The 72,089-nt window shown below is 35.6% G+C and overlaps 2 protein-coding genes and 3 long non-coding RNA genes across 7 annotated transcripts; 3 read left to right on the top strand and 2 right to left on the bottom strand.

The window, feature by feature from the left end:
• The first annotated feature begins 5,305 nt into the window (after positions 1 to 5,305).
• On the top strand, positions 5,306 to 8,349 carry LOC110940801. The gene is made up of 2 exons (XM_022182370.2): positions 5,306 to 5,449; positions 8,115 to 8,349. Exons 1-2 carry the CDS (start codon positions 5,384 to 5,386, stop codon positions 8,247 to 8,249), a joined length of 201 nt encoding a protein of 66 aa, XP_022038062.1. The 5' UTR covers positions 5,306 to 5,383; the 3' UTR covers positions 8,250 to 8,349.
• A 5,469-nt stretch (positions 8,350 to 13,818) lies between these two features.
• LOC110938939 lies at positions 13,819 to 15,042 on the top strand. 3 transcript variants are annotated; one of them, XR_004893114.1, is made up of 5 exons: positions 13,819 to 13,829; positions 13,924 to 13,971; positions 14,063 to 14,137; positions 14,335 to 14,355; positions 14,973 to 15,042. It is a non-coding gene; the product is annotated as an uncharacterized LOC110938939 (long non-coding RNA). The 3 variants fall into 3 exon arrangements; XR_002591834.2 differs by lacking the exon at positions 13,819 to 13,829 and having other exon boundaries at positions 13,874 to 13,971; XR_004893113.1 differs by lacking the exon at positions 13,819 to 13,829 and having other exon boundaries at positions 13,882 to 14,137.
• Positions 15,043 to 15,997: 955 nt separating this feature from the next.
• LOC118492303 lies at positions 15,998 to 17,709 on the top strand. The gene is made up of 3 exons (XR_004893112.1): positions 15,998 to 16,073; positions 16,327 to 16,418; positions 17,632 to 17,709. It is a non-coding gene; the product is annotated as an uncharacterized LOC118492303 (long non-coding RNA).
• Positions 17,710 to 32,338: 14,629 nt separating this feature from the next.
• On the bottom strand, positions 32,339 to 33,746 carry LOC110938943. Its single transcript, XM_022180903.1, has 4 exons — positions 33,443 to 33,746; positions 33,236 to 33,277; positions 33,049 to 33,130; positions 32,339 to 32,474 (listed from the first exon to the last, which is right to left on the bottom strand). Exons 1-4 carry the CDS (start codon positions 33,633 to 33,635, stop codon positions 32,459 to 32,461), a joined length of 333 nt encoding a protein of 110 aa, XP_022036595.1. The 5' UTR covers positions 33,636 to 33,746; the 3' UTR covers positions 32,339 to 32,458.
• Positions 33,747 to 43,887: 10,141 nt separating this feature from the next.
• On the bottom strand, positions 43,888 to 45,237 carry LOC118492302. The gene is made up of 2 exons (XR_004893111.1): positions 44,561 to 45,237; positions 43,888 to 44,443 (listed from the first exon to the last, which is right to left on the bottom strand). It is a non-coding gene; the product is annotated as an uncharacterized LOC118492302 (long non-coding RNA).
• Between the last annotated feature and the right edge of the window lie 26,852 nt (positions 45,238 to 72,089).

The following is a 72,089-nucleotide window of genomic DNA, read 5'->3' as shown; positions in this document are numbered from 1 at the left end:
ATACCATAAAATTAAGAATTGATTTACCTTTAACTTGAGTAGATTATTTCTATATAAACGATTTTAAAAACGTTAATGTAACATGTTTGAGTATACACTAAGATAAACATTGGTTGTCTAATTACTCATATACATTGTGTGATTATTTATATATATTGCGTAATTGTTTTGCTTAATTGGTGTGCCTAATTTGTGCCTAATTACCTAACATTGTATGTAATTATGGTGCGAACACGTACGCTCTTTGCACCCAAGCTATGGGTGTCACATTGTGGTGGCTTCGTACTTTCACACACTAAGAAGCCCTTGTGCGATAACCTACCCATTATTATATAATTATCTTATTTATATACAATATACGAGACATCATAGTAATCGCTCCCTCTCCTCCTCTCCTTAATCATTTCATTTATTCTCTAGCCACCAACTTTTTCTCAAAGACCTTGGTCACCTATCCTACTTCCTTGGTGCTCCAAACCACCTACTTTGCATGGGGGACCTCGCTTTCGTCATCTACGGACTACCGTACATTGATTAGAGCTCTCTAATACTTGTCCTTAACTCATCCAGATGTTTCCTTCGCCGTAAATAGACTATTACAATTTATGCATTCTCATACTACAACTCACCGGAGTGCTCTTAAAGGGCTTCTAAGATACCTCCAAGGAACCATCGGTCATGGCATCATCATCTGTCGCAAATATCCTATTCACCTTCATGCATTAGGTCGGAGAAAATGACACTATTAGAGGCACCACTGGGTTATCTTGTCTATTTGGTTTCTAATCCTATATCATGGAGTTCTAAACAACAAAGTACTTTGGCTCGTTATTCTACAAAAGTAGAATTTATGGTCGTGGCATCAACCACAACAAAAGTGCAATGGATTCAATCATTATTATCAGAACTCGGTTTCCATTCGCACTCAACCCCAGTTACCTACTATGATAATTTAAGTGTAACTGTATGTTGAGCTAACCATGTTTTCCACTGTAGAATGAAGCACGTATGTGGTACCTGAGGAAAATCCACAAGTCATCCTAATCTAACACTTTGCCGCTTGGTGTTACTTTTGATTTACCGTGTCACTTTTGGATTACTTATCAAATTTCGGGACGAAATTTCTTTCAAGTTGGGGATGATGTGACAACTCGAGATTTCGAGGTCCTTTTCTGCGAACCACTTGTTTTATAATCTTGTCTGGATTACAATTGGTCTATGAGATGTTATGTGTAATTAATTTACTGTATCGTTTAATGCTTATGAGTATTGGAAACATTGTGTGGCTTTTGGGCTTCAGCGAAACATATGGTGTATGGACTCGACGAAACACGGCCCACTAACCCGACGAAACATAGAGTTTCGTCACTCACAAGTCACCCGACGAAACATGGAGTTTCGTCACCCACAGGTCATTCGCCGAAGGAATTAGCTGCTGTTTGGGCTTTTGGCCCAAGTTAATTGGGGACTCGGTTATTTGCGCATATATATACCTAAGGATAACAAAACCCTAATGCTTTCTACCTTTTCCTTCGGCGGCAGCTCTCCTCTCCACAACCCCTCTGATTTACAAGGACCATCTTTCTCATCCACCACTATCTCTCGGTTAGTATGTCCTGATCTTTACTCCATGTGATCCTCTTTTTGTGCAGATCGTATGATTACCTGTTATTGTGTTAGAATCATAGGATAATCGTTGGAATGGCATTGTAATCATAGAATAGTATATCTAGAACTGGTGTGTTTAAACTAATGATGATTTGAGGTGTATGATCTGTGTTTAAACTAATGATGTTGAATGGACGATGATCGGTTAGGGTATTGTATTTATGTGATTGAGTGTGTTTGACTGTTGTATTGTTTTGCATAATGAATGGTGATGTTTAACTGTTGATAATCATAATCAGTCGTGCTCGCATGATGAACTTAGAAATCGATTGGACTGTAAATTGCAATAGGGTAACTGTGAACACTAGGGTTTAGACGAATGATGAAACAGTTTGGGTCGACAACGACGAAAGAGGGACTTTCGCCACCCTCTTAACTCGACGAAAAATATAGACTTTCGTCATGTCTAGGTAGCGACGAAACATATGGTATTTCGTCGGGGTTGGCGCCAAGAAGCTGAACGACGAAACACATGGAGTTTCGTCGGGATGCAATCTGAGAATAAACATGCAGAACAATTAATATAGTTTATCATGGTAAACACTTAGGCATATACTGCATTGGGTCATATACTGAATGTGGGTCGAGATATAACAATAAATTGCACAAACTGATTATGGGCCTAGGTGTAACAGTGGACCGAGCAAACTGATTAATGGACCACAAACTGATATGAAATGTTAACTGTTACGGGTCTTGTGAAATATGAACATGTGATGTGAACTTGTAAGTAAACCAATTAACTACTACGAGATTTCATGATGATAACCGACGAACATGTTGTATAATAAACAGTTATGATTCATAGAACATGTGTGATTCTTGTATGTCACTACGTATACATGGTGAAAGCTATGAATACGTGAATTACTATTATAACACGTGAAACGATGGGTATAAATGTGTGTATGATCCTTGTTTATTGCATGTGTAGAAAATGTGGTTAATTACATACAAAACTGATATCACTGGTAACTACTGTTTGGAAACATGAACTTGTGATTATAGACGTGCATGAAACCTAAATGTTTACTATGTGATATGTTATTTGGATACGTGATTGTGAAACTGATTACTCTTGGTAACCACAGTAGGGTTTGGTTGACCAACTGGGAACGGGTAAGGTAACGAAACATACCGAGCAAATCTAAGGTGAGTTCACTGCTCTTTTTCCAAGCATGCGTCCCGGGGAGGGACATCTGGTAAACGTTCCAGGGAGGAATGCTGGGTTACTGGGATGTTTGTTAATACTCGCATATCTATCAATCAAGTCCCATCTACCGATTGTTGCCAGGGAGGCAACGAGATATTAGTTAATAGCGCTATTTAGGCTTGGCAACCTCACACCGCACCGGGGAGGTCGGGAGTGAACTAATGATCCCAGTCTTGACCATTGCTTTGATAGAGGCAATGGGGTTTGGGCAAACACACTTTAAGCCATCAGCGGTAAACGAGTTATTACAACATCAAATCATTGAATCGTTTCGTACTCATATCTGGTAACTAAACACGTTAACAAAACTTTGAACTCACCAGCATCGTCTGACACACTTGTCTACATGCTTGCAGGTCTGTAGGGTTATATCATTGGAACTTGCTGTCTGGGAGGCTGGAGTGGTCATGAGTCGCGATACATGGAATCTCAATACAAGTCTAATGGTTTTGTACATGGGGTTTATGAAACACTTAACATATGATTTATGCTTCCGCTGTATACAATGAATTACATTTAACGTTTTGTAACACTTTATGTTATTGAATGAAAGTTTTATTTAAATATAGTTATGAGTTCAATGTGATTGGTGGCTAGGTCCTAGTACGTCACACGTCCCGCGGTGTTTCCGCATGTGGTATTTTGGGGGTGTGACAACGTAGCTCTTGATTTCATGACGTTCGTGTGCAAGCTGGTTCTCTACGTGTCACCCATATTGTTGGGAATGATCAACTAGCTGATGTTTTAACAAAACTCCTGCTTCAACCACGGTATTCTTCTCTACTATTCAAGATTGGTCTCCTTTCAGGTTCGTCCATCTTGTGGGGGCCTATTATGGATATATCAAGTGTAGCTACCAACTCTCCACATTCAAATTGATTTTTAACACACAGGCGTTGCCCTGCGAGCCTACTACATACCCGTAAAGAACAGTAATTTAGTTTAAATTAATATGGTTAAATTAAGTGGTTAAGCTAATTTAGTTTCAAAAGGGTTATACAAACCTGTCACAAAAGATAATAAACCAAGAATTAGTAAAAGATAAACACATTAAATAAGATAAAAATACTATATTAATAAGATTAACTAATCCAAGAGTATGAGAAGACATAGATATTACAACCATATGAAGATCTTAACACTTTTACCAATGGTGATTACCACTCTTCATGATCTTTAAGCTCTAGCTCAAGTGTAAGTGTAAGTATTTATGCAACGAAGTGCCTTTCATCTCTCACTATTACATTTCTAGTGAACTAAGCTACTTGGTGCCTTATTTTGGAGGGGAAAGTAAAAAAAGGAGAGGCACTAGAATCCTCCATAAAAAGTTCTGGTCGGACCTATGAGGCCTCTCAAGAAATGGCAACTTGGAATGAAGACTTAGGGCTCTATTTATAGGCTGGTTGGGTGGAGCGGAACACATGTGTGCCTAGGGTGGCACGGTCGTGCATAGTACTTGGCCCCGACAGCTGGTTATGGGCACTTGCACGCATGGACATGTGTCCCAACATGGCTTGAGCATGTGTCATTCATGTTAAATCTAGAAACTTCTCCAATTTTGTCTTTTTGGATGCACTAGCGTGCCTAGGGGTGCACGAGCGTGCATGACAAACATCTTCTAGAAGGTGTACTATATAAGTAAATTTTATTTTTATAAAACCGGGGGTCGAAAACGTATATACCTAAAAAATTCTATACGAAACGTACATACGTAACACTACTGAGCGAAAAATTCGGGGGATGGGACGCCCCTCCCGGCCCCTTGAAAGCTACGCCCCTGATGATCCAGACCTTGTTGGACATTGCCTACCTTCATTGAGTTACAACTTACTAACACTTTTTTGGGATAATAATAAATCATGACATGCCTACTTGAATTTTAATTATGCATAGTCTCACACACCTCACAATGTTCACTCAACTCTCGGCTATGTTTGGGGTGAGTTTTTATAGGTGAAACATAGTAACACTCAAGTCAATCCTAGTGCATGCATGAGTCATAAGGTTGTATGTAAATCATATCTACGCCAATCACTTAACAAATTTGCATGAATCAAGAGGACTTTTTTAGATGATATGATAAGGTATATAATGGTTTAGTGATGTCAAAGGTTTAGGTGAATAGAAAATGAGTGGAATATGGTCAATGTTTTTCCATAAGACTCTAGGAAAATGATCCATCTAAAGTTGTTGAAATGATGATGATTGGATGATGAGAGGTGGAATTTAAATTTCTTAAATTATGATTGGATGTGAAGGTGGTTTTCACAAAGTTTAGTTAGTTTTATAAAATTCATGTTGGATAATGCATGTATTTTCTATATTTTATAATATTAGTTGGGCTTTATTGTATTCGATTGATTGGATTATGTTGAATTTTGGAACTTGGGCCAACCCATAGTGTTTCGGGCCTAGCCCGTATCTGGTTATCTTGATTGTGTATCGGATATAAAAATTAGTATTTTATGGGGTTAAGAACCCTAATTTGTGTCAGGAGAAACGATGGGAGAAGAAGATAAGAAGAAATCACTGACGCAAGCTCAGTTCCTCTCATGGAAAACTCAAAAGGTCCCACCCTCTCTTTCACCTCTAACTATTTTTTTTGTCTCTTCGTGGGTTTGAATTTTCTATGAATTTTCTTTTCAAATCCGTATATGTTCCGCCCTTCTCTTGTATGAATTTGGGGATCTGGGATTTATGTAAAATCAAAACTGCCTAATGGCTTAATATTAGGTTCTGAACATATATATATATATATATATACTTAGAATTAGGTGTCATTGCCACTTGATTTCTAGAACATTACACTGACTCAACAGGATTTTTATTTGCCCTTATATTCTTGATTCATTAACCATTACACCGAAATGTAAAAATAGAAAATCACAACTAAGTCGAAACGATAATAAAAACATGTAAACAGGAAATAAACAATAAAAAATAAACTAAAAAAGGGTTATCGTCCTTGGTTTAAAAAAGCGCGCATTAAGCGCAAAGCGACCCTAGGCACAAAGAGTTGCGCCTTAAACGCTTGCGCCTGCGTACGAAAAGCCTGCCGCTTTTGCGATTTGCGCTTCGCGCTTTGATTTATACCTTGTCGCTTTTAACTATTATGAATATAGTTTATCATGCGCAATTTAACTATTATTTTAGTGGATTTAAATTAATATAGTTTATAACAACAATAATAATAGTTAAATAAATTTATAAAGTATAAGGTTTGTTAAAATTAAAACTAATTTATAAGGGTTATTTTGTATATTTATTATACTTTAAGGGATGAAAATATAAATATATCACATGCATATATTACTTGTACATAGAACTTAATAACATATAAGGGCAATATACACAAAGTTTGTGATTGCTTATCAAAGTGTTTCTCTGCGTATTGCTTTTTGAAGTAATCGGTTAAGGATAACCAACTTCAAAGTATTTCACTCACAAATAATCAGGTAAGCAATTTGGATAAGCTGCCCCAAACATCCTCAAAACAGCTTATTGTTGTATCAAAAAAACAATAACTGGATAAGCAGTTTTAATGAACAATCCCTTGATGTAGGAAGAGTAAGAAATAGGAAACACACTACCTTGGTTTTAAAATGCGCGCATAATGCGTGATGCGCCCGATGCGCTAATGAGAGCGCATCGCAACAGCTGATGCGAGAATATTGCGCGCATTTCGCATAATGCGCTCATCGCATAATGCGCTCTGATGCACGCAACATTGTTTCTTATGCTTATTTCCAGATTTTATGAACTGTGTTCGGTTTTTTCCATAATTAACATCTTAGTATGCTTGATTTGAACCAAAAAACATAACTCTTACCTTCTAATTATGTCAGTTGTTTTACTTTAAGTATGTCTTTATAAGTTTTTATGTATAAATAATTTTTAACTATTTTTTTTATAAAGAACGCATCACGTATCTCGCATTGCGCATCACGCATCAGATTTTTGGACTAAACGCATCGGAGCGCATCACACAATTTAAAACCCAGCACACTACATTTTCTGTATCATCTTATGTGGTGGCTAGTATCTAGAATCATCATCATCATACTCAGTAATAGAATATTATTGTGCCATTATTGTAATTATTGTAATTAATAGTTTCCAATTATACGAGATCTCAAATTGATCTTCTTTGTATTATTTAAACCCTTGAATGTTAATGAGAAAATCAAGGTTTGACAATTATCTCTTAATATTATTGTGCCATTATTGTAATTAATAGTTTCCAATTATACGAGATCTCAAATTGATCTCCTTTATATTATTTAAACCCTTGAATGTTAATGAGAAAATCAAGGTTTGACAATTATCTCTTCCAATACTCGGTGAATCCCACCAATAGCAAAACTAAGGTAGGGTCTGAGGAGGGTAAGATGTAGACAGTCTTACCTCTACCCCGTAGGAATAGAGAGGCTGCTTCCAGTGAGACCCCCGGCTCGATAGTAGTTTTGCATCAAGCCTTGGACATAAGGCACATAACACTCAGCAATTAAGACAAAGGCCGGTTAGTGCATGTAGTCCCTTGTCTTTCGGCTATCAACGCCACCACATGATGCATGATTATTGATTAACCATCCCCCTCTTTTAACGTTATTTTCACGAAATTAGTAAAATAACGTTAAAATTAGTGCACTTTCGCTTTTGCCCCCGAGCGCCCACACATATATACATTATATGCGCATACCGCAAACGGGGCGCTTGGCGAGTATCTAGAATCCGGTGAACAAAAAAATGTACTCTTCTCTCTGATTTAAGTGTGCACTTTCTTTAATCTTCATCGTGATTTCTTATGATAATGGTGTACATTGTTTAATTGTTATCTCCTATGAGAACTGCTGACTGTTTTTTTTTTTTTTTTTTTTTTGGTCAAAGTTATAACCTTCACATGACGTATGTAAGGTAATACAGAAATGTGACAAACGAGTTGAAAGTCTTCCAAAATGTATTCATATTATTTCAATAATGTGGTCTTTGTTATCATCTTTAAATCATCAACTTTCATGAACTTAAAAAAATAAACAAAAAGATGTTGGCAAGTCAACCAACCACACAAAAATAAATTGTTCTGACCTATTAGGACACAAAATGGTGCGCTTGGTGCAATCTTGTTTGTTTACTACAGGCCATTCGACTAGCAAAAGTTTCAACAGGGACTGGAATGTATTCAAACAAAGTTAAAGGTGTCTAAATTGAAGCGTTATTCTTGATTGTTTTGCAGGCGGCTGAAGCTTCGGCCAAGAAAGCTGAAGCATCAAGGAAACGTGAGGAAGACATAGCTGCAGGGTTGATGCAAATGAACGGTCGAGAACTTTTCAAGCATGAACCTTGGGTGTTTGATAACAACTTGTATTAACTGATATTACTAAAATCTGTTTTTACTGCTGGATTCAATACAAATATGTAATATATATACACTAAAGTTGGTGAAGTTTCCTTGCTTTTTATCTCTTCAATTATCTCATTATTGTGTTTTCTAGTCGTCACTAATAGGAATCTATCAAAAGAACTTAATTTGGCATATAAATTTATCAAAGAAATTGAAAATTCTTATTCTTATATATTTGGTTGACAGAACACTCAAGTTTTGTTTGTTTATTTGCTAAAGAATTTGGAATGGCAGCGCTGGCGATGATGTTGGTACCACGCAGGGGGTGATAATGGTGTAGGCAGTGTAGTGATGATCATGATGATGACCACATTGTTGGTGCGGGTACGGTTATCATGAGTCGGTGACAAGGGTGGTTAATAGAAAACTAAACTAAAGGCACTCATAACGACTCATGGTGGACACGTAGGAGGATAAGAGAAAACCGGCTTTGGAGGTTCCGATTTAGTAGCCACACCGACCTTTGTACACCCACGTTTAGAACCCATTTTCAACTTCCTAATGGAAAAGGCAACAGATTTACTGCCTTTACCTTTACCGTTTATAGAAACTCCGGTTTTGTTTTTGACCTTCAACCTTTCGGAATCTGAGGACATCTCCGACTGTATCGGATTGCTAACCATAGTGTTCTCCATAGGAAGCAGAGGCGAATCCGGGATAATCCGGCCACTTAAAACAAGTTCGGAAATGTTAAGGCCCAATATGTCGTCTAAGTCAAATCCTAGATTTTTTAGATAATGGCCTAAAAGAGAGATTAAGAGGGTTGGTAGGACTACAACTGGATGGGCTTTTGGACTTGGACCTCATCATTTTAAGCTTAGATAGGCAACAAAAATTAGGCGTGGTGGATATACTTTTTGGAGGGCATGCCTTAAATTTAAAAGCTACCACAATAGTGTAGGTTCAACTTTTTTACAAGTTGAAGGTCAGGTGATATTTAAATGTAAAAAAAAATACTAATGGGGTAGTGGTCCATTCGCAAAGGCAAAGCCTTTAAAACACTTACATTAGGAAGGGGAATGCCTTGGGTTCAAGTCCGACAGACGACAAGTGATTAAAGAAATTAGCCGTTCAAAAAAAAAAATTAAATGTAAAAAATTGTTGTTAAAAAAATATTAGTGATTAAAGCTGTTGAAAATTAATCGATGGTTAAGACTTTAAGAGTGAAATTATTTTCACTTATAAAAATGAAGCGTTAATGAATTTAAGATGGAACCAAGGGTATTTGATCTTTTTTTTTTTTTTGGAACAACAACCATCTATATATAGATATAGAAGCCAGCAAGGGGCTGGAAAAAAAATACACCAGTTCAAAGAACAAAAACAATTACAACATAGCAGAAATGTCAAAAGTGACCCACTCGTTCCAGCCCGTTGAGATACCCTTTGCTCTGTTCTTCATCCACAAGAATGATTCTTCTTTTGTCAACTCCACAGTAGTCTGGACAGGGACCATGTTGTCGTTGAATTCCTTTTCGTTTCGTGCTAACCATAGTCTCCACATACACGTCATAGCCACCATTTGCACTGTTTGCTTCCACTTTTTTGATCCAACTTGCACCGAGATGTGCTCAAATAGTTGCGAAACCAAAACCCACTCGCAATCCACAGAGATTTTTAGCCACCTCAGAATGTTCCACCAAACCGCTTTAGCCCATAAGCAAGATACGAAGAGATGGTCGCTTGATTCCTCGTTTATCCCGCACCTGCTACAAAGATTGTTTGTGATATTAATCCCTCTTTTCACCAAGCTTAGTTTATCCGCAATTCTCCCAAGCTCGGCCCGCCAAACTAAGTAGTTAACCTTGAGAGGAGCCCAAGCATTCCATTTGAAGGATCCACAGTCGCTAGGAACCGTCCCCTTCAGCTCTAATTCTTGGCGAATACTTTTAGTGGAGAACCTCTCCCCTCGATCATTATCCCAACGCCACATATCCTTTCCGCCTTTGAAACGGACTTGCTGAAGAAAGCACATTAAATTGCCAATTTCCCTCCATTCCACCTCAGACCTTGGGTTTGTCATCCAACCCCATTTCCACTGGTAGGTGGACCCGACCATCTCGAAATAGGAGTCTAAATACCCTCCTTTATCAATGGCCAACTTGAAAATATTAGGGAACAAATATTTCAACGGCCCTCGACCCAACCAATTATCGTGCCAAAAAAAAGTGTTTCTTCCATCTCCCACTTCAACCAGAAGTTTATCTTTGACCCTTAGACCCATCTTCCCTAGCTTGCCGTCCAATTCCGCTATATTTTTCCACCAACCCGTTGTAGACCGCTTCACGGGAATGATATCCTTACCTCTATGCGGACCATGAATAGCTAATATAACACGTGCCCAAAGTTGATGCGGGTTGTCGCGAATCCTCCACCACCATTTGGACAACATCGCCATATTGAACTCTTCTAACCCGCCGATCCCGAGACCCCCCTGATCCTTTGTCCTTATCAACTTACCCCATCTAACCCATGCCATCTTGTTTCTATTCCCCACTTGACCCCACACAGAAGACCTGCGAAGCCCTTCCAGAATCCTTAAGACAGCTTTAGGGGCCCGAAAGACTCCTAGATAGTAAGACGGGAGGCTGCCAAGCACAGCTTTGGCGAGCGTTACCCGACCCGCAAAAGATAAGGTCCTGGCCTTCCACGCATTTAACTTGGTCTGGAACCTCTTGACAATCGGTTGCCATGAGTTGATACGGTTCATGTTCGCACCTATAGGGAGACCTAGATACACAAACGGAAAAGTGCCGACCCCGCACCCCAACAACCCCGCTGCCTCCGTTATTTCCTCATTTGTCACATTCACCCCCAACACTTTAGTCTTTTGCCGGTTAACATTCAGCCCCGTTAGCAAGCTGAAACACCGCATGAATCTGTTCAAATTAACTAAGTTCAGTTCGGACCATTCACACAAGAAAATTACGTCGTCCGCGTAACTAAAATGGGTCAAAACAGGACCATTATTCGGAAGCTTTATACCGGAAATCAGCCCCGTCTCGACGGCCTTTTTCATTAGCATATCTAGAACTTCCATACTTGGATGAAAAGCGAAGGGGAGAGAGGGTCGCCTTGGCGGAGACTTCTCTTGTAATTGAATTCTTCCGTAGGCGAACCGTTTACCAGCACCGACCCCCTGCCCGACTTTAGACAACCCGAAACCCATTTAATCCACTCGCTTGGGAACCCCATGCAATCGAAAACTCTCTGCAAAAATTTCCAGTTTATTGTGTCATAGGCTTTGGCGAAATCTACTTTAAAAATCAACAAACGTTTCTTTGATTTTTTGGCCCAACTCACCACCTCGTTCACCGCCAAAGGACCGTCTAGGATGTTCCTCTCGCCTATGAAAGCTGATTGGGATGGGGAGATTAAATCCCCTAACACTTTCTTTAACCGAGATACCAAAACCTTCGCGATTATTTTGTAAAGAGACCCTATCAAGGAGATAGGGCGAAAGTCGGCCAAGCTACTCGGGTCTCCTACTTTTGGCAGGAGCGCAATAAAAGAAGCATTACAACCCGTATTTAGATTTCCACCCGCATGAAAGTCACTCAATAAAGAGATTATAAACGGCTTCAATTTATCCCAGTAATGTTTAAAGAATTTTAGAGTAAAGCCATCGGGATCTAGTGGGACCTAGAAGTTGGATAAAGTTTCGTCTTTTCCAGATGATGAGGGTCCAAGTCTAGTGGTTATAAAAAAGCGTAATTTAGAAGTAGAGTTAAAAGAGTGTGTTAGTTGTTTAAAAAATTGAATTTAAGAGAGAATTTAAAAAGTAAAGCGTCATAACATTAATGTTAACACCTATTAAGTAATCTTCTTTGGAACCTAAATTTAAAATTTCATAAACCCGAAAAATAAAACAGGTTAGTGGACGTATCAAGTTTAATAAACCGTTTATGCCAGGCAATTTAGAACATGATAATTTTTGTATCATGTCAGAAATGCCACTCTTAATGACTATAGTAGGTTTGGTGTTGGTGTAGGTGTACGGGGAGCAAGAGATTCTAGTTCCTTTAACTTAAATCTTTTACAAAATGAAAGATATGTTAAATTTCTTTTATCTATAAAGAATTTGAGAAAATTCATTTCAATTATAAGTTAATTAATTCTCCATTATAACATGTTATCATTTGAATCATATTCTAATTCTAATAAACTATGTGAAAGAAAATCTTAAGAACTAACTTCAAATTCCAATCTAAATAAATTCCAACTAAAAAAAATGTCTAGACACTTACGCATAATGAAAGATATTGTATAGTCAGTGTTAATTTTTATCTACGTTTTAATATAGATTCTTTAAAGTTGGTTCGTTTCCCACACTTTTACGGGAGATGTCACAACTTTGAGTCTTTCCTCACACTTTTCTCTATTTTATAAAGTCACAGAAAGTTGTCAACGTAGCTTCAACATTTACAATATCACACGTAAGAACTACTAGTAGTTATCATTTTAGGTTACCCTACAACTAATTTTGATTATTTTATAATATTATGGTCACTATATTTGTAGATAGTTTTTTTTAGAGTTAAGGGAGACCTATTTATAATTGTCAAATCGAATCTAGAATCATGAATACTCAATGAGTAGTCATATCCTCAAATCAATTGGTTAAAGTAAAGGGAGATCTATTTAGGGGTTTAGGTTTTTTCGTAGTAATACACATGTGTAGTATTTATTTTTTAAATTTTTATATATACTAAAAATAGTGAAATTTAATAAAAAATATATAAAAATAATTTGGTGTGTTCTAGGCCTTTTTTTAATTTTTTTTAGTTTTCTCATTTAAACTAGTTTTCTTATGATCTATCACTTAAAGTTTAATACCTATACCTATAACTTTATTTAGAATAACTAACTTTATACACCTTTAGTTCTACTTTTAATCTATAGCTTATCTTTAATTCCACTTTTAAATCTATATCTTATTAGTTTTTGAACTCTCATTACATAAAAATTCTATATTTTTTAACATTTAATACCATTAAGGGAAAGTAGAACAAAGGCATTTTGGTCATTGAGACGATATCGAAAGAAGAGTCTTTAGATATTTTATTAACAAACGGTTAACACCATGTGCCAACATCCAACCTAATGACATATGCATGTGTGCCTACAACAACAAGATATATATCATATCCGATAAACAAGAAAATGATATATATATATATATATATATATATATATATATATATATATATATATATATATATATATATATATATATATATATATATATATATATATATATAAATGAGATGTGATTTGGGCTAGGTGGCATTGGATTTGGGACATTTTTGCTAATGTGGCAACTTATATTTTTGAGTTTAGGAGGGAATTCTCAAATGCCTTCATCATTCACGATTTTAACAAAAAAGTGGCGGGATCCGGCTGTGATTCGGGTCACCCAATATTAAAAAACGGATCCTATATATCATCTTTACCAGACCACCATATCTCATAACCTCACTTTTCACAAACCCTACATACCATTTCCTAAATCTGCTTCTTCGTTTTTTAGAGATTTATCGTCCTTAGGTATGTTATTATGCCATTCCTTCTTTGTTTTCGTATTGTTAATATAATACATCTTTGATTTTTTTCGATTTCATCAACTATCTTACATATTCAGATGAGATTCATAAGGACGACAATGTTTTGATGCTTTCTTCATCTTCATGTAAATGCTATTTGTTTCATGTTTCCAGATTTGAAGAGATCGATTTGTTTGCTGTTTAATAATGATTTACGATGTGTTTTGTCATATCTAGGGTTTGCTTGTGGTCTTTCGTATCCGTCAAAACCCTAATCGACCGGAGAAATCGTCAAAAGTTCTTCACAATATGGTTAGTTTCTTCTCTCAATTTTGTTATTCAATCATCTTTCATCCACATTCAATTTACAAACCCTAAAGCTCATCTACGGTTTCATCTATAATTAGATCTTATACTGTTTATTTATGTTATTAGATCTTATAGGAACTTTTTTTTGTTCAAAACCCATTCGGCAGATCTTAATCATTTTCGTTGTTATTTGTTTGTAGATCGTTCCACATAATTTGCAGGTATGTAATTTATATTAGATTGTTATTTATTGTAAATGTTTAATGTGAATTTTTGATGATTTTTATGTTTTTTTTTGTTGATCGAACCTGTTATATGTAAGTTTAATCAACAATCTATAAAAAATTTGTTCTTTATCTCCTTCTCCGCAGATGCTTATTGTTTGATTTTTCTTTTTTTTTTCCGTTGTTTGTTGGTTGTTTGTTGATGATGATTTTGCATTATCCGATTCCAATCATATGAAATGATATTTTGTTGATGTTTTGATTTTGTTCTCATGTTACTCATATTTTTATTTACAGTCTTTTAGTTTGTTGTTGATGATGATATGTTTTGATTGTGTCCGATGTTTTCTGATTGTGTTGATGAAGATTTACAGTGGTCTGATATTTTTTCATCCGGTATAATGTTTTTGTCTTTGGAATATTGATTTTGTTTCTAAAAAATAAATATTTTTTATTTTTTTAAACTGTTTCTTTTTATTTTTGGATTTGGAAGTTTCTCAATTGATTAAATTATCTTTTAAAGCTTATTGATTGTTGATTTAGGAATATTGATTGTTTTTCTATAAATACTTTACCGTTTTATTTTTTTAAAAACCTTCATATATATTTTTCAGATATGCATCCCTTGCACAACAGTCCTTCATTTTTAAAGCTTATTGATGAAGATGACCCGATATTTTTGGTACGTTTATGTGTATTCTAATTACTAATCATATTTTAAGTAAACTGATATTTATCTTTTTTTTTATTTTGTTTTAAACTTATAGCAAATAAATGGTGATTTATATTTAGTATGATAATTTATGGCATTGGATGTTAGTGATATAATTTTCAGAATTTAAATTTTAAATTTTAAATTTTGAGGTTTCTATTTTAAATTTTAAATTTAAAAGTTTGAGCAACTTTAAATTTCGTTAGTGATTTATTTTTAGTATGATAATTTTGCGGAATTAAGGTTTCTGTTTCTATAAATAAATGGTGTTACGTTTTTTGAAACCTCAAATTTAAAATTTTAAGGTTTCTATTTATATTTCCGGAATTTAAATTTTAAATTTAAAATTTTGAGCAATTTTAAATTTCGTTAGTGATTTATTTTTAGTATGATTATTTTCCGGAATTAGGGTTTCTATTTCTATTTCCGGAATTCAAATTTTAAATTTAAAATTTTGAGCAATTTTAAATTTCGTTAATGATTTTTTTTTGAAACCTCAAATTTAAATTTTAGTGATTTATTTTTAGTATGATAATTTTTCCGGAATTAAGGTTTCTATTTAAATTTTAAATTTAAAAGTTTTCCATTAATGTGTTTCATTTTAAATTTCGAATCTGTAAATTGAATTTAAATTTGAAAGGTTAGACTTTCCTAATAAGTTTGCTTGATTTACGGGATTGGATATTAGTGATTTGATTTTCAGATTTTAAATTTTAAATTTTGAAGTCAACCATTATTTTAAATTTAAATTTTGAAGTAAACCATTATTGTGTTTGATTTTAAATTTTGTATGCTTTGAAATCTTGATGTTTTTTTATGAGATGCTTTGACTATATTATTTGTAATTTTAGGGATGCTTCGAGTCTTTGACTATTGTTTTTGTACTCGAGTTGCATATCTCACAAACTTTTTGTGTTTTGTAATTTTAGGTGAAGAGCTTCTTTCAAACTCATTCCCCTACAAGGAACTATTGAATGGGTTCCTATGAGAAGTTGAAGAAAAGGTATATCTTGCACTGTTTTGCGAGTTATATTTTTTTGTATTTTAGTAATAATTTTTGTATTTAATTAGTTTTTAATTCTTTAAAGATGTCTTTAATTTCTTTTTAAATCTGTTTTTGTTTCTATAAATAGATTAGTGTTGTTAAAGATGATTTTTGTATTCGAAATTATGATTCGGTTTCTGTAAATAGACTTTGTTTCTATAAATAGATTACCGTTATATTTTTTTTTAAACAATGGTTACTTCCTTTGCAGTTATGGATAATGAAAACAACGCTCCTTCGTTATTAAAGTCGATTGAGGACTATGATCCTATATTTTTCGAATTGTTCGTCGACCAAAAACAGGTTAGTTCAGTTTTGTTGGTGTTGTTTGTTTTTTGATATGTAAGTCTTTCTTTTTTATTTTTGTCTTTAGGTGTTAATTTGAAATTTTATGTGATTATCTTTTGAAGTTCTTATGGTTTGTTTTGTGAGTTATAAATTTTTGTATTTAGTTATGATTTTTGTACTTAGTTAATTGTTAATTCTTTAAAGATGTCTTTAATTTCTTTTTAAAGTTGTTTTTGTTTCTATAAATAGATTAGTGTTGTTAAAGATGATTTTTGTATTCGAAATTATGATTCGGTTTATGTAAATAGACTTTGTTTCTATAAATAGATTACCGTTATATTTTTTTTAAAACAGCGGTTACTTCCATTGCAGTTATGGATCATGAAAACAACGCTCCTTCGTTGTTAAAGTTGATTGGGGACTATGATCCTATATTTTTGGTATGTTTCTTAAGTTTTCAGTTTTGTGCACACAATAAGTTATTGCAACTTATATGTTTTTTTTTTTGTTTCGATTGATAGGAAATATCATATGATTTTGCAACCTTATTGTGGGGAGAACAACTTTCATATGTCAATGTCTTAAAATTATTGATGATGATTTATCGTGAGTCATTGAGTTATAATTTTGTATTTAGTTAGTTGTTAATTCTTTAAAGATGCCTTTGATTTCAATTTTAAAGTTGTTTTTGTTTCTATAAACAGATTACTGTTGTTAAAGATTATTTTTGTATTCGGAATTATGATTCGGTTTCTGTAAATAGACTTTGTTTCTATAAATATATTACCATTATATATTTTTTAAAACAATGGTTACTTCCTTTGCAGTTATGGATCCTAAAAACAACTCTCATTCGTTGTTAAAGTTGATTGAGGAATATGATCCTATATTTTTGGTATGTTTCCTTAGTGATTTGATTTTTAAATTTTAAATTTTGAAATCAATCATTATTTTAAATTTAAATTTGAAAGTTTTCCATTAATGTGTTTGATTTTAAATTTCGAATCTGTAAATTGAATTTCAATTTGAAAGGTTAGACTTTCCTAATAAGTTTGTTTGATTTACGGGATTGGATATTAGTGATTTGATTTTCAGATTTTAAATTTTAAATTTTGAAGTCAATCATTATTTTAAATTTAAATTTTGAAGTAAACCATTATTGTGTTTGATTTTAAATTTTGAATGCTTTGAAATCCTGATGTTTTTTTATGAGATGCTTTGACATTAGGTGTTTATTTTGGATGGTCCGGAGTTTTTGGCTGCAACTATGTTGGACAGAGATATGCTTGTTATTGCTGTAAATTGGTACCATGTCAGTTGGTTTTGCTTGGTAAGGTTAGACTTTCCTAATAAGTTTGCTTGATTTACGGGATTAGATATTAGTGATTTGATTTTCAGATTTTAAATTTTAAATTTTGAAGTTAATCATTATTCTAAATTTAAATTTTGAAATAAACCATTATTATGTTTGATTTTAAATTTTCAATTTCGAAGTCAATTATTATGTTAAATTTAAATTTGAAAGTTTGCCATTAATGTGTTTGATTTTAAATTTCGAATCTGTAAATTGAATTTAAATTTGAAAAGTTAGTCTTTCCTAATAAGTTTGCTTGATTTACGGGATTGGATATTAGTATACTTTGTTTATTGGGTTTTAACTAATAATTTGATTGACTCGGTTGTTAGATTTGTGACGATGCGTCGGACAAACAACATTGGGAAAATATACAGCCTTGAGCCTTGGTAAGTTAACACATTAGTTAAGGTTATGATGTTTTTTCATGGCACCGACACATTATTGAGTAGTAGTGCATTAGGTTAGTGATATTAAAATTTGTGCCTTGAGAAATTTTGTATATTGATTGATGTTTGAAATTGATTGTGAGGTCTTTGATTGTGCATTGTATTGCTGATTGATGTATGAGATTTTGTTGATTGGCATAAGGTATTAGATAAGATGTGTTTGAAGTTGTGAAGATGAATAAGTGAGACATGTGTAGCAGATATTAGTGAGTGCACAACAAATTAGTTAGGGTTTTGAATTATTGCTACAGGTTAGTGATGTTAGAGATTGTGTTATGAGAAATGTGTAGATTGAATTATGTCTGTGTTTGATTGTGACACCTTTGATTGTGCATGAAATTGCTGGTTATATGAGATTTTGTTGATTGTAGACAAATAAGTTTGAACAGAACTTATTAGATTTGAAAGTTTGCCATTAATGTGTTTGATTTTAAATTTCGAAACTATAAATTGAATTTAAATTTGAAAGGTTAGACTTTCCTAATAAGTTTGCTTGATTTACGGGATTGGATATTAGTGATTTGATTTTCAGATTTTAAATTTTAAATTTTGAAGTCAATCATTATTTTAAATTTAAATTTTGAAGTAATGGCAATCTGAGTCTGATTTTTTTCGTGATTAATATCCGCTTGAGTAACCCAATATGAGTCTGACTTTTTTCGTTAACGATTCTGGTAAACTTTCCCGATTTGGGTTTTCTGCAAGGCTAATCATCTAAATTAATTTGTTATTTTTATGGTTTACCATTGCATAAGTTAGTATAATTTGTTGACAAAGTTTTGTTTTGTGGGATAGTAGTCATAAATTGAGTAATATTCAAGGTTTATGTGTTTCTATTTTGATTCATTAAATAAGATGTGTTTGAGTAATATTCAAGGTTTATGTATATATGAGATTTTGTTGATTGGCATAAGGTGTTAGATAAGATGTGTTTGAAGTTGTGAAGATGAATAAGTGAGACATGTGTAGCAGATATTAGTGAGTGCACAAGACATTAGTTAGGGTTTTGAATTATTGCTACAGGTTAGTGATGTTAGAGATTGTGTTTTGAGAAATGTGTAGATTGAATTATGTTTGTGTTTGATTGTGACACCTTTGATTGTGCATGAAATTACTGGTTATATGAGATTTTGTTGATCGTAGACAAATAAGTTTGAACAATTAGATTCACATTTAAGTATAAAAAATGAGAGGTTGTTATAATCTGAATTATATTCTGAACGAAAAACTGAAAGGAAAAGGAAAAAAAAAGAATAATTTAACACATAGAAAAGAGGATAGAGAGAGAGAGAATTGCCACATTTTTAAAACAAAAAATATAAGGTAACCATGCTTCTAAAATATACTATACTTTTTAATAATATTTTGTGGAAAATGGACTATACTGGGTAGGTAGTCAAACATGGTTTTTAGGGTCAAAACGGCTGTGTTGGGTTGACTCGGGACACTTTTATGAAAAACTTGATGTTTCTGACCTTAATAAACCATTTTTGTAGATGACCAATGTATATCTCTATTTGAGGAATCTCCAAAGATCCAGAGCCGATTGTTTCATAGAGCCGTGAAGTTGCGTTAAACATACTGGATTTTGAACGATCCGACAAACCATTCGAGGTACTTGGAAGATTAAGTCTCTTATCTGGGTGGTTGTTACAGGTTTAGGATGTTAAATGATTTTGGATGTACTCTGCGATGTCGATGATGCAGAGATGTTGGTGAAGCTCAGGTTAACAACTTCATGTGTATATTTTAATGAATAAAGTTTTTGTTGTTTATATTTTCTAATTTAAACTTTTAATTAACTTCAAAATTTAATTAAATGAGTCTGTTTTGCAGGTTCGAACAACTTCATGTGTATATTTTATTATAAAAAATAAAAGTTTTTTTTTTGTTTCATGGGTCGTTCAGAGAGGCAAGTTTCTGCCTCCGGTTCTTGCCCGAAGTTTCTGACCTTACTCGCAACCCATTGACTACAACTTTCAATTCAAAACAATTATAAAAAAATTACGTTTGAAAACATGTATTTTTATTTTATTTAATGATATAACTCGATTAATATAAAGTAATTTTTTCTACCCGCGAAGTTCGCGGGTGATAACCTAGTACAATACATATTAGTTTTTTTAACGTAAAGGTAGACTTTCCATTCATTAACACCCTCTAGCCAGTAGCTAGAGTATATTACATTTAAACCCCCCTGTGTGTTCCGTATACTTGAGCCCCTTTTCGTTCTATTCTTGAGCCAAATAAACGTGCACTACTCAACTATTTTGCTAGGATAAAGTACTTTTTGAGTTCATGTGTTATAGTGATTTTAATTACTTGAGTTCAAGATCAAAAAGTTTAACGCTCTGAGTCTCTGTAAGCTTTTTTTCTAATATTTTGAGTCCAACTTTTTAACTACGTTTGAATATTCTGTTAGTTTATAATGAAAAGACTAAAATACCCCTGTATTTAAAAAATAAAAATATAAATAAATAACAAACCTTATCTCACTTTTACAAACTCTCAAACCCACTCATCACTTTCTCTCTCTCTCTCTCTCTCTCTCTCTAAACACCACCAAGAACCACCCTAACCATCACACACCACCACCGTACAACACCTCTTCCTAGCAACCACAAGCACCTCACCTGCAGGCTGCAACCATACACCACCATCACCACCGGCCCCACCTTTGAGAGTACCAGCACCACTATAAACCACCGCCATACACCACCTCCGACACCACCATCACCACAATAAACCACCACCATTGCCCTACCTCCGACAACACCATCATCACCATCAAAGCCGCCACCACTAAAACCCTAAAACGGCCGCTACTGAAACCCTAAAACGACATCACTGCTGTCACCATCAAAGCTGCCACCACTGGAACCCTAAAATTACCACCACTGTTGTCACCATCAAAGTCGCTACTGAAACCCTAAACCACTGGAAGTTTAGCAGATCTGGAACCTTCTATGTTCGATCTACGAAACAACCAAGTTTTGGCGGTTAATTTGGTTTTTGAACTTCATCAGTTGTTAGCTAGATCTGGTGCTATTGATGAAGTGTTATCGGCAGTGAAACAAATGTCGCCAGGGATTCTCACGGTGGTGGAGCAGGAGGCGAATCACAATGGAACGAGTTTTCTAGAACGATTTACCGAGTCGTTACATTATTATTCCACTTTGTTTGACTCACTTAAAAGCAGCGGTGGCGGCGGTGGTGGTGTTGGCGGTGGTGCCGCAGTTAACGGCGAAGTTGACATTGGAGTTAACGGTAGTGGTGTATCGCCAGTGAATGGTGAGGATAGGTTTATGTCAGAGATGTATTTGGGGAAACAGATATGTGGTGGTGTAGTGGTAGTGCGGTGGTGTTAATGGTGGTGGTAGGGGTCTAAATGAGAGAGAGGGAGAGAGAGAAAAAGGAGGAATGGACAGGTGTGTGTGAAATGTTTGTGTGTGGAGGTGTGTATAACAATATATATAATTTATTTTATATATAATATTAAAATATTTATGCATTAGACACTTGTTCCTTATACTTTTGTGCATATAAGAGTTGTACTTTGTATGTAAATGACTAAATTACCCTCCTGGTTAATAGACTTGGTGGATGGAGTTAAGAAATTGTACTCAAATAGTTAAGAAAAGTGGCTGTAGGGTCTCAGGTTGTTAAACATTTTAATTTTAGACTCAAGTGGTTGTAACCCCTAAAACACAGAGACTCAAAAAGTAATTTAGCTGTGAAATACCCTCTCTGTAAGACCAAAGCTTCCATAGAGTAGCCATAATAATACATATTAGTAAATACTTATGTTGTACCATATAACATTTATTATGTTATAGACCCGTATTAAATAAGAGGTTGATTTTTGGGTTGAAGTTTACGAATAAAATTGGGACCATGGATTTTTTTTAGCAAAATTGTAAATCATAAAAGTTAACAATGGTTGATACACGGTAAAAACTCAAAAAGATTTATTGTTTAATTTTTATATATTTTTTTAACTAGGTTATAATTCATGTATTACACAAATTGAATAAATATAATGTTATATATTTACTAATAAAAAGAAATCATGTCGTTAAAAAACTTGCAATGTAATGTTATACTTACTAATAAGAAGAAATCATTTCTTTAAAAAACTTGTGTATTGCACAGACTAAATAAAACCATATATTATACGGGTTGAATAAAATATATACCATCAGTTAACAAATCTAGTCGTCATGATATGTCCTTAAAAAATGAATTTTGACGTGACAATTATAAATTATGTTAGAGTAAATTACAAGTTTTGTGATAAAACCCAGAAAACTAAACTAATCAGCTACAGATTTTAATCCATTTCGAGAAGGATTAAGTCTCCAAATCAGAATACAATTCTAAATTTTCTAAAAATATAAAAACCCCTACCCTAAACTAAACACAAAGAAACACATTTAAACGTAAACTAAACAGCAGTTACTTCTTATTTTTCAGCCCCACTCACCCACTATTCCTTTCCTAATTTCCTTCCTGAATTGAGTCTGGTTTCGTATCAATACATCCCAGCCGGTGAAAGGACTTGTCCTCAAGTCGCTTATCTGATATTTATTGACTGTTATAGCAAGCGATGAGCCATTCCATTATAGCTTGACCGGTTTCTTGGACCCCATTATTGTTTAGAACTTTAGTAGGCTGGGAAGTATCCAATGAAGCAGGGAGTTGTCTACGAGCCGCCTTGAACGTTATAATATGAATGATAGGGTGGGTGCAAGAGCCCTGTGGAAGCGCACACTCATAGACTATTGGGTCCACCTTACCAAAGACTCTGTATGGCCCAAAAAATCTAGGTGATAACCTCGCATCCCTACGTTTGGTCAAATCTTCCCTTGAGAGGTTTAGTGGATCCAAATCTTTGATCTCCGGATTTGTTTTCAATTGAGGATGTGGTTGCGTTAAAACAACATGCTCATTCTCATGACAAATAAATTTTTAGAGGAAGTCCTTTTGAAGTTGGTCATAGTTCTGGGAAGTACAATCAGGGACATTGATCCTACCAGCATTATACACGGTTCTAGATTTCTATATAAGCACTTCAGCCTTCGGTTCTTCTTTGAGATCATTCAATTCTTCATCAGTTGGCGTCCCTTTTATGCCCATCTCCACCGTCTTCTTAAAATCATTGTCTGATTCTTCAATGTTACAGCCATCTCCGATCATCTGGGCTTTGTGTCGTCAACAACGTCCCTCAAAGATGCCAGAATGGCATCTAATTTTGCTGCAATGGTTGTTAGTTGATCCGCCAAATTCCGGGTTGTAAGTGCCATTCGATTTCCCGGCAATGGAACCAAATGATAAAACCCAGAAAACTAAACTAATCAGCTACAGATTTTAATCCATTTCGAGAAGGATTAAGTCTCCAAAACAGAATACAATTCTGAATTTTCTAAAAATATAAAAACCCCTACCCTAAACTAAACACAAAGAAACACATTTAAACGTAAACTAAACAGCAGTTACTTCCTATTTTTCAGCCCCACTCACCCACTATTCCTTGAGTCTGGTTTCGTATCATTTTGTCTTTTATATATGTACCGAATTGCAGGCGGTGTCCTTTGACTTCAAAATTGACTGGTTTTGTCCTTAACATTTCAGAATCCCTCACGTTATGTCCTTTAGGCCAAACCCAGTTAGATTTTTTGGTTAAATATAGTCATGTACCTTGCACATGAGGGCATTTTTGTCATTTTGTCTTCCCATGGGCTATTTTGTAAGGAATTATTATTCAAGACTAATTGTATAAAATTGAAAAATAAAAATAAATATAAACTATTTTTCTCTCTCTCTACCCACCACCACCACCATCTCTCTTAACCCATTACCACCACCTCCCACCACCACCCCACAACCTTCACTGCCACCACCCACCTCAACCTTCACCGCCACGAACCTCTATTAAATTCACCGCTTCTTACCAAAAAAATTATACATGACGAATATCTATAAGCAAATACCAACCCCTCGATGCTATTCATGATCATAAAAGCCACCCTTTTATGCCGTCCACAATAGCTTCATGAATCAATGATGCATCAACTTTAAATATCCCTTCAGACTCATCAACCTCAAGCAAATCTATTTAAGATTGCAGCAGTTCAACCGGCATGAAATGCTTCCCTTCTGCAGCTCATTTCTGAACTCGATCCATAAGCACATTGACCACAACATCCAATAGAACAAACTTCACAACACACAGGTCATATGCACCCGCTCGATAATTCAAGTCAACTGACCTAAGAATCTCCCTGTACTACTTTTGGAGGGCAGAACACCCAAGAATTACAGTCTTGCCACTGACCAAATTTGCATTCACAACATCCCAAAGCACTTCAAGCCATGGGGTCCGGTCTTCATCCGACAAAGGAATCTCTTTCTTCATTTTCTCTGTTTATTGATACACATATTTCTATATCAACTACCACCCCCAACTACCGGCAAACAAATTGTATAACTCAGAATCAAAAATAAATGAGGATTGTTCTCGGATTCAAAACGAACAACTGATTTTCTTGTGAGATCCGAAAATAATATCAAAGGTCAGTTGACCCATTTACTTATGGGTACAGACTCCGGCCACCACCACTTGCAATCGCCCAACTCCACCTCCACCGGACCACCGCCGCACCCACCCCTTCACCCACCGCCCTCTCTAACCCACCACAATCAACCACCCACCACTATCCACCCACCACCGCTAAACCCACCATCAGTATCGCACCCACCACCGCTATACCCGCCATCACCGTCACACCCACCACCGTACACCTCCCATCACCGCTAAACCTACCAACACCATTGCACCCTCCACAATCCACTACCCATGTTTTTTTAGATAGAGAAAGAAAGCGCAAAGTTTTTTTAGAGAGAGTAGAGAGCGGTTTGTAGAGAAAGAGAGAGTAGAGAGCATTTTGTAGAGAGAAAGGGAGAGAGAGAGAAAGAGAGTGCACAAATGAAATTGTATTTTATATGTTTGTTTTTTTTTATTTTTACACAATTAGTCCCTTATTATAAGTTATTTACTCAATAGTCCATAGGGAGGCAAAATGACAAAAGTGCCCTTATGTGCAAGGCACATGTCCAACTTTAACCAAAAAATCTAACTGAGTTTGGCCTAAAGGACATAGCGTGAGGGATTTTGAAACATTAAGGACAAAACCAGTCAATTTTGAAGTCAAAGGACACCGCCTGCAATTTGGTAAATACATAAAGGACAAAACTTGTAATTTACTTATTCCGTTAAGTTAATTTTTAAAACATTTTTTTCCAACCGAATATTAACTTTTTTTTCCAACCGAATATTAACTTTTTTTAATTTTTAATATAGTTAGTTATTAAAGATGAAACTACCAATTAATAATGTATGTAAGTTTACCAATATACCCTTATAGTTACATTAAGTGCAAATATTAAATGAAGTCTAATGAAGCATTCCTATTGGTTGAAATTTCTTCTTTTTTCTTACAAAGAATTTCTTCTCATTTGAACTTTCCACTATATATATATATATATATATATATATATATATATATATATATATAGACATACATATATATATAGGGGATGGTTCAAATGAAAACCACTTTTATTGTGAAAACTCGAAAACTAACTAAAAAAAGCCTAAAAAACACACAAAATTTTTTTTTTCATTTTTTTTATAAAAATCGCTAGTTTTTATATATAAAAAAAAACTTTTTTTCAAAAAAAAAAAATTGTGTAGTGCATATGTGTAATAATACACATGTGTAGTACACATACATATGTGCAGTATTACACATGTGCACTACACAAAAAAATTTTTTTTTTTTTTTTGAAAATTTTTTTTATATTAAAAAACCTGCGAAATTTTGATTGCAAAAAAAAAAATTAAAAAAAAAATTTTTTGTATGTTTTTTTGGCTTTTTTTAATTAGTTTTCGAGTTTTCACAATAACTAGTGGTTTTCATTTGAACCTTCCCCTATATATATATATATATATATATATATATATATATATATATATATATATATATATATATATATATATATATATATATATATAGGATTAGGTTCAAACGTGAACAATTTCTCCAGCCTGAACTGCGTGAACTGATCTGGACCATTGATTATTAGGATCTTGATATTTTAAATGGATGGCATGGTTGTAATTATTAGGTTTTTTGATACCATTTAATTAAGCTAATAAGGGTAAATATGTAATCTACATATCATATTGAACAACATCCCATTTATATCTACTTTTACGTTTCAAAATCCCACAAATATCTCTCTCTCACATATCAAAGCCAACATCAAAGAAAATCCCTTATTAGCTCACAGATCCGTCGCCCAGATCCACGTCTCACCTTCATCGCCCATCCATCCATCCATCAACCCTTCTTTCCGATCAAACATCTAGGGTTTCTGTTACTAATTTCACAAAAAAACTTGCTTTCCACTGCCTATAGATTCCTTATTTCGGCGTCTTCAACTGGTCCGATGGGGGTCGACTTCCATGCCGCCGGAAGCAGAGGAGACCATCTCCGACAATCATCTCTCTCTTTGCTCTGTTATCAGCCTTCAAGATCGTTGATGAAGTAGACGGTGTCCGATGGGGGTCGACGGTGGTCCGATGGGATCTGATAGGTAACACGTACTGCCTCCTAGGGTTGTGGTTAACTTTGAAAGGTTAATACTGATTTAACAACTGATTTTACTCGTTTTATTCACGATTCTTAATTGTTGGTTGTTGTGTGTAGACGATTTGTTTTTATAACCTTATTTCAATTTGGGAGGAATTAGGGCTGTGGAAGTGAGAATGTAGGTAATCTTGTGTTTAAACTCAGTTACGACGAGCTTGAAAGAGATTTAATCAATCAAGGTATTTTGTGTAAATGAGCTGTGAATTTGTCATCTGTGAATTTTTGAAAGATCTATGCATGGAAGATTAGGCAGCTTCTAATATGGGTTAAGCATATGATTCTTCTTTTAATATCGTAAACAGTGGATTGATTTCTTGAAGTTCTAAATTATTCAATATTTAACCAAATTACCAAATAGTTTGCAATTTTTCATATGTTGAAAATTATTATTGTTTGGTTGAGAATTTTTGAAGATTTGTTATGAGGTTCTGAAGGTTGTTGTTAATGCAATGTACACACGTGTATTTCTTTTATTTTGCTCTGTTCTTAAGGCGCTGTACACATGTGTATTCTGATTTTGCTTGTTTTTAAGGCGCTGTACACATGTGTATTATGATTTTGCTCTGGTTTTAAGGCGTTGTACACATGTGTATTCTGATTTTGCTATGTTTTTAAGGCAATGTACACATGTGTATTCTGATTTTGCTCTGTTTTTAATGCGATGTACACATGTGTATAGCGTCTGTTTTTGTGATATCTCATATTTTTTGTGAATTATGCAAAGTATTAATTGCTGAGTTTTTTGTGTTATTATAGGAGACGTCGTAAACGAGAAAAGTGGAGATGGAAGGTCGATAAGGATGATTCACGTATGAGGTCGATAAGGATGATTCACGTATGTTTGTTTGCTTGGTCGATAAGGATGATTCAGCATACAACGCGGCGAATAGTTGTAAAAGACTATGTCTTTTTTATTTTTCTGATTATGTTGCGTTTATTGTTTTAACGAAACTGGAACTTGTAATTATATGTTTTTTTTTTTGGTTTGGCAAACATCATGTAACTTGTTATTTGCTTAATATAAACTAGTTTTACAGGTTTTGTTTGTTTATATGTATGTATTATGTAGCTAATTACACATATGTACCATGCTGAGTACACATGTGTACTGTTCAAAATCCCAAGTACACATGTGTACACCGTTGAAATATGAAGGTTACGTGGATCTTAAAAATCATAATTCGAATTCTGGTGGTGAAATGTGAAAAATAAAAATGAAATAAAAGATATTGTGGATAATGAATTTAAAATAGGAAAGATGTAACTTAATTCAATTATTAAAATAATGATTTAAATCTAATTTTTTATATAATTACAATCATACCCTTAACAACTAAAAAGGATATCAATGGTCCAGATCAGTTCACGCAGTTCACGCTTGGGAGGTTGTTCACCCTGGAACCCTACCCTATATATATATATATATAGAGTAGGGATCCTACAGAAAGTGTGTTTTTCCTAGAAAGTCTAGGAAGCGATCTGGGCCATCCAATGGGTGTGTTTAATGGTTGAGATAATCTTGGTGGCATTTTGGTAATATGTGTTTCTTAAATATAGGATTATTTAATTAATCAGGGGTAGATATGTCATTTAGCTTGTTTTAAATATGGAAATAATTGTCATTCCATAACCACCCCACATTTCATGCGATTTTTTTTCTCTCTCTCCCTTTCTCTCTCTCTCTCTCTCTCTCTCTTCCTTCTATCCTTCATGAAGAAACACATCAAGAAAACATATCGTATTAATATGCTTGCTGTTAAAACACAGCGTCAAGAAATCCTCCAGCATTACCAGCGTGGATGGTAAAACACAGCGTATGAATCTGCTTATTGTTAAAACACAACTGTATGAATCTGAATGCTAAAACACAACCGTATGAATCTGCTTGCTATTAAAACACAATTGTATGAATCTGAATACTAAAACACAACTGTATGAATCTGCTTGCTGTTAAAACACAACTGTATGAATCTGCTTACTGTTAAAACACAACTGTATGAATCTGCTTGCTGTTAAAACACAACTATATGAATCTGCTTGCTATTAAAACACAACTGTATGAATCTGAATGCTAAAACACAACTGTATGAATCTGCTTGCTGCTAAAACACAACTGTATGAATCTGCTTTCTGTTAAAACACAACTGTATGAATCTGCTTGCTGTTAAAATACAACTGTATGAATCCACTTGCTGTTAAAACACAACTGTATGAATCCACTTGCTGTTAAAACACAACTGTATGAATCTGAATGCTAAAACACAACTGTATGAATCTGCTTGCTGTTAAAACACAACTGTATGAATCTGAATGCAAAAACACAACTGTATGAATCTGCTTGCTGCTAAAACACAACTGTATTAATTTGCTTGCTGTTAAAACACATCGTCAAGAAAATGGAGATGATATGAACAATATTTGAATGGTGATGATGAACTCAGAGATGGTGGAGATGGAGAAGTGTTTGATGATGACGAAGACGAAGAAGGAGAAGGTTGCGAAATACAAAAAATCTTGGAGAAACAGTTTCCATAATTTTAGGCATTGTTAGTTAATGAGAGATAAAATTCCAAAAATAAAATAAAATGTCAAATTACACAAGTGCCCTTTTAGTTAAAATCCCTCCATGCCACGTGTCACATTCTTATTGCTTCCTAGACTTTCTAGGAAAAACCCACTTTCTACCCAACTCCTACTATATATATATATATATATATATATATATATATATATAGGGCAAGGATAAATTGAAAACCCAGTTGAGTTGACTAAACCCTGAAAACCCACTAATGACCATTGATTAAGCTTCATGGATGGCTGAGATTTATTTTTGGTCATGGCTGGATTTTGAATCCCTTTTGTCTATTTTTTAATATATAAAAGGTATGTGAAGGGCAATATGGGAAAGCCAATGTTTAATATAATCTCTTATAAGAAACAAAAGTCTGCATGGGTGTAAGAACTTGTAAGAACTTTACATCAACTACATCATTACCCCCTAATCTAAAACCCTATATCAGTCTACAAAATTTTCAAAAGACCCAAAAATCACCGGAGACTCACAACCCCTCATATTCTTCAAAATTTCCTAAAACTCTCTCTCTCATAGTCTTCAACATGTACTGGTGAGATTTTGGTATGAATATGAGATTTTGATGCCTTGGGATAATATGAAAACCACAAAAAGAATCTTCCCCATTTTACATTGTTTATCAAAACCACACAAAACCCTTCTTTCTCTCGACTTCATCCCAGCATCGAAGAAGAGTTCAAGATCTATCTACTTATCCGTCTGGTTACATTAAAGGTAAGCATAGGTTTGTGCTTTCTCTCTCTTTATATACATTTCCATATCTCTCTCTTTAAAAACATTCATCTTCTAAAAGATCATCCAGATCCAAAAGTACTCTGATTTTTGGTGGGTGGGAAAGATGCTCCAGACCCAAAAAGATGCTCTGAATCCAAAAGATCATCCACATCCAAAAGATGATCCGGAAAAACGCTACCAGATCCAAAAAAAGCTCCAGATCCGGTTGAAGATGTTCGATGTTGAAGATGATGTTTCAGATGGCGGTTCGATGTTGAAGATGATCCAAAAGATTTTCGAGGTTGAACATGATGTTCCAGATCTAAAAGATCCTCTATATCCATAAGTATGTTTGTTCAGTTTTTTTTTCAGATTTGCAACTTTTTGTGTTTTGTAGATCTTCATTTTTTATGTTGTTTTTTATTACTGATTTTAACAATTTTTTTGTGTAAAATTTGTTTTCAGATCTGAATAAATGAAAACGATTTGTTTTAAGTTCTTATATATTGGATTAAAATCTAAGTTACTTTTCTTGTTTATTGTTATGATGATTGAATCTAAAAAATCTATTGTTGGATTTTTGTTAATGAAGTTATATTTTTTATATACATTTTGTAACATTTCTAGACACATTACTTATGTTGGATTATTGTTAATGAAGTATATTTTTGATGTAACAATTCTTATAACAATTCTTTGCGTCTTAGTTACGAACCTACAAGATCTAGGCATTTTTTATGTAACACTATGTAACCGGGTGTTAGAAATGTAACAATCGAAGAAAAAAAATGCATGTTACATTTTTTTGTGTTACATAAAATAATGTATGATACAGAAAAAAGTGTATTGTTACACTTTTTTAGATTATTTTAAAAATAAAGTGCGTTGGTATCTTTTTTTATTTGTTGTTGTTTTAAAGGTGGTACAAAGAAAGGGTTTTATGTGGTTTTGACAATGCTACAAGAAAGGTTTTAGGCTTTTAACATTTCTATAAGATATTTTGTTGAAAAAAAAAACTGATGTGGCTTTTGTTCATAAGGGTTTTGATTTGATAAAACAAAAAAAAAAAACTTTTTAATTAAGGTGTGGATTTCTCAATACACCAACCAATGTTAATAACAAATGGGCATTTAAAGGTTAAAAATCTAAAAAAGAAAATTAGAAGTAGAATTTGAAATAAAACAACAGTTAATTTTTTTTGAATATTATATAAAGATTGTCTACTTTCACAAAGAAAAAAAGTATATAGAGATTAGAGCTAAAATGTAAAAAAAAAAAAGTCAAAATCTATATAGAACCTATAAGGTACACCTACAATAAAATATGACTGAAAAAGTACATAGAGCTTAGAGCTAAAATTTAAAAAAAAAGTTAAAACCTATATAGAACCTATAAAGTACACCTAAGATAAAATATGATTGATGTAGCCTAACACACACATTGATATGTAATTAATGTAACGTAGCATTTGGGGGGGGGGGGGCAAAAATATAACAAAATCACAAAAAAGTGTCATCTTTATCAACTAACTACTTTTTCTACATTTTTTCATTTCTTCAAAAATAAAAAGATGTGATGTTACATTTTTTGCTATCTACTGTAACATTTATTCGCTTGAGAAAAAAAATGTAACAACTGTCGTTCGGATAAATTTCTTACTTTTTAGCGCGAAATTTGTTACAATAAAAAAGCGTACTGTAACATGCGTTATTTTTTTAGCACATGGCTTGGTACAAGAAAATGAAGATATATTATGTTACAAGTAAATGAATGGAAAAACATAGCAACTCAGGAGGAGTAGTCGAATGTAATGTGGATAAAATTCTTACTATTTTGAGTGATCATAATAATGTTATTATTTCTTATTTTGGTTTTTATTACGATATTATGTAATGTAACATAATTTCATACTTTTCGATATATGTAACATTAACGCTGATAAACTGTTGTCTTGATAAATCTCTTACCATTGATTACTTTCGATCTATGGCTCTCATTTTATCATGACCAAATATTTAGTACACCATATGTATTGGTGAGTGACAAACCTCTTCCATCTCTTGGTTTGTCCCTTACGAATATGAAACCTAGAATACACAACATACACCTTGTACATACGGAACACATCCTTCCACGTTTCATATACACAACCAACAACAGGCCTTAAAACAATAGGAACATTAGGACACCACATTCTAGTGCCATTGGGTGTGTGGTGAACATAAAATTCCTCATCCGCCTGAATACCTACAAAAAAAATAGTTATAACAATAGGAACACTAGGACACCACATTCTAGGCTTGCATATGTATATCATAAAAGTGAAACTTTAAAAAGGTCACAAGTCTTTTACAAAACATTGCATTGTTAATAAATTTTAACAAGTATGAGTTAAAAAAAATTACTTGTAACATGAAACCTAACAACTGATGCATTTTATTGTATTGTCAATACAAGTTTAACATGTTTTGCTACGATAGAAACACACATGGTTGTACATTTTTTTGATGTCACCAAAAAGTGTAGATGCTGGTGCATTTTTTTAGGTGATCCAAAAGTGTAACCTCGAATGTTTTTCCCTTCCAAAAAATATAAAAACTTAATAAAAGTGTAACCACACATGTTTTTACCTTCTAAAAAAATATAAAAGCTTGTTTGATAAAAAAAATGGTATTGTTAATACAAGTTTACTAGATTTTCTACCAAAAAAACCACCACATCATCTGTTTTTTTTTCCTCCTCTACCACCAAAAAAGGAATTCTAATAACAAACTACAAAGGAATTCAAGAAAAAAATTCATGCTCTGAGATAAAAACTGACCTCTGGATAGCAACTCTGTAAAAGTACAATTCTGAACCCCCATCCTCATCATCATTGATGTCGTTTTGATTCAGATCAGAGGCTAGACATAAAAAAACAAAAAAAAAAAAAAATCAAGAAGAATCCAATGGAAATCTAAACAAGAAAGCCTTAATTTGCACAAGTACTCGTATGCATCTGGACTCACCAGAATCATCCACGTTCTCATTTTCATGCCGGAAAACTTGGACTGCCGAATAACACAAAAAATGTCAGAAAAAAGGTATATATGAAACACAAATGTCATAAATCAAATCTATATGATCTATAAATTTATGTAATCTAAGTGACAATGTTCTCACTGCAACTGAAAATATGTACATTTAATAAAACTGAGAAAAGAAGTATCACTCACCTGGAAACTCTGAAGATATTGGTTCAGGATCTTCAACAACTCTACTCTCAACCAATGCATCTTCATCTTCACTAAAAGTAAAATCAGTTAAAAGATTATGTGGGACAGCATTTAAGGGTGAAACCGGATGGTCATTGAATGTCGTCGTACCACCGGCAACACTCCGAGGTTGTTGGCTGTTCAACTCAGCCATATTAAATGCAAAAACTCTTCAATGTTGTGTATGGAATTTTTCTTTCACTCCACTTCTGTTTTGGAGAATTGAGATGTGAGATATAAAACAAAAAAGAACTAAAGATATGTGAACAAGTACAATGGGCAGCCCAAGTATAAATTGTAATAAATGAAATAGATGAAAAAAGAAGGAAGGTCTGCGGTGCATCAAGTCTCTTACCTAACTTACACATTCATTCAGTCAAAAGGTTAATGTAAATGACGAAAATGCCCTTGTCTCCTCTAACACTAACATGTGACGTGGATCAATCCTAGCCACATGTAAGAGTTTTCTGGGTTTTCTTAACTGGGATGGGTTTTCTGGTTATAATTAGCCTATATATATATATATATATATATATATATATATATATATATATATATATATATATATATATATATATATATATATATATATATATATATATATATATATATATATATATATATATATGTAGGAGACCGCTAAAATGAAAACCACATCCAGTTGTAAGAAACACGAGAACCACTTTCTAACCATTAGATCAACAACATGGATGGACAAATTAAAAGTAGTTAAAATTAATATTAAATAGATTTTGTCTTATTATATATTTAATATTTTAATCCAAAAGGGTATATAAGTAAAATTGCTTTTTTTTTTGTCTTTTTATATATATTATTTTTAATTGTGTTTTTTTTCCTATTCATTAATTTCCTTTTGTCTAATTTATTTTTTATTAAGAAACAGATTTTTTTTGTTAAATAAATTTTTGAAATCAGATTTTTATGATAATTTTTTTTAAGATTTGTTTGAAAAAAAGTTTTGAAGAGCCGTTTTTTTACGCCCGGTTTTTACGTTAACGTTATTTACATTAACGTTATTTACGTTTTATGCGCCGTTTTTTTACGTTTTACGCGCCGGTTTTTTACGTTAACATTTTTTTACGTTTTAATGGCCGGTTTTTTGCGCGCCCGGTTTTTTTTAAGTTTCACGCGCCCAGTTTTTTTTACGTTTTACGCGCCCGGTTTTTACGTTAACTTTTTTAACGCCGTTTTTACGTTAACGTTATTTACGTTTTACGCGCCGGTTTTTTACGTTTTATGCGCCGGTTTTTTACGTTAACGTTCTTTACGTTAACATTTTTAAATTCAGGTTTTTTATGTTAACGTTTTTTACGTTTTACGCGCCAGTTTTAAATTCAATCGTCGTTTTTACGTTTTACGTAAAAATTTTACGTTTTACGTTTTACCTAAAACTTTTTACGTTTTACCTAAAACTTTTTACGTTTTACGTAAAACTTTTTACGTTTTACGTTAAAAAGTTTACGGTTTAACTTTTATTTTTTACAAAAACTTTTTTTACGCAAAAACGAACGCACCCAGAAATCGCACACTCAGGAGATGTCTCAGATATGTTATCATCATCGACTGGGGGGAAAATAAAAAAACAACAACATCAAAACAAAGTGTATCTCGAAAATAAAACGGGGTTTGGCTCAAGTTATCCGATAATCGAAAGGCTGCAAAAATGGGGTTGCAGGTTCAAAAAACCTACCCTCCGCCGTCCTTGCAGCGCCATCGTCATCTAATCCTACGTTATTTTTTTTTCATCATCGCCACCCAAAAAGGACCATATCAAAACCCACAGATCAAAATCCCCAACATACCAATTCCAAACAAATCAAAACAGATATAAAAAAAAAAACAACATACCAAAATACCATCGGTATCATCATCATCATTCAAGAACGCATATCAAGAACACAAGCCGAGAATCACAAGAGAAATCAAGTAAACCCAGAAAAATCAAGTAAAAAGGCATGAAAACATGACTGGAGGGCTGTGGAATAGATGCTGAGGGTCCTACAGTCGGTCCATGAACCCGATCACCCAGAAAAATCAAGAACACATTCCAAAAATACCATCGGTATCATCATCATCATCATTCAAGAACACATATCAAGAACATATATCAAAGAACACAGGCCAAGAATCACCAGAAGAATCACCAGTCACTAACCCAGTTTTAGAACCACCGCCGCCGACCAACCACCACTGTAACCGTAGAACCACCGCCGCCGACCACCACCCAGCCGTCGAACCGTCAAAAACCCACCACCGCCACCACCGTCTCCGTCAATCCTCCATACCACCACTGTCGCCGTCCCCTTTCTCTCCACCACTGCCACAGTCGTCGTCGGAGTTGCAGGTGGGGTTTGTACCCCACCACCCTCTTTTGAACTGCTAAACACCATGCACACACACCACACACCCACCGTTCGTCGGCTATAGGAACGACCACCACCATCCGGTGGTGGTGAGAGACGGCCTGCAGCGACCAGACAGAGAGAAGGGACGGGGAGAGAGAAACTGGATGAGAGAGAGAGGTGGCGAAGGAGTTGTGCGGCGGCAGCAGCGCCGTGGGGACGGCCGGCGACGAACCGACGTCGGCGATGGCGGCGGTAATGGTGTTGAAAAAGAGAGAAACAGGGGTGGGTTTCAATCGTCGACATCATCATCTTCGTTTAACAGGGAAAAGAAAGAGATGAATGAGAGATGGGTGTGGGGGTTGGATTTTTAAAGAGAGAGATAGGATATTTTAAAAATGAATGATCTGCATCTAATAAATTGAAAAGAAAGAGAGAGGAGAGAGGAGAGAGGAGGATATGACATTTGGGGTAAATGACCGATATACCCTTATTGTTGGCAAAATCTAATTAGTGGAGATTGGTTCTCATGGTTCTTACAACTGGGGGTGGTTTTCATTTTAGCGGCTCCCTATATATATATATATATATATATATATATATATATATATATATATATATATATATATATATATATATATATATATATATATATATATATATATATATATATATATATATGGGTAAGATCAAATAAAAAGTTTATTTTGCCTAAGTAGGATAAGAAGGAATCTTAACCATCCATTTTTCAAATCAATGGTTAAGATGCAAGTGTAGGAGAAAGGAGGGGTGGAAGGGTATCTTGGGAAAATCGTATTTATGGACTTTCTCTCTCCATATGCTAGGCACATGCATATTCCACCCCCATTTTTTAAACGTTTATAACTTTTTTATACGACATTATTTTTTTCATAAAAATTTCACCATAAAATCGAGCTTCTTTTTATCTTTAATTTGAGTACCATATTGCTATATAAAATATGAAGACTAAAAAAACCCACTAAAATGTGTTGTATTTCTATGTTATATAACACTTTTTGTGCTGGATTTTTGTACTATATTTTTGTGCTGAATTTTTTTCTCACTTTTTTGTGCTGGATTTTTTTTGTACTACATTTTTTTGCTGATTTTTTCGTGCTATATTTTTTTGTACTAGATTTTTTTGTGCTATACTTTTTGTACTAGATTTTTTGTGCTATGTTTTTTTGTGCTATATTTTTTGTACTATTTTTGTGCTAGATTTTTTTACTAGATTTTTTTTGTTGTATTTAAAAAAAAAACAAAAAGGGTGACACATGTCATTTTCACTCCTATTTATAAGGACCAAAATGCCCTTCATTCCTATTTATTAGGAGTGCCACATGTTATCATCACAATCCTTCTTAGGCTACTTAGGCAAAATCCACTTTTTAGTAGATCCTTCCCCTATATATATATATTGGGTAGGGTTCATGCGAGAACCACCTTTATTGCGAAAACTGTGAGAACCAATGTGAACACAACAAAATAAACCCATTACACCACCAAAACCTAAAAAAACCTAACCCCCCCCTCCCAAAAAAAAAAAAACCTAAAAAAAACTACCCCACCCAAGCTAAATGCTAAAAATTAAACTCTAAAAAAATCTTTAAAAAAACTAACAACACGCACAATTTTTTATTTTTTTTAATATTTTTTTATGAAAAAATCGCTACTTTTAGTAGCTAAATTTATTTTTAATAACGAAATGCAGCGATTTTTTGACAAAAAAATTTTTAGGTGTTTTTTAGATTTTTTTAGGTATTTTTGGTTGTATTCACATTGGTTCTTGCGGTTGTCGCAATAAATGGTGGTTCCTAACGGATCCTTCACCTATATATATATATATATATAAATATATATATATATATATATATAAAGAATTAAGGAATAAAATTGGATTTTTCTAATACTATATTTTTTTATTTGACGTATTTTTACGATTCAAACAATCCTTTACATTAAATATTTGTTTTTTAGAAATCACTTATAAAAAATAATTATTATTATTCTTTCTTTTTATAATATTATAAGAACATAATTTCGAATTCCGTAGCATTTAACTTAAATATAAATTTTTAAGTAAAAGATAAGTTTATTTTAAAAAATCCATAATTAATTTCATATTAAATTCACTTATTAATGAATTTATAATTAGTTAAATTGCATAAATCAACCTTTATGTTATACCTAAACTGCACTTCATATCTTTCACTATGAAATCGGCAAAACCCAACTTTTATGTTCATGTTTTGTAATGTTCTATAACCTTTACAACTAATGTCGTCCAAAAACTCAGTTAAGTTACCTCACATGCTTTGCATGTGAGGGTACTATGGTCTTTGATTACATAAAGGTTGATTTGTGTAAAAATATTATTTATAACATAAAGATTGTTTTTTGCAAAAGATGTTATATATATATATATATATATATATATATATATAGTAAAATACTTTTTGTTTTGCAAAAACATTATTATTTGTTAATAATTTGATATATATATATATATATATATAATAGTTTTAAATTTATTTTAAAAAATTTTGATTTTAATATTTTTATAAAGTAAATAATAATGACAAGATAAATTACTTTTTATAGAAAGTATAAATAAAACACAAATTCTTTTAAAATAAAGTTACAATAATATCCGAAATATTTTTATAATTATAACGGATGTTTTAAAACTACTCTAACTAAAAGGTATTCTTATGTATATGTAAGTATGTGTTTATAAAAACAAAATATTAGACAAATTTATATCGATAACAAAAACTACAAAATTAACTTGACGTTTAAAGAAATCGTTAATAAACTCTAGTAAACAAATTCTAAATATATAATATATGAATAATACAAATGCAATATTAAAAATACATATGCAGTTTAAGACATTCTATTATTTCCTATTGCATTTGTATTAGCAGTATTTACATATTATATATTTAGAATTTGTTTACTGAAGTTTATTAAAGGTTTTTTAAACGTTAAATTAATTTATTAGTTTCTTTTATCGATATAAATTTGTCTAATATTTTGATTCTATAAACACATACTTATATATACATAAAAAACATTTTAGTTTGAGTAGTTTTAAAACGTCTGTTATAATATATGTAATTATAAAAACATTCCGGTTATTACAGTTACTTTATTTTAATAGAATTTGTGTTTTAGTTATAAAAAATTTATCGTGTCATTATTATTTACTTTATAAAAATATTAAAATTAGAATTTTTATAAAATATATTTAAAACTATTATTTTTATATATGTTTATATATATAAATGAGTTAATTACATAGTTAGTCCTTGTGGTTTGTACAAAATAACATACTTAGGTACTAATAGTTTAAAATCACCTTCTAGGGTATTAACTTTTCATTTTGTAACATTTAGAGGTATTAACTTCTAGGGTATTAACATAGGTAGTCCCTATGGTTTGCACAAAATAACGTACTTAGGTACTAATAGAATGTGATTTTAAACCTACAAATAACGTTAATACCTCCAAACGTTACAAAATGAAAAGTTAATACCCTAGAATGTGATTTTAAACTATTAGTACCTAAGTATGTTACTTTGTGCAAACCACAGGGATTAACTATGTAATTAACTCTATATAAATATATAATTATTAACAAATAATAATGTTTTTGCAAAAAAAAAAAATATTTTACTATATATATAATAACATTTTTTGCAAAAATCAACCTTTAAGTTATAATAATCTTTTTGCACAAATCAACATATATGTAATCAAAGACCATACTACCCTCACATACAAAGCATGCGAGGTAACTTAACTGAGTTTTTGGATGACGTTAGTTGTAAAGGTTATAGAACGTTACAAAACATGAACATAAAGGTTGTGTTTTGTCGATTACATAGTGAAAGGTATGAAGTGCAGTTTAGGTATAAAATAAAGGTTAATTTATGCAATTTAGTCTTATATTTATATATAATAATATTGGTGGGGCCCACTTGGTTTTTTTAATGACATGTCAGATTTTTTTTGTTTTTGTATATTTATATTAGAAGTAAGGGTAGTTCAGTCATTTCACATGTACTTAATCAGACAAACTAACTGTTATCCAATCAGAGGACCATCCGAGTAACAATTGATTTTAAAAAGTTATAGACTAAATGTGAAAAAATGATAAACCAGAGAACCATCTGGACAATTAACTCTCTCTTTTTTTCATTGAAACGTAACAATTTACTGAGTTAGTTGATAATGTTTTAATTAGAAAGGAGAAAAGAAAAAGAGATATTAGCTGTCTATCAAAAATATCTGTCCCTATCTCCTATAAATATATATGCATGTGTATCCGTTGTTGATGAATATGTATATCATCTAAAGTAAACCGCCACCAATAATATATAGAATAGAATGCAGGGTAATGATCTAGGAGATCACATCGGGATGGAGAGCTGTGTTGATCTGGAGAGTGATAGTGAATCGGCAGTGTTTTCTTCGCAAGCGGTGAATCGGCAAGCATGGGGTCGGAGATCTGAAAGGAAAGGGAAGGAGGAGCTGCCACCCTGCTGCATTCGGGTGCTTATGAAAAGGTATTACACCGATGACGGAAGGCTGGTCATCACGGAGGAGAAGATCAACACTCCTCCTTTCACGTCCCACAGATCTCACGGCCGTCTCACGCTCCAACTTAAATCATGAAACCTTTCTTTTTCTTTTTAATCTTCTTCCTTCTCCTTTTATTTTTCTATGATTAGCGTTTCATTCTTCATCTAATTTTCACATACATACAATAACTTGGATTTCTAGGTAAAGGATCGAGAACCCTCTATGTTCAACACTTTCTTGTTTTAGAAACCAAAATAAATTTGTACTTCTTATTAATAAAGTTGCTTTAAATTTCATTTAATCCTTCTAAATACTTTGCAAAGTTAAAATTGTCTACTTTTACCTAGAAACATAAAGTGAAGTGATAAATAAATAGACTTTCAAATTAGTGATTTTAGTCTAATCAAGTCATTAGAGTTCATTTAAATTCACCTTAATATGAAATGGAAATAATGATAAATATTGATACAAGCGAAGAGGTGTAAACCTAATATGAAATAGAAATATCAATAAGGGGGCTACTAAACGTACCTCCTTTTGTTACTTTTCATACCCTCTTTCTATAAAATTACATTTAAACTTATCATATTTACCCCCTATACATGTCATCATTTTTTAAAAGTATTCTTTTCGTTACAAAACAAATTCAAAAGTGTAAAAAATTATTGTAGACGTTTTTTTTTTTCAAATTTTTTGTTTGTTTTTTATATTAATTAAAAAAACATATTTTTTAAAGTGTTCACTTCGATCGAAAGTCTTAAACTGGTTTTAACTTGCTTATAACATACTCCTTACACTAATTAAATTTGAACTTATATAGATTTTTAATTTATAGTTTAATAAAATTATTTTAGTACCTATTGTTTATTTATTCACTTACATAGATGGTTTGATGGTTTGAATGATTAATATGTGCTAGGGCTATAAACATTATTTTAAAAGAAAAACTTTATTACTCTTTAATAAATAAAAGAGTTAATTACATAGTTAGTCCCTGTGGTTTACACAAAATAACATACTTAGGTACTAATAGTTTAAAATCACCTTCTAGGGTATTAACTTTTCATTTTGTAACGTTTGGAGGTATTAACTTCTAGGGTATTAACATAGTTAGTCCCTGCGGTTTGCACAAAATAACATACTTAGGTACTAATAGAATGTGATTTTAAACCTACAAATAACGTTAATACCTTCAAACGTTACAAAATGAAAAGTTTATACCCTAGAATGTGATTTTAAACTAGTAGTACCTAAGTATGTTACTTTGTGCGAACCAAAGGGACTAACTATGTAATAAACTCTAAATAAAAATTGTTAATTATTTTATAAACACGTTTAAAGTATTAAAAATTATAAAAGTAAGACCTTTAACCTTTTTTTTTTAAAACGAGAGTTAAAAACTTTTTTTTTATAAAAATGTTATTATATAATTGTAAAGATATTCAATAAAAAAGCATAATCAAAATACTATTTGAGAAAGTGTCTTTAAAAACAATATCCAAGAACTTTTAAAAAATATGTTTTTTAAATAAAAATTAAAAGACAATATATATATATATATATATTTTTTTGAAAAAAAACGTCTGTAATCTTTTTTTACACTTTTGAATTTGTTTTGTAAGGAAAAGAATATTTTTTAGAATGATAATTTGTATAGGGGGTAAATATTACAAGTTTTAATGTGATTTTATAGAAGGGGGTATAAAAAGTAACAAGAGGGGGTACATTTAGCCTATCCCTATCAATAAATATTGATACGAGCTTAGAGGTGTAAGGCACATACAACTCTTATTTTCGTAGACACCAACTGACCCATGTTTCAAAAGGGCCACACGCTAGCAGTGGCGGGGTATAGTATATGGAGGGGTATTACGGGTTACGACTCAACCCGGTATTCATAGTGTCATTTTTTTCGGTTTTATATAAATGATATCCCTGAACAAATACAGGGATACCCTAAAAAATAGGATACTTTAATTTATTAAAATTCCAAACTTTTATAAGCCCAAACCTTTTACAACACCAAACTTGTATAATAATTAGGCACAAATGATAGAGTTAACCCAAATTATGTATACTATAATAGAAAGAGGTCTGATTGACAAACATAGCTTAAGCCCTAAAAATACGGGGTACCCCTAAAAATATCCTATTGTTTTGTGTATGGGCGGCAACGTAGAAACATAACGTCATAGAATTGCGATCGTCCCAGACTCCCAGGGCCCTTGTTGCTACTTCGTTGACGGGTATTTTTTGATACCCTTAAATTAATGGGCTAGCTCCGCCACTGCACCCTAGCCTCGACCCAAGGAGCTAAAAAGCCTGTGTAAGTTGCTTGGGATTGGTATATTTGATGTAGAGTTGTATATAACATAATCATCAATAGTAAGTAGTAGGGTTGTTGATGTGCTGAAAGTGGGTTAATTAAATAACAACTGAAATTACCCTAATTCTAGACTCTCTAAGTTTTAAATTTATAAAACTAAGACTCTCTAAACCCTAAACCACACAACCGGCAAGTGTACCGATCGGTGTAGTATAGCCTAAGGAAGTCCGAGTATCGAACCCAAGAGACTCTACTGATTACGCTAATGACTCTATCTAGACTTAGACTGACACGACTTAACTAATTGTTTATTTGGATGGGGGGTTTCTAAAAGTCCTAAATAAAATAATAAAATAATGCTAAAAAACTATACAAACTAAACACGAACTCGAACGACGATTGAACTCAAGAATGATGAAGGAACTACCTAGACAGGAATCCTGATTGCTTTTAGTTATGATTATAATTGGAAGTTGTCTGCTATGGAACCGGGATCTTAAAATTCTCACCTCTCGGGAAATCTAAGGACCCCTAACCCTTCTCAAGAGCACGCTAAGATCCCCTAAAGGTTGTTAAACTACCGGTTATTAGACTCCTTTACAAGACATCTAATGGGTTTATTAAAGTATCCTAAAAGGCTCACTCCCTTACGAGACCTAAACCTAGGATAGGCTTGTTTTCTCAGCTAGACTTGCTAGACAGCAGCCAAAAGGTTAACTTCCTAAGAAGGACCCACCTTACGGTTTAATCACTTAGACCTAGCAATAATCTCGCACCTTACAGCTATTGATGATTAGTAGAACACTTGATTTTATAAAAATACAAATTATTACTTCTAAGGCTACTTATGCAATTTTCACCCTAAAGGATTAAAGATTTATTATGTGATATAGACACTCACCAAAACCTAAAACCCTAGCCCGACTATATTATGTGATAAAGACCGTCACCAAGAATCGAACAAAGCAATAATCAATATTCAAACAACATCAAGCACGCAAACACATCTAACCGATAGAACAAGCCGTTTACAATTTATAAACAAACCATAGCATTCATAAATCCAAAATATAATCAAAACATCTAGCAATCATTCAACCATGTCTAGGTAGTAACAAGGAGTCTAGCCAATAATCATTACGAACAAAGTCTCAAAAATAATCAAACAAAGTTCAAATAATGAATTCATGGAATTAAAACAAAAGACTTAGAAAATAAAAGAAACCGAATGACAAAACCCGGTTATTCCTTGTTCTCCAAGCTTCTTGCTTCAACCCAACGATTCCGTGGCCTTGATCTTTGCTAAACACCTTCTCCAAAATTAGTCCCGCTGTCTCTAGATGATGTCCGGCTGCTCAAAAGTATTTGTCCCAGATTATTAATGGCCGCCCCTGATTTGATGTTGCTTCCGTCCCTCTGTGTTCCAGCCGTGATATATCTTTCGTCAATAGTTGCCGCCTTCTTATAATAACCAGAAAAGTAAGTTATGATCAATTGTTCTTAAGCTAGTTCAAACTTAAGTCTCACCATAAAACACCATGGCCGGCGGTCCGCGTTGCCACCAGATCGGGTCTAACCTTTTTCGCCGGAACACCATCGTCGCGGCCGATAACCATGACCACAACATCACCGTGACCATCGGAACCCTTGTAGCTTCGTCGGGACCTGTTCATAACTGCCACCTCAATCAACTACCACAATCAAAACCAAACCCTAAGTACAACAATGAATCATCCTACTTTAGTATTGATAATTCAGTAGCATAGTGTTGAGTTGCCATACCATGCAGCAAGCCACCAACATCTTCGAGTAGGCGGCAGGTAGGGTTTTACGTTGAAATAGCGCCGCCACCAAGGCGGCCCGAATCCGGCGGTTTATGCAGTGACTATAGTCTGCTGGCGCGCTACTGTTATGACTTCCAAGTTAAGATCACCTACAATGGAGGCTGGCCGGCGAAGATTAAACCCCTGCCATGGCTCCGGCAGCGGCAATGAGCGGCGATCAATGGTCGTATGCTACTCTGACAGTCGATGAAGTTCTGGTGGCCTTGGGTTTCCAGCTTAACCACTTCATTGGTGTTGCGTGTACCAGATCCGGCAGGGGTGAAGACGAACCCTAGATGGGTTATCCGACTTCCTGCAGACCATCGCCGACGATTCACGGGGTTCGAATGGTGACATGGCGAAATTGTAATTTCTGGCACCGTTCATCTGACGCCGTTATCGTTAATTTCCTGTTCCTCGGTTATGTTATGAATTAATAGTATATATCAATATGTTTTCCTTTCTTTCGTTGAACAACAAAGGCCCAGCCCAAAATCACCCCTCAAAATAATATGCAACTTTCTTTCCAAAACTGCCGTCTAACGATATGCTTTTTTTTCTTATGAAACCCACAAACTAATAATATATATGTATGGCAGATTTCTTCTTTTGATAATTCGCCCACTAGGGTTTTCTTTTTTTTTTTTTCCTCCAACAACCACAATCAATAATTAAGGTAGGCTTATAAATCTTGTCCCAAAACAATTACTTTACGTAAGCCTCCTGATGTCCACTAGAATTCCTCACAAACGATGGCAGCCTTTTTCAAATTTCCGTAATTCACTTTTCAAAATAATGATTAAATTTTTATATGGCGTTCAACTTTTAATAATATAGAGATAGGTGAGCTCGACCCGATCAAAGAAAATATCGGCAATTTTAATTCGGTCTCTGGCATTCTACTCTGTTTAACTGGCTGGTCATTTCCATATTACTCTTTTTTGCTCCATTTGCACCAAAACCTGCCAAAACACAAATTCATGTAATACAATACTAAAAACTAAAAATAATAAATAAAAACTAAACTAAAACTATACAATTTACACGGGACAAATATGTGTATTTTACCACACATCAGCTGTAAACAAATTGAATGCTCAATTATGTTCGTTTATGTTCGTTCATTAATTAATGAACAAACACGAACAAGATATTTTGTTCGATTAACAAAATGAATGAAACGAATAAAAGTCTCGTTCGTTTGACTGCATTCGTGAACGTTCGGTTATATGTTCGTTTACATTTGTTCATCAAGATTCAGATAAATAATTGTTTCTTTTTCTTGAGGTTTTCATCAAGATTGTACAGAGAACAAGAAAGGAAAATATAGAAACAACCCATTATGAATATAGCTAGGCCTGTAAACGAACCGAATGTTCATGAACTGTTCATAAACTTGTTCGGCGAGAAGTTCGTTTATGTTCGTTTATTTAATAAACGAACGAACACGAACAAAAATATTTGTTCGTTTAATTAAATGAACGAACATGAACACACCTTGTGTTCGTTCATTTATGTTCGTGAACATTCTTTTATGTTCGTTCATTTATGTTCGTGAACGTTTGTTTATGTTCGTTTAAATTTTAGTAAATACATAAATAGTTATATTTATATAAATATTAGTTTTTCTAACTACTTATATAAATATAACTAATGAGTATATCTATGAACGCTTATTTAGATGTGTTTTAAGATGAAATGTAATATATTAGACTTGTTTCTTCAATCATGTTAATTTATGTTTATTCAAATATGTTCAGTTAATTTTTTTTATGTTCGTTTGTGTTCATTTATGTTCGTGAGCTGTTCGTTTAGGCTTTAAACGAACGAACATAAACGAACAAGAACATGCCAGATTTCTTAATGAACGAACATCAACAAAAAAAATGCGTTCGATTATATGTTCGTGTTCGTGTTCGGTTAAAGTTAAATGAACGAACACGAACATGCCTATGTTCGTGTTCGTTCGGTTCGTTTACAGGCCTAAATATAGCTAGTAGCACTTAACCCTCTTGTCGTCGGTCACCCCACCACTCACCTTCGTCACCGTCCACCGTCCTTCATCATACTCCACCACTCATCTCCTGTCACAACCATCGAACACCACTATTACCGTCAACCTCCTGTCGATAACCGCCTGCAACTACCGTCATACACCATCCTTACCACCGGAGGGATCCTTTTTGGACGTAGATGGTGATGCAACTATCCGGCAATGGTGATGTTGATGATTCAAATAACAGATGTGGTGGGTTTTAGAAAAGCGGTTTGAAATGTAAAGGAAGCGTAACAGATCGATGGTGGGTTTTAGAAAAAGGGTTTTTTGATAAATAATTTTGAGTGTAATTGTTAGTGGGCTGGTCGATTTTGTGACACTCTAGGTTTTCCCGAGCAGCTATCTTGTAGTGACTTTGTGTGTATATATTATTAAATGGAAGTTAGTGATTGATCTTGATATGCTATGTGATACTTGTGTTAAATTATGTATGTGTAGATTTATTTGTGTATGTGTGAACCGAGACCACTAGGACCCGACTCGAGACCACTCGGTCTCGAGTGAACAGTTGGGCCGTGGGCCGCACCCCTCCTTGAGCCCACTCAGAATCCCTTTAGGGTGCACCACTCGAAATAGGTATAAAATCTCCATAAGGCTAGCCGACTTTCCCTTTTGATGCACTAGCTATCATCATTTCAAATCCCAAACATTCCATTCTCTCCCTCTCTCACCTCATCCACTTTTTCTCACTTGAAAACCCTAAAGTTCCACCATCATCCTCCTCCTTCTACTCGGAACCAACCGGCAACAAAAAGGACCTTCGGATCAGCTTGTAATCATCACTCGAAGACTCCACTTATCACCTTTGTGTCTCATATCAATCAATCGGTTAGTTGTTCCTTTTGAACAAGATAATATTCTATGCAAAAAAAAGTGCTCATTTATGTGAATAGTTTGATGTATGATGATGATAATATATGACAAAGGTGTGAGCTTGATGAATAATGTACATGTTTGGTTCCAAATGTCTAAGATGATCAATGCTCCTTTTGTGAAACGTTGTATGATAATGTCTTGATAAGATATTTTGATAAAAGAATGATAGTTAGGATGCTCATGACCATTCGGTTTATGTTAGATATTATGGAATAAACACCTTGATGATGGCTTACATGATTAGGTGTAGGATGAGCATGTTGATTTTATACGAACACCCTAATGATGAACGTTATGAATATGTGTTGAATAGGATATGAACATATGATGAACTATTTGAATATGATATGAATATTTGAAATTGTGTGTTTGATCCGTTTTGATTGTGTTGCTGACAGAAGCTATTGAAGCTGAAGTTATCCAAAGACCAAAGACAGTGCAAGATTACTTGAAGATTGCAAGAAGACTGAAGACAAAGTTTTTATGAAGCTATTGTCAAGGGGGAGTTTGTTGGTGCATATTCTGTGACAACAGCTTAGATTTGGTCTTTGGATATCTTGTAATTAGTTTAATGATAAACAGTTGGCGGGTTTAGCTTTGTATTAGTGAAATAATAGAGTTTGGGCTAAACTAAACCCAATTGGATGTAGGGGGACGATTTGGGCCTAGCCCATGTAGTAAACCCTAACCTATCTTGTAAACCTTGTGCAAGGTTAGACATTAGGGTTTAGAAAAAATCAGTTAATCAGCCAAAACAGTTGTTCGAGTGAATTTCGTGAGAGCTTACTAGCTTGGACGAATTTGTGAGAGGATTAGGGTTTTAATTGATTGTAATACCTTGGTTTGATAATCAATAGAAAACCCGGATTGAAAGTGATTTCTGTTTCCTACACGTTTCTACTTATTCTGGTCAAGAGGATTCCGCACTCTTGATCGGATTGACAATTCTGTGAAGATCCATACACATCAAGGGGACCTACAGAACTTGATGAAAACCCACCCCAGTTCCATCAGAATAAACATCTTCGCCAACTTTGTTTTTCCCGATGGTTTTGGGAACAATGTGTTGCAAAACAAAGCTTGCGGAGCTGTAACTGTTAAGCTTCAACTGGATTCGCTCGTTTTCGATTACAGCTTCTTGAACTTTAAGTTCCAGTTTAGTGATTTCATCCAGTTGTTGGTTGATTGATTCTTCTTTTACTCTAAGCACTGCTTTTAGTTGAATGTTTTCTTTATAAGTTTTACCATTTCGATCATCATTATCTTTCATTGTGCTTTGAGTTTTTCAAACTTCTCAGAAATCTGACGGTTTTCAAGAATTAACTTTTCATTTTCTTGTTTAATTCTTTCATGATCAATTTTATCTTTTTCAATTTGGTTAGTTAATTCTTTTATCCGTTCAGTTGAAGCTTTAACCCTTTTGTCACGATCAAGAATTTGATTCTCAATGTTTCTAACTTTTGCTGTCAGATCATCAACTTTCTTTCCGTTGAGATACGTGACTTTATTACAAAATTTGCACTCTTTGATGCAATTTTTGCAATCAACATTTCCATCAATTTGCTTACCTGACACATGTGTTGACAAGTTTGAACTGACCTGGCTTTTTGACTCAGATACGGAGTTAGAGTCTACCTCAAGTGCCTTAGCAGCCAGCACTTTGTCAGCCATTTTTCCGAGGTTTTCAGCAGTCAACTCCTGCGTTGTGTCAATAACCCCAGTATCAATTTTCTTTGACTTCTCTTTCTCTTCTTTCTCCTTCTTCTCTTTCTCTTCTTTCTCTTTCTCGTCTCCAGTTCCCCACCATTTATTCTGCCAATAATCATCCTCATCTTTGAACTCCTTGATTATGGCTTCCAGATCAAGAGTTTTGTCATCGACCGCAATATTTCCATCTTGATCAAGATAACACTCCCTGTCCGGATCCCATCTTCTTGCTCTCTTCGCTTCCAAATAGATACCAAATATTCTAATTATTCTGTTTTCAGCCAACATTTTTCTGTATTTATACTTCTCCTCTTCAGTTCGGTTATCTTTCCAAGGAACAGGTTCGTTTTTTTGCCATAAACGCATAACCAATCGCATCTTCCTCTGGTAGAACCTCTTCACTCCAATCATACCCCTCATCATCATAAATCACCGCAAGAGCTCTAGATTTCTCTCTGTTGTCTTTAACCTGCTTCAATCTAGGCGGCTCCGATTTATTTTGATGATATATCGCCTTCTTGTAATAGTCTTCTCTGAACGGGTTCTCTGACTCATCAGCATATGCGTTTCTGCATTCGCTTGAAGTGACCTTTCTGCTTACACTTGAAGCATGTCACCTTGGACTTATCAAACCCCAGCTTGGTAGATGGTCCACGAATTGACTTTCTGCCGGTAATTTCCATGAAACGCTGTGCTCGACGAACAGCACTGGCCATGCACCACCTTATGTCAATTAGTTCCATTTCTTCAGGATCTATTTGATCATAGTCCTCTTTTGTTAGGTTGGTGTTGCCTATCTTCCCTGCTACTAACCCTTCACACGACTCTAATACAGATGCTAGGAAAATCATCTGTTGTTTAGCAGACTCCTCGTCAAAACTCTGAGCATTCTTTAAGTCTATGGGCGATGTTGCATTGAAAACGATTCTTTGCATCAGAATGACTTGCAGATGATGAAGATCCACTGTGATAACCACTGTGATTTCCACTGCTTTGACCACTTTGACTTTCTTTGCTAGTTGTAGACACATTCTCCGCTGAAAACGCAGTCTTGGGAGAAGTTGCTTTTGGCATCATGCTTTTTGGATAATACAAATCCAAATTCTGCTGATAGGATGAGTGATTGACTTTGAATGTCTTCTTCAGTTCCAACTCGTGACTTTCAAGTCTCTCAATCAACAAATCCACAGTAAGATCTTTCGGCAAGATAGTGTTTTTTAGCATGAGAGCATAATATCTCCAATCCATCTCGTCTGGTAATGAATCGAACAACTTGTCTACTAGCTCATCGTTAGAATACGTAATTTTATATCTAGCTAGCTCTAGTTTCAAATGCCCAAACCTCTCGATCATCTTTGACACTGATTCATTCTTTAAACAGCCAAACATATCAAACTCTTTCCTAAGAAGTTTCTTTTTACTTTTCACAATTTCAGCACTTCCTAGACATTTTGTTTCTAGCTTTTTCCAGAGATCTTTTGCATTTGTATAATCAATCAATGAGATTATGTCCTCCCGGACGGACTGAAATAACAATGCCACACATTTCTGCTCAGCCACAAATGATTCAATCTCCTCAGCTGATGTTAAAGTTTCACCATTTTTATTTCCATTGTGATAACTGTTTTTCAGACTCTTCCAACTGGGAAATGCAAATGCCATCAACCAATCTTCAAATTTTCTCGACCACCGACTATATTCCTCAATAGCCATTAGCTTTGGAGGTTTATTGAAGGTTCCAAAAGCACTTTCAGATTCCCAAGCTTCCGTTATCTTTTTCTTTGCATTTGGCGGGTTCTCATTCGCATTGCTACACGAAGTATCATCGTTTCCAAAATTTCCAGAGAATGCGTAAATATCGCTAAACGGATTCAAGAAAATATCATCCATCTTGAATGTACCTGCAAAATCAGCAAACACTTAGAAAAATTTTCGAAATTTTGAACAATAGTGACACAAAAGCGAAATAGCACTTTGACAGAAAAGCGAAATCAGATAGGTTCCTATGAGCGAAATCTGATTGTATTAATGAGCGAAATCAGTAAAATGATGTCCTTAAGAGCGAAATCAAGCACTATGAGCGAAACCATAGGGTTTCGCTCATAGGAACCTATCTGATTTCGCTTTTCTGTCAAAGTGCTATTTTGCTTTTGTGTCACTATTGTTCAAAATTTCGAAAATTTTTCTAAGTGTTTGCTGATTTTGCAGGTACATTCAAGATGGATGATATTTTCTTGAATCCGTTTAGCGATATGTACGCATTCTCTGGAAATTCTGGAAACGATGATACTTCGTCTAGCAATGCGAATGAGAACCCGCCAAATGCAAAGAAAAAGATAACGGAAGCTTGGGAATCTAAAAGTGCTTTTGGAACCTTCAATAAACCTCCAAAGCTAATGGCTATCGAGGAATATAGTCGGTGGTCGAGAAAGTTTGAAGATTGATTGATGGCATTTGCATTTCCCAGTTGGAAGAGTCTGAAAAACGGTTATCACAATGGAAATAAAAATGGTGAAACTTTAACATCAGCTGAGGAGATTGAATCATTTGTGGCTGAGCAGAAATGTGTGGCATTGTTATTTCAGTCCGTCCGGGAGGACATAATCTCATTGATTGATTATACAAATGCAAAAGATCTCTGGAAAAAGCTAGAAACAAATTGTCTAGGAAGTGCTGAAATTGTGAAAAGTAAAAAGAAACTTCTTAGGAAAGAGTTTGATATGTTTGGCTGTTTAAAGAATGAATCAGTGTCAAAGATGATCGAGAGGTTTGGGCATTTGAAACTAGAGCTAGCTAAACATGAAATTACGTATTCTAATGATGAGCTAGTAGACAAGTTGTTCGATTCATTACCAGACGAGATGGATTGGAGATATTATGCTCTCATGCTAAAAAACACTATCTTGCCGAAAGATCTTACTGTGGATTTGTTGATTGAGACACTTGAAAGTCACGAGTTGGAATTGAAGAAAACATTCAAAGTCAATCACTCATCCTACCAGCAGAATTTGGATTTGTATTATCCAAAAAGTATGATTCCAAAAGCAACTTCTCCCAAGACGGCGTTTACTGCTGAGAATGTGTCCACGGCAAGCAAAGAAAGTCAAAGTGGTCAAAGCAGTGGAAATCACAGTGGTTATCACAGCGGATCTTCATCATCTGCAAGTCATTCTGATGGAATGAATCGTTTTCAATGTAACATCGCAATTGACTTAAAGAATGCTCAGAATTTTGACGAAGAGTCTGCTAAACAACAGATGATTTTCCTAGCATCTGTGTTAGAGTCATATGAAGGGTTAGTAGCAGAGAAGATAAGCAACACCAACCTAACGAAAGAGGATTATGATCAAATAGATCCTGAAGAAATTGAATTGATTGATATACGGTGGTGTATGGCCAGTGCTGTTCGTCGAGCATAGCGTTTCATGGAAATAACCGGCAGGAAGACAATTGGTGGTCCATCTACCAAGCTGGGGTTTGATAAGTCCAAGGTGACGTGCTTCAAGTGTAAGCAGAAAGGTCACTTCAAGAGATAATGCAGAAACGCATATGCTGATGAGTCAGAGAACCCGTTCAGAGAAGACTATTACAAGAAGGCGATATATCATCAAAATAAATCGGAGCCGCCTAGATTGAAGCAGGTTGAAGACAACAGAGAGAAATCTAGAGCTCTTGCGGTGATTTATGATGATGAGGGGTATGGTTGGAGTGAAGAGGTTCTACCAGAGGAAGATGCGATTGGTTATGCGTTTATGGCAAAAAAACAAACCTGTTCCTTGGAAAGATAACCGAACTGAAGAGGAGAAGTATAAATACAGAAAAATGTTGGCTGAAAACAGAATAATTAGAATATCTGGTATCTATTTGGAAGCGAAGAGAGCAAGAAGATGCGATCCGGACAGGGAGTGTTATCTTGATCAAGATGGAAATATTGCGGTCGATGACAAAATTCTTGATCTGGAAGCCATAATCAAGGAGTTCAAAGATGAGGATGATTATTGGCCGAATAAATGGTGGGGAACTGGAGACGAGAAAGAGAAAGAAGAGAAAGAGAAGAAGGAGAAAGAAGAGAAAGAGAAGTCAAAGAAAATTGATACTGGGGTTATTGACACAACGCAGGAGTTGACTGCTGAAAACCTCAGAAAAATGGCTGACAAAGTGTTGGCCGCTAAGGCACTTGAGGTAGACTCTAACTCCGTGTCTGAGTCAAAAAGCCAGGTCAGTTCAAACTTGTCAACAAATGTGTCAGGTAAGCAAATTGATGGAAATGTTGATTGCAAAATTTGCATCAAAGAGTGCAAATTTTGTAATACAGTCACGTATCTCAATGGAAAGAAAGTTGATGATCTGACAGCAAAAGTCAGAAACGTTGAGAATCAAATTCTTGATCGTGACAAAAGGGTTAAAGCTTCAATTGAACGGATAAAAGAATTAACTAACCAAATTGAAAAAGATAAAATTGATCATGAAAGAAATAAACAAGAAAATGAAAAGTTAATTCTTGAAAACCGTCAGATTTCTGAGAAGTTTGAAAAACTCAAAAGCACAATGAAAGATAATGATGATCGAAATGGTAAAACTTATAAAGAAAACTTTCAACTAAAAGCAGTGCTTAGAGTAAAAGAAGAATCAATCAACCAACAACTGGATGAAATCGCTAAACTGAAACTTAAAGTTCAAGAAGCTGTAATCGAAAACGAGCGAATCCAGTTGAAGCTTAACAGTTACAGCTCCGCAAGCTTTGTTTTGCAACACATTGTTCCCAAACCCATCGGGAAAAACAAAGCTGGCGAAGATGTTTATTCTGATGGAACTGGGTGGGTTTTCATCAAGTTCCACCACCTATTCTTGATAACTATTCGAAAAAGCAATCGGGGTTGGTTGAAATTGGAGAAGAAAGTGAAGTGAAACTTCCTGATTCAATTGGTGTCACGTTCACATCTTCCAATGACGATAGTGTCCAACATGATGTTGTAAAAAGTGTTGTTGAAAATGTGCTAAAAATGGATAGTGACACTACTGAGGAAGATGGATGTTTCTTGGACAAATACATTCCGAAGCAAAAGTCCAAAAACAACTTAAATGATGAATCTACTCTTGTCATGTACAAGATGTCGGGATCTGATAAGTTGTTTTCAGATTCTGAGTTTCCAATTGAGAATGTAAACATGAACAAATTGACAAATGTTTTCAAGTTGGTTGAAGTTGATTTGGCAGAAGTGAACAACCAGAGTCAAACAAAGAGACAAATGAACTTTGAAAAAGATAAATCATACTACAAGAAACCTGTTATTCCACCGCGTTTTTATAATAACAAGAATCGAAACAATTGGTCGGGTGGTTATCAGGGTGGTACGAATTATCAGGGAGGAAATGTTCAAAACAAGAGGTTCGTTGAAAAGAAAAAGTTTGTAAACAGTTCGAGTTCACTTGCTGATGAAGAGAAAGAGATTTTTCAAAATCGAATGAAGAGTTCTTTGAGAAGAGAACTTCACAGGCTCAGTCTGAAGGCACGAGTCGAGTAACTGATACTCGAACATGCTTCAGATCTAATCAAGTTGGGCACATTGCACGAAAGTGTACCAACGTGAAGCCTAAGACTGAAACTGTGAAGACTCAACAGAAGAAAGTTGAGGTGAAGGGTAAAGCACCATTGGTTGTTGTGAAAAAGAGTGTGAAAAATGACAACACCAAACTGAAAAATGAACTCGTAAAGAAATTTTACAAACGGGTTGCATTATTTCAACAAGTTTGGAAACCTAAATCTGAGAAAAAGATTTCATCTTCTGGGGATTCAATTCAAATTGATTATGATGCAAATTTTCCACCTCTGAAGGCTGAAAACTTTAAAATTCAAGTTGCGAGAGTTAAAACTGTCAAGGTTACACCCAAGGCTGATGAGGCTTGGGTAGACACCATGTTTAACTAAGTAGTTTGAATTGCCGGAGCTTCCTTGATCGCGAAGCATGAATCGGCATCTTTATTGAAGTGTTTAAAACATGATTGTTATATGTGCAGGATCTTCCGAGATTAGTTTCACGCTGGATTATGGACAGTGGAGCGTCTCGACATATGACAGGGAAGACTGCATTGTTATATGATGTGAAGAATATCAATGGAGGTTATGTTGGTTTTGCGGGAAATCAATGAGGAAGGATTATTGGTGAAGGAACGTTATCCAACGGGATTGTGACGTTTGAGAGAGTTAACTACATTGCTGAGCTGGAGAACAATCTGCTAAGTATCTCGCAGATCTGTGACAGGATGTATACCACTCACTTCACTGATAAAGAATGTTTGATCTTGAAGCCAGGATTTGTTATCCCTGAGGAATGGATTATCATGAGGGCACCGAGAGTTAATGATCTGTACGTGTTGGATATGAGCGTAGCTACTACAACCACGGGTCAGGCTCATTGTTTCGTGTCCAGAGCAACTGAAAAAGAATTGAGATTGTGGCACCGGAAGATGGGACATATACATCTTAGAAAAATGAATCACTTGGTGCACAATGATTTGGTTACTGGAGTTCATGTCAAAGGTTTTCATCTGGAAGAGGAGTGCATTAGCTGTGTTAAAGGCAAGCAGAAGAAAAAGTCACACCCTACAAAGCAAGTCAATTCAGTCTCAAAACCCCTCGAGAGACTTCACATGGATTTGTTTGGTCCGGTGAATGTCAAGAGTATTACGGGAGATAAATATTGTCTTGTGGTTACTGATGATTATTCCAGATTTTTGTGGGTTTATTTCTTAAAAATGAAAGATGAAACGTTTGACAGTTTGATGGCGTTGTTCAAGAAGATTGAGAATCTGTACCAAAGGCGTATCAAAAGAATTCGAAGTGATAATGGTACTGAATTCAAGAACAGCAAGATGGAAGAATTTTGTGATGAAAGAGGTATTTTGCATGAGTTTAGTGCTCCGTACACTCCGCAGCAGAATGGAGTCGCAGAACGTAAAAACCGGACACTAATCGAGACGGCTAGAACGATGCTCGCAGATTCAAAGTTACCGATTAATTTTTGGGCTGAAGCTGTTTCCGCCGCATGTTATACGCTCAACAGAGTTCTAACTGTCAAGAAGTTCAACAAAATATGCTTTGAGCTAATTAATAATCGCAAACCGAATTTGAAGTATCTAGAACCGTTCGGGTCACCCTGTACAGTTATAGAGCCTTATGGAAAGTTTGGTCCGAAGTGCATTGAGGGTATATTTGTCGGATATTCAAGTCCTACGTGACGTGTCTTCGTTCCAAGTGAGAAGCGGATTATTGAAGCTGCAAATGTTGAATGTCAAGGTTATACTATGCCACCACAAAGTCTAGGAGATTCATGGCGATATCATTATGACAAGTTGTGGGAATCGTTTGACATGACAGAAGAAGAAGACGAAGAAGAAGATTTCTTTGATGAGTTGGATATTTTGCGTGAATACGAGTCACAGCAAAGGTTCCCAGCTGAGTATTCTAGAAGACCACGGGAAACTTCAAATGATGATGAAGCAGGTCCGAGTAATGCTGGTGAACATAATGATGTCCAACAGAATAAAGTTGCTCAAGATAATCAGTCGGTTGATAATGATAATCAAGAAGTTGAGAATATGCCGATATTTGATCATGGAGATTCAGATTCTGAGGGGGAGCAGATTCAGGATTCAAGTCAAATAAACCAAGTTGGTGAACAAAGTGCAAATCAAAATGTTACTAATCTGGAAGGTGATGTGGATGTTCCAAGCGAAGCAATGCTGCGAACTCTTTCATATCATCCAGAGGAGTTGATCATAGGAGAATTGCATTCAGGCGTTCGCACGAGACGTCAAATCGACCAGGGCCTTACATGTTTTTATTCTACAGTAGCACCTTTACAAACTGAATTCTCATTAAGTTTTTTTATCTCGTAGATCGAACCGAGAACTTATAAAGAGGCGCTTACTGAAGACTCTTGGGTTATTGCGATGCAAGAAGAGTTAAGTCAGTTTGAAAAGTTGGGAGTGTGGAAGCTAGTGGATTTACCGGATGGTCAAAGGAAAATCAATACGAAATGGGTATTCAAGTGTAAGAGAGACGACAGAGGAGTTGTTGTAAGGAACAAAAGTCGACTCGTTGTTCAGGGCTTTAGTCAACATGAAGGGATTGATTTTCAGAAGTCTATGCTCCTGTGGTAAGACTAGAGGCAATCAGAATTTTCCTTGCATTTGCGTCTTGGAAGAACTTCAAAGTATATCAGCTAGATGTAAATTTGGCGTTTCTTTATGGGAAGGTCAAAGAGGAGGTTTATGTAGGTCAGCTGCCAGGCTTTACTGATCCAATCCACAAAAACAAGGTCTACTTATTGGACAAATCGCTGTATGGTTTACATCAGGCCCCGAGAGCCTGGTACGAGACTTTGTCTCAACACCTACTAGCCAACAGTTTCATACGTGGAAAAGTGGATGCCACTCTCTTCACTAAAGAGGTCGACATACATCTTCTGATAGTTCAGATTTATGTGGACGATATAATCTTTGGTTCGACAAATGAGAAATTGTGCAAAGATTTCGAACAGGTGATGAAGCAAAAATTCGAAATGTCATCAATGGGGGAAATGAAATTCTTTCTGGGTTTACAAGTTGAACAACTACCTGAGGGAACTTTCATTCATCAGACGAAGTACGTGCATGATATTCTTGAGAAATTTGGAATGTCAAGTTCTACTCCAGCTGCTACCCCACTTGCAACAAATCATGGGATTCATGTCACACCATGGCTTTGCGGAAGCGTGGTTAATTTGGTGTGACTTCTTAATACCATAGCTTAATCATAACAAAGCTATATGAATTTAAAACATGCAAGATCTTCCATTAAGTATTAAATACCGAATACAATACCATTGTCTTAACGGGAAATACCCTAACAACCATAACATTGTTCAACAATACAAACAAAACATAAACATGGTTTAAGGACTGTGACTTGTCCAGGAAAGAGTCACATTCCCTAAACCCCGGATGACCTCGGAAACTAGTGCAGCGGGAAAACGTGCCATACCGTGCCAGATCCCTTTAATTCCCTGAAATACATGTAAGTTGAAAAATCAACAATAATGTTGAGCGAGTTCATGTGTAAGTGAGTAAATAAACCTTTGTTCGTATAAAAATCCTGGTATGTAGCAAATAAGGAAAAAGAGATCACCAATGGTTTGCAAGGCCATTGATATGTGTGAAATGCAAGTAGGAAGGCTCAAACCTAGCAGATTTATGCGTCGGGTACAAAGTCATCCCGAGGTCCGTTATGCTGGGCCTGGGACTGGGCTCGCTACACCCAAATAGATCTATCGCTCCTGCCCCTCGGTCCTACCCTGAGGATTAATGACCTCAAGTTTCCGCCTACCCATTCACATGATCTAAAGTAGTAAACCTCCTTACGCTAACCATACCATGTATAAAGTAATCATAATCAAAGTAACATGTATTTCACCCCCGCAGTTTAGAAAACTGAAAACAGTTAAGAGAAAAGGGGGACATGAACTCACAGTCGGTGCGTCTCTACCAAGTACTCCAAATCAGGCAGCTGTGCGACGACCTACACGTACTAACTCTATTAGACGGATGGCCGTGCCTTAGCTTTGAGGTTTAAGTTTTTGGGAAATAGTTAGACAACTATTTCGGGTTTACTTTTCGTATATACTTGGTAGTTAATCTTCTTCCCAAGGATGGGGGATTTAATACATGTGCGTTCGAATTATATCATTAAGTCTCACTTAATATATATTTATTTCTAATTCCGAAATATAAATATTTTTCTCAAAAATATTATATTTTCATTCCACGAAATTTTCCCCAAAAATAATACGTTGACAAAGTACGCGTTCATAAATATTTCCGTATAATGCGTAAGTTACGTTTTATCATTCGAGTGGTAATAAATATTACCAGTGTAACTTATATAGTTATCGTAGAGGCGTTCGTATTATTTTGGATCTGTTAACGTTCGAAAATATTATTTTTACTCTAAAAATAATATTTATGTATTTTCACAAAATAATCATAAACAGTGTGGTGAAAATATATTTACTAAACATATATTAATCGCGTTTAATTTTGTGAAAATCCCACCTCCGAATATTTGTAAATAAAGTCGTGGCGAAATATATATTTTGAAAACATGTCGAAAAGATATTTCTAACACTTATAGTGCAAATAATCCTAAGTGTTAGGTTTTTAGAAAAATTTCGCCAGAGTTTCCTCTGTAACTGGAGGTGGCCACGCTTTCAAGCGTATCATTTTCTTTTACTAAATCAATTTCAACAACTTCTTTATTCAATCAAACAATTTCCGACACAACAACTAGTCGACAAGTATGTAAATCGCATAATTACAGGAACTTGTCGTTTCTCTAAAATTATTTTGTAAATCCCATTATATTTTGTGGATCTTTATATAAAGTAATTTGATCTCGTAAAAACCTCATTTTTAGAGTAAATCCATCTTTACAACTTCTCGTCATCTTTTACAAAGATTGTTATTTTGTCGAAACTTTTCATTTCACAAGTGTTTACACACTTGTGGTTTATAAAAATCATGCTTGTAAGTGTAAGATCTATTTTTAGAAAACATGATTTTTCTTAACACTTGGTCTTTCGAAAATACCACTTGCGGATACGTAGATCTGCTAGTTTTAAACACTATTCCATAAGTAAAACATTTTTTTACACAAGTTAATGATTCGCGTGTGGTAGAGTTTCACCCTTTAACCCTTGTTTCATTCAAAACAAGCTTATGTCAAGATCCATGACCTTAACCAAACCGGGTTAAATGATGATCCGAGCTACCACAACATAGATCGGGTCTAGATAACCACACAAAATCAATACTACAACATTTACACAACTTATGAGCTTTTAACCAACAATACTTGCATTTTTAGTAAACTTTAATGCATGATTTTGTAAGATTTCGAGTTTTAACCGTTACTTATCGTAATAACCACTTTAGATTAGTTCAAGAGAGTGTTTTAAGCATTATACCTCTAGCTCGAGGCTAAGGAAGAATCTAGACGTAAATCGGGTGGATAAAAGCTAGAGAGTGAGGTCCTTCGCCTTCCGTTTGCTCCGAGCTTCCTAATACGTGACCCTTGACACTTGTAGAGCTTGGAACTTGCAAGATGGAAATCGAAAATGGATGGATGGGGGTGGGGTGTGTTCGGCCGAGCCTTGTAGAGGAGAGGAGAGAGTGTGTGTGGTGCAAAGTTAAGTGTGTGTTATGTTGGTTCAAGACTTATACTTATAGATATATTCAAGTTCTTAATCCAATGGTTCAAGTGTTGTCTAGATATTAGACAAGTGTGATTAAATAATCAAGAAATAGGACAAGGGTGTCCCCCTTCTTGGGGACGGTTTGTAATGGGGGGGGGGGTACTAGTTCAAATCCAACCAAACGTTAAGTATTTAGTTATGTTAATCTTGTTAAGTTTAGAGATTAACCCGGTTAGTTGTGTGATGTGCCTTAAAGCGGGTGTTAGGGTATTCGGGGACCCTAACTGGCTCAGAAAAAGATCAATAATGTTAAGGTCAATATTTTTATGTTCCGGGTATAGTCCGGTTGTTCGGTTGGATAGTAATCCGTTAAAGTGCTTAACAAAGCTTTTAAGTGTCGTTAATGCCCTTTTTAGTGACACAACTTATTCCTGACACTTTGGAAAGTGTCTAGTAATATTTTTCTCATGTTTTGGCACTTTATTAGCTAGCTAGAAGCTGATTTGTTCATTAAAGTGTTGTGTTTTGTGCTCAGTGTATGTTTTAGGCACATCTAGTCATCGTAACTTATTCCTAGAGACGCAGTTCTACAACCCTTGTATCCCTACACTCACTATGGGTGTAGTAAAATATTTCTGGCTCATACAGGCCTTAGAGGCAATATCTGCCTGATGCTGGCTTTATCAGCAGGTTCAATAGGTTATCCGTTCATGGTGCTATTGTGCTTTTGTGCATCATGTTTATCACTAGGGTTCAGCATGTAAATAATGTAGTGACGGAAATCAAAGTATGATGCAGATATGTACAAGTATCAGGAATCAAGTAGCAGTTCATTCACAGTTTCAGTTAAGCACAGTAATTAAGCAGTAATTAATTTTTAATTAAATCGTACGGATACCTGGTTTAGTGAGGGTTGTCACAATTCACCCAGATCTCACCGGAGACAGGGCTGATGAAACGTTCTACCGTTCCATGATAGGTTCTTTGATGTACCTAACAGCTTCACGTCCTGATATCATGTACCCAACGTGCCTCGCAGCAAGATATCAATCTAACCCAAGAGCTTCGCACATGATTATTGTGAAGAGGATATTACGCTACCTGAAGGGAACTCCTATATTGGGGTTGTGGTATCCTAGAAAAGGCGACTTTACGCTCGAAGGGTATTCCGATTCGGATTTCGGATGCTGCAAAGTCAATACAAAATCAACGACCACAAGATGCCAGTTCTTTGGACCTCGGTTGGTCACCTGGCAGTGTAAGAAACAAACGTCTGTGGTGTTATCTACATGTGAAGCGGAGTACGTTTCTGCTAGCAGTTGCTGCTCTCAGATCCTGTGGATACAGCAACAGATGCGTGACTACGGTTTGCAGTTTCTTAACACATCTCTTTTTGTTGATAATGAGGCCGCTATAAATATAACAAAGAATCCAGTACATCACGCTAAAACTAAACATATAGAAATTCGTCATCACTTTATTTGCGATTGTTTCGAGAAAAAGTTGATACGAATTGAGAAAATCCACACTTACGAACAGAAAGCTGATTTACATACCAAAGCTTTTGATAAAAATCGGTTTAAATATTTGTTAAAACTGAACGGTATGAAGCTTCTTTCGGTGTCGGATAGCATAATTGGCGTTGATGAGAGTACTGTTGCGGATGAAGATGAGAAACAATCTGCAATGGTTTGTCGATTTTTTACTTGTTTTGGTATTTAGGGGGGAGTAGATGTATATAGTTTATTTTCAGCAAATACAAAAACAGTAAAAAATGCAAAAATACAAAAACATTAGAAAACTGAAAAAGAGCTTGTGTAAACATTAGAAAACTGAAAAAGAGCTGAAAAAGAGAAAATGATAGTACATCGGCTAGACAATTACAGTATGCTAAAGAATTGTAAAGATTAAATGAGTTAAACAGTCTTACTAATGATGTGTCGATAGGTTTTCGCACATTTAGTAGATTTATTCGGGATATAAACCTAAAATTTCAAACTTGTGAAATTCGTGGGGAACACTACTTGGATATATATGTCACACCCCCAAAATCCACATGCGGAGTACCACCGCTTGGAGGCATGACATGACTAGGATCAAGCCACCAATCATATTGAACATAGCATATAATTAAAGTAATTCATCCATACGAAAGGTGTTCCAAAAACCAAACATAATTAAGTGTATAGCGGAAGCATAAATGTAAAACCCAACAGAAGTAAACAGTTTAAAATGTCATAATGTTCAACATGGCATTCACGATCCATGCCCCACAACGACTGCGCCTCCCGTGCAAGCTCCATGTGTACCTAAGGTCCTGCAAGGCATGTAACAGAGAGTCAACAACAAAGTTGAGCGAGTTCACAGTTGGTTGTTCAGTTATAGTAATCGTATTGTAAACCATATGTTCATTTAGTAATCCATATATCGTATGTACTTGAATCGCAGTCTCCCAGACATGTGTGCGAAGATTTGTAGTGTGTTTCCCATGTTTTCTAGACTAGGTATATTTGTATCGCAGCCCACCCGGCATGTGTGCGAAGTTTAGAGTATGGTTCGCAGCCATTCCAGGCATGTGTGCGAAGATTGGTTCTATTATCGCAGCCATTCCCGGCGTGTGTACGAAGAGAAGTACATGTATCACTAGTCTAGTAGTATCTACCAATAACCTTCCTCTCCCGAGGCCTATGGTATGTAATTCCGATAACAATTTAAGCATAAGTAATCATCCAAACCCATTCCCAACCCCGGGAATCCCATGCCTTGGTAAGAGTGTGAACTCACCTTGGTTTGCTCGGCGGATAAACAAATGGTCAATCGATCAGCTAGTGGTCAACCACGTCCTAACATGGTTACCATACAAGTCAGGTTTAGGTTTAAGTAAGGCATGTATGCTCACACATAAGTTAACAGGTTACGAACATGTATAGATCATAGCAAACACATATTGCATGTTAACACATTAACAGTCATAATATATTCGAACTAGTGCCACCAGAACGTATTGAGCTGAGGTAATGATGTAAGCCCAATAACATCTTGTGCGAGTTGTTAGTTGAAACCCAAACACTATCTGGCCCAATATGTTGTGTGATCGGCAAAACCTTGTGCGATCCACAGCATGTGGTGCGATCCAATTGAACACCAGGCCCAACTAATTAATAGTCCATCAGCTTGTGCGGCCCAACCGTAAAACATTTAATTATTCTTGTGCGGTCCAGTTTAGTTTGTGCGACTGGGCAAAACTTATGCGATTGAGATTGGGCTTTGAGGCCCAACAACATAGTAAGGTCCAGTTAGTTTGTGTGTGGCCCAAGACTTATGCGATCAGCACTGTCTTGTGCGATCCACAGGTCTTATGCGATCATGCAATATATGTTGTACACTATGTCTTATGGGGTGTACCCAGTTTGTGCGATCGGGTACAGCCGGGTTGTACTTTGAGCTTTTAACAGTTGTACCAAGCATGTACAGCTTCCTTGTGCGACCTGGGGCTTGTGCGACTGCCCTTGTGTGGTCAAACAAGCTCGTGTGATCAGTAACTAACTCCCCAAAATCAAGCGATCATTTATGGCTAATTGGCAGTTTCCAACTTAACAATTAATCGATCAATTCAACGAATTCTAAATCAATATTCATGAACCTTAGTGAACATATAATCATAAAGCACATTCTATCATAACATTTAATCACCAAAGAAGATCAATGAATCTGAATACTAGCATGCTTTCTAAAACATCATCCACTATCACACAACCAACCAACCATCCGAATCAAGATTTCAGTTCATCACTATGCATTATATTCGATTCTATGTGCACTAAAATAATCATACGATTTCTTATAACAACAATTATCACCATCAATCATACTCGAATCTAAGTGCACAATCAGTAAGTTACCATGCAATCCTAAACCCTATATATCATGCAAGATCATAATAACACACACATCATGCATCGATTCACCAACTCGCATGTTTTGAATTCATTACCAAATCATTTATTATAAACAACCCTAGCTTTCATATGAAATCATAGCAACCAGGACAAGACTACATCACGACTAAACAATGGTGGAACACTAACCGATGGAAGGGTAGAACAAGTTTGCTCCGATCAGGGAAGCTTCGAGAGAGGAGAAAGGTTGCCGTCAGTTTCTCTTCGAGAGAGGGGTGTGTGCTGCCGTTGGTTTACAAGGAGAGAGGAGCGGAGAGTTTAGGGTTTTGGTAAAGAGTAGGATGTATACCAACACCCCTTGGTGTTATACGAAAGCAATAGGGCCGAGCCCAGCCTCGGGCTTCTCTTGGACTCGGGTTCAAGTGCGGAGGGCCGAGAGGAGTGAGGGTGAAAACATTATAGTGCGGCCCAAGTGTGTTGTACGATTGGACTAGGTTGTGCGACTAAGGGTTGTTGACATACATACATTCACATAATAATCGCATAATGAAAACATTCCATTAATCAATGCATCACATATCACATAATGAAAAGATAGCATTTCATCACAAACAATCACATTAGTTAGTCACATAGCGTTCACACCGGCTACATCAAAGTACACGAAAGGTTCTGAAATGCGAGTTGTCACATTATCCCCAACTTGAAAGAAATTTCGTCCCAAAATTTAGTACGTGCTCACTGAGGCAGCTAGTTAAGTTGCATGGTTTTCCTGGGGTGTCACATCCTCCCCCCGTTGATCTGGAATTTCGTCCTGAAATTCCGTGGTAGCTTCAGCCTCAGTAGTGGTTGTACTGTTCGCGAATAATTGGGGATACTTTTCTTTCATCTGGTCTTCGCGTTCCCAGGTGAACTCTGGGCCACGACGGGAGTTCCAACGAACTCGAACAAGAGGTATTCTGGTGTGTTTGAGGACCTTAACATCCCGGTCCATTATTTCAACTGGTTCCTCAACGAAATGTAACTGTTTGTCGATAGTGAGCTCCTTCAAAGGAACTATGAGGGTCTCATCTGACAGACACTTCTTCAGATTCGACACGTGGAAAACATTGTGAACTGCACCGAGTTCAGCTGGTAGGTTCAGTTTGTAGGCCACCTTGCCTATTCTTTCTATGATTTCGAACGGTCCGACATACCGCGGATTGGGTTTGCCTCATTTACCAAAATGATCTACACCCTTCCAGGGTGAGACTTTGAGTAGCACTCAATCCCCAACTTGGAACTCGAGTGGTTTCCTGCGCTTATCAGCGTAACTTTTCTAACGGTCACGAGCAGCCGCCATGCGTTGCCGTATCTGTGCAATCCGTTCAGTAGCATCAACTACCATTTCTGGTCCTGTGATTTGACTATCCCCCACCTCTGCCCAACAAAGAGGTGACCGGCATTTACGTCCATACAATGCCTCGAATGGAGCGGCTTGAATGCTGGTGTGGTAACTGTTATTGTATGAAAACTCCACTAAAGGGAGATGCTTTTCCCAGCTGTTGCCGAAATCGATAACACATGCCCGAAGCATGTCTTCTAGGGTTTGAATCGTGCGCTCAGACTGCCCATCCGTCTGAGGGTGATAAGCTGTGCTCATGTCTAATCGAGAGCCAAAGGATTTGTGCATCGCTTGCCACAGTTCTGAAGTGAATCGTGCATCACGATCCGAAATAGTGGAGGTTGGCACTCCGTGCCTCGAAACCACTTCTTTCAAGTAGATGTCTGCTAAGGTAGAGAACTTGTCTGTTTCCTTGATAGCCAAGAAGTGTGCAGACTTAGTGAGTCGATCCACGATCACCCAAATAGTATCGTTCCCACACTGGGATCTAGGCAGGCCAGTAACAAAATCCATGGAAATTTCCTCCCATTTCCATTGTGGTATCTTGGGTTGCTGAAGTAGGCCTGATGGTTTCTGATATTCCGACTTAACTCGCGCACAAGTCAAACATTTGCCGACGTAAGTTGCAATGTGGGCCTTCATACTAGGCCACCAATACGTAGTCCTGAGATCGTGATACATCTTATCCGAACCTGGATGTACCGAGTAGCGAGACTTATGTGCTTCATCCATTACCAGCTCGCGTAAGTTTCCATAATGTGGGACCCAAATGCATCCTGTTACATAGTAGGCGCCGTCTTCCCTTTGTTCTAACCGTTGCCGTGAGCCGCGTAGGGCTTCAGCCCTGACGTTTTCTGGTTTCAATGCTTCCACCTGAGCATCTCGTATCTGTGCAGGAAGACTAGTCTGAATAGTAAGCTTTAGTGCTCGCACGCGTCTAGGTAGAGTGTCTTTTCGACTGAGAGCGTCAGCCACAACGTTGTCTTTGCCTGGATGGTACTTGATGGCGCATTCGTAATCATTGAGTAACTCAACCCATCGACGTTGATGCATGTTCAATTCCTTCTGCTTGAAGATATGCTCGAGACTCCTGTGATCGGTGTAGATAGTGCACTTGGTACCGTACAGGTAGTGTCGCCATATCTTAAGTGCGAAAACAACAGCTCCCAGCTCTAAATCGTGCGTCGTGTAGTTCCGTTCGTGAACCTTGAGTTGGCGCGATGCATAAGCAATGACCTTGTCGCGCTGCATTAACACACATCCAAGACCCTGAATTGATGCATCACAATAAACCACAAAATCGTCCGTGCCCTCGGGCAATGAGAGGATAGGTGCACTGCAAAGTCTATCCTTTAAGTGCTGAAAAGCGGTTTCCTGAATATCACCCCAACGATAAGTGACACCCTTCTGTGTCAGTAGTGTAAGCGGCTGCGCAATCTTTGAGAAGTCTTTAATGAATCGTCTGTAATAACCCGCCAAACCCAAAAATTGGCGTATTTCCGTTGGTGTACGCGGTGCAGGCCAGTTCCTGATCGAATCTATCTTGGATGGATCAACATGGATATCATCCTTGTTTACCACATGGCCTAGAAAGTGGACTTCACGAAGCCAGAAGTCGCATTTTGAAAACTTGGCGTACAACTGTTCTGTTCGAGGAGTTCCAAAATAATTCGTAAGTGCTGCTCGTGTTCCTCCTGACTCTTGGAATAGATCAGGATGTCGTCGATGAAGACAATCACAAACTTGTCTAAGTAGGGTTTGCACACCCTATTCATAAGGTCCATAAAGACTGCAGGCGCGTTCGTTAGCCCGAATGGCATGACTAGGAACTCGTAGTGGCCGTAGCGAGTTCTGAATGCTGTTTTGGAGACGTCCTCATCCCGGACTCTCAGCTGATGGTAACCTGACCTCAAGTCTATCTTGGAATAGTAGCTCGACCCTTGCAACTGGTCGAATAAGTCATCAATTCGTGGAAGAGGATAGCGATTCTTCACTGTCACCTTATTGAGCTCGCGATAATCAATGCACATCCTGAAGGTACCGTCCTTCTTTTTCACAAATAATACTGGAGCTCCCCAGGGCGAAGAGCTAGGTCAGATAAATCCCTTATCCAAGAGTTCTTGTAGTTGTGTCGATAGTTCTTCCAATTCTGATGGAGCTAAGCGATACGGTGCACGAGCTATCGGTGCTGCTCCTGGTGCTAGCTCGATTTGAAACTCGACCTGGCGATGAGGCGGTAGACCAGGTAAATCTTCAGGAAACACCTGAGGAAAGTCGCGTACAACTGGAATATCTTCCAATCTCTTTTCTTTTGCTGATGCATCGGTAACAAGTGCCAGAATGGCTGTGTGGCCCTTACGCAAACACTTCTGAGCCTTTAGAAAGGAGATGATGCCTGCCACAGCACCACTCTTGTCGCCTTGAACTTCGAGAGGTTCTCCACCAGAACGGGGAATATGAATAATCTTTTCTTGCATAGGATCTCTGCTTGTTGTTGCTGCTGGCGATTCTGATTTGCAGGCCGTGGGCTCCTGAAATCCCTTAGCTTCATGGCCCATGTTGAGACACCTCTGGCAATGTCCCTCGTTGCACTGACCACTGTGGTGTCTGTTGCACCTGTTACATAGTGGGTGAATTCCCCGATATCCACCCTGCCCCTGACCACCAGAAGTTTGCTGACCCGGGCTCTGGTAATCATTATTCTTGCGCTGCTGCTGTGCTTGAGACTGAACGGTAGCTGATAAGGCAGTTCATCTTTGCGTATAAAGGCGGAATCAATGTACACAAAGTAACAACAGCTTTTCCTCTTTAATTCCTTTTATCTTGATGCTTTCTGAATTGATTTTGACAGAGTTTCGTTACAAAGCATATGACTAGGTTTCGCTCCAAGTTACAAATGAAGTCACACATGAGAGTATTTATAGTTGACTGATTTCGCTTATATGGACTGTCCTATGAGCGAAATTAGTAATGTCTCTATAAGCGAAATCAGACAATTCAAGTCCCTAAGAGCGAAATCTGATGTTCAAATGAGCGAAATCAAGCAATATTGTGTCCGTATGAGCGAAATCAAGAAATTAACCAATTTTTACCATTTTAAGCCGTATTTTAACCTGATTCTTTCTAGGGTTTGTTATTACTATGTTTCACACGTTATATTCGAAATTCAGGCCATTTCAACCGTAGGAACTAGTTCAAATCAGAAAAGTATGAGAGAAAGTGAGTAGAAGTAAGAGAATTCGGTAGAATCAAGCTGTAGTCGTATGAACTCCGCGTTAAAGTAGCATAAGCTACCTAAACGGGTCGTAATGGGTCGTAAGCACTTAGGTTAGGTTTCATTTTAGTATGTGGGCTTTGTTTAACCATATCATAAGAGTTCCAATACTCATTTGGTTTACGAAACCTCATACTATCCAATCCCCCGATTTAGGTCCGGTTATTTATGTAGTTATCTATATAGGGTGCCGTTTGATTCCGTGATCCCTCTAGCTTTGCTTGGTTGTTGTTCAAGACTTCTAAGCACCCTCAAGTGAGTACGTAGTACCCCTCTTTTACTGTTTTCCAAACATTTTGGGGTGAAACACATGTGCCTACTTGTTACTTTCGTGCTTTTCATGTTTTCATATCATATACTTGCTATGTTCATTAGTACACTATTAGTACATGATTTCATTATGTTTTGCTATGTATGTTTACTTAACATGCTAGCACATTGTTTTACATTACATTTCTTTTGATATGTATGTTTACTTAACATGCTAGCACATTGTTTTACATTACATTTCTTTTGCTATGTATGTTTACTTAACATGCTAGCACATTGTTTTACATGACTTTTCTGCTTTGTATGTTAACTTAGCATACTTAGTACATTTGACTTACATTTACCTTTTCATGCTATGTATGTTCATTTATTCCATACTTAGTACATTCACATCACATCACATGCTTACATTTGGTATAACATTTGGTTTGTTTAACGGTTCTTTATTACATTCATTAACATTAGCTACGCCGCTCGGTAGTAAGTAATGGTACCATAGGACTTGACAAATCCCGTTCCTGACATCCTAGGTTTGTTTGGGTGTAAGGAATGACTGAATCCGAAAACATTTCACTTTGATAACCTTTACTCTAAGGTTATCCTGCTGTCTCAAGGCTTGAATGTATGCGTTTAACATACTGCATAAGTGTTTATATCAGTATAGCATGCATTTCCACAAAACATAACTTTGATTTAAACCAAGTTTTACTTCAATACTTTGTTTTGTGCATTTTCACCTATGGTTTAGTTGATACATTTCGCTAGCCATACATATCACTTTGGTTATACATTACATGATTTACATTTTGACATAAACATTTTGACATATTTTTCAATACATTTGGCAATTGGTTTAAACATAGACATTTTACATTGGTGGTTTGTTTGGGTAAGTGATTTAAGTAACGAGGCATGTGTAATATGATACAAGCATGGTGGATACGCCGCTGGTACTTCCTATATATAAGTGTTTGTATGATATTACATATCGCAGCGTTGTTTAAATCATTTCAGTTTAAACATATAACATATTTTTCACAAGACATTGTTTTACAAAGAACTTATTTTATACAAACTCATTTTTACTTGGTTATTCATTTAACCTTACATTACTCTTTTACATATCATCTACCTTATTATCGCTTTTCAAACGTTTTATAAAAGCAAACACTTAAACTGGATTCATGACAAGTTTTCATTAAACATTTTCTTAAACATAAGTCATGAATCCTATTTTCACAAAACCTGTGTACTCGCCGGCATTTTTATGCTGATGTATTTTCACATGTGTTTCAGGTACAATAATTGATGATATTTGATGATGATATTGATGCATGCTCACATAGGATTGGACGAGGCCTTAGTGACAATAAAAGGTGCAAGACTAGATAATTATGTTATATTTCTTTGCTTGTTTTGACATTGTAACTCAGTTAATCAATAAAACAAAATTTCAAATTTCCATGTGATATGAAACAATGACTCTGTTGCAACACTCCCCAACGTTTCCGCCATGTTTTGTTGTTTTACGTGGTCGAGGTGTGACAGAAAAGTTGGTATCAGAGCTCATGGTTACAGGGAATTAGGTTATTAGTAATGCTTTGACCTAGTCTATAACCTTCCTATGTGACACCCCAGGAAAATCAATGAACAGTACAGTTTACCTAGCTTCCTCAGTGAGTGCATACCAAATTTTGGGACGAAATTTCCAATTAGTTGGGGATAATGTGACAACTCGTACTTTACCGTCTCGTACATTACGTGTAACCATTGAACTAGTGCGATTACGTGATTATATTAATTGAATGAATGTTGTGTTATGTGCTTGATGTTTACTATTTGTACATGTATGAACCGGACCGCACAACACACCCACACTCGCACAAGCCCATTCGGGCCTTATACTTTGCACACGGGTTATTAGGGCAGCCCATGTGGGTTCGGCCCACTCCCCTTTAACCGTGTAAATCCCATAGTTGGGGATAGGTTTTGGTTAGTTGTCACAAACACAAAAACACACAAAAACCCTAGCTAGTTTTCTCTCCCTCTCGGCTTGCTTAGAACTCGACGGCAGGACCATCATCCCGGATCGGATCACACTCTCTTTCTTGTAATCGGTTAGTATATCATCTATGATTCTGTGTTTTATATGCTTAGATGATGCCATGATAAATCGGATTGCATGATTTAGTATTCGGTTGGTATGAGTTATTTGATTGTGTTCTTGTTAATCGTTTTCTGTGAATGATGATCATGATTTCATACGAAATAGGCTGCATGAGTGATTGTTAATTGGTCCGAATTGATGTTTGTAATCGGCTGAGATGATTCTGTTTGTACATGCGAATTAGGGTGCATGCTAGGATGTTGATACGATTAGGATTTGGTTTGGTGTTGGTTGATAATCCGATTTTTGATTTGATGCGGTCATGAACATGCTAAATAATGATGATTGAAGACATTATGAATATGGTTGAATGTTGAATAATCCTTGTTTGATCTGATTTCCGAAATTGCCTAAGTGTTAGCTTGAATCACGGAGTTTAATTGACTAGAAATATGGAAACCAGTTACACAGCCGGTTGCGACTCAGATTGCGAGTCGAAATCTCACCGTCTCGACTCGAGACCACAACCGCACGAACCGCAACCACGGTTGCGAGTCAGATTGCGACTCGTAACCAGACCGGGATGAACCGAGACCATCTATTGCGACTCGTATCCAGCCGTTACGACTCGAGATCCCCGTTGCGACTCGTAACCCCGTTGCGAGTCGAGACCATCGTTGCACA

Source organism: Helianthus annuus, chromosome 5 (genome assembly GCF_002127325.2).
Source record: "Helianthus annuus cultivar XRQ/B chromosome 5, HanXRQr2.0-SUNRISE, whole genome shotgun sequence".
Lineage (NCBI taxonomy): Eukaryota > Viridiplantae > Streptophyta > Magnoliopsida > Asterales > Asteraceae > Helianthus > Helianthus annuus.
This window is presented reverse-complemented; position numbering and strand designations above follow the sequence as displayed.

Excerpts from the sequence above, each read along its gene's own strand:
- LOC110940801 (XM_022182370.2), top strand. The coding sequence starts at position 5,384 with ATGGGAGAAGAAGATAAGAAGAAATCACTGACGCAAGCTCAGTTCCTC. Across the intron at positions 5,450-8,114 it reads TCTCATGGAAAACTCAAAAG|GCGGCTGAAGCTTCGGCCAA; the intron begins GTCCCACCCTCT and ends ATTGTTTTGCAG.
- LOC110938943 (XM_022180903.1), bottom strand. The coding sequence starts at position 33,635 with ATGGCTGAGTTGAACAGCCAACAACCTCGGAGTGTTGCCGGTGGTACG. Across the intron at positions 33,278-33,442 it reads AATATCTTCAGAGTTTCCAG|TCCAAGTTTTCCGGCATGAA; the intron begins GTGAGTGATACT and ends GTTATTCGGCAG. Across the intron at positions 33,131-33,235 it reads TGAGAACGTGGATGATTCTG|CCTCTGATCTGAATCAAAAC; the intron begins GTGAGTCCAGAT and ends TTTTATGTCTAG.